Genomic DNA, 54348 nt, shown 5'->3' on the forward strand with positions numbered 1-54348 from the left:
CTGGCCTGGGGTCACACCAAAGGTGGTGCTTGGAAGCTGGGGGCAGCATCCCCCCTTCCCCCTCAGCAACACCTGAGCTGGCAAACAGGAGCGGATGTTTAGGGTGATGACACGGAACCGATGAGAGATCCTGAATCAGCCCATCCAGGAAACAGAACTCGCTTCTTTAAAGATCAATCGCTGGGGCCAGCTCAGGCTCAGCCTCAGCCTGCGGCACCAGCACCTCATGTGGGCGCTGGTTCCTGCTCCAGCTGCTCCTCTTCCGACCCAGCTCTCTGCGTACACCCTGAGAAAGCCTGGGCCCCTGCACCACATGGGAGACCCAGAAGCAGCTCCTGGCTCCTGGCTTTGGCCGGGCCCAGCTCCGGCCGTTGCGGCCATTTGGGGAGTGAACCAGTGATGGAAGACCTTTCTCTCTCTGTCTCTCTCTCTAACTCTGCCTCTCAAATAAATAAATAAAATCTTGGAAAAAAAGGAATCATTAAGAGTATTCATTAGGGGAGGGTGCTGTGGCGTAGTGGGTTAAGCCACCTGTGACACTGGCATCCCACATGGGCACCGGTTCAGATCCTGGCTGCTCCACGTCTGACCCAGCTCCCTGCTAACGCACCTGGGAAAGCAGTGGAAGGTGCCCCAAGTGCGTGGGCCCCTGCACCTGCGTGGGAGACCCGGAGGAAGCTCCTGGCTTCAGCCTGGCCCAGCCTAAGCCGTTGCTTTCCTGAGCCCAGCCGTGGACAGCCACCCGCGAGCTGCCAGGACGGGCGAGTAGGGGACACAGGCGTGTGGAGGGCGCACGGGAAACCACGAGGGCTCTGGCCCCGGCTGTCTCAGGGTCAGCGAGGGACTTCCAACACTTCAGGGCCCGGCTGTGCTCTCTGCAACACACACCCCGAGCAGCCCAGAGATCTTCATCAGCTTGCGTTTGAGAAGTGCACTGCGAGGTAGAGGCAGCCTGCTCAACGCTCTCCTACATGTGCACACACACGCAAAGTGCATGTCCATGTGCATGTATGTGCACAAAGTGCATGTCCCATGTGCATGTGCGTGCACACACAAAGTGCATGTCCCATGTGCATGTATGTGTACAAAGTGCATGTCCCACGTGCATGTATGTGCACAAAGTGCATGTCCCACGTGCATGTATGTGCACACACAAAGTGCATATTTCCTGTGCCCGCATGTGCACAAAGTACACATGCCATGTGCATATGCTTGCACACATGCAAACTGCATATGCGTGTACGTACGTGAGCACGCACATGCGAAGTGGGCATGCATGTGCACTCTGACATCCTCAGACCTGGGCCAGGGCACCCGCTGGCCGTACCCAGCCCGAAGCCGAGCATAAGCAAACAGGCGAGGTTCCCAGGAGCTTCCAGGTCGCACGCGAGGAAGGTGAGCACCCAGGGGGGGGGAGGGAGGGGTGCGTGTGGCCCTCAGGAAGCCCGTGGCAGCCACACTGGCTGACACCCGGGGACAGCACACGGCAGCCTGGAACACCAGACCGCGGCCAAGCACAGCCCAGCAGCCTTTGCCGCCCCCGCCCCGGCCTGAGGGCCCCTCTGCTCGCCACCCTCCGTCCCCACCTGACCACGTGAGCCTCTGCGCTTCAGGTGGACGCCACTGTCCTCAGGCAGCGCGCCGAGGCCGAGCGTCTGTGGGGACGGCGAGCAGATACTGCTGTCAGCCCTTGCCAGCGCTCTATCTGCCGTAGAAGCAGCAGAGCAGCCGCCCCACCACCTGGACCTGAGAGGAGACGGGCTGCGTGGGCCACTTTCACTGGGCGCTGCTGCTGGCCTGTGTGGACTGAGCTGAATGAAGCTGAAGGAAACACACCACGGCTTGTTGCTGGAGGGCTCCCTCGGAGGCCACGAGCGCCTGCAGCCGGCCGCTGGGCCTGGGAGCCCCGACCCCGTCCTGTCCTGTCGACTGCATCCTTACAAAGTGCGATCCCGCCCACGGGGACCCCCCCAGCCCAGCCCTTGCAGAATTCTTCTGAATCTTGGGGGAAAACAGGTGCCACTCTCCTGCCCCCTCCAAAGCTCCCTGAGGGCACCAAGAGTCCTGGGGCTCCAACAGCCCCGGGTGAACAGGCAGGCAGAGGCGGGCGGGGGCAGGTGGGCGTGGCGTGGCGTGGCAGAGGTGGGGGCAGGTGGGGCGTGGCAGAGGTGGGGCGTGGCGGGGTGTGGCAGAGGCGGGGGCAGTTGGGGCGTGGCAGAGGCGGGGGTAGGGGGGCGTGGCAGAGGTGGGGCGTGGCGGGGCAGAGGCGGGGGCAGGTGGGGGCAGGTGGGCGTGACAGAGGCGGGGGTAGGTGGGGGCAGGCAGGGCAGGTGGGCGTGGCAGAGGGGGGCAGGCGGGGCAGGTGGGCGTGGCAGAGGCGGGGGCAGGTGGGGGCAGGCGGGGCAGGTGGGCGTGGCAGAGGCGGGGGCAGGCAGGGCAGGTGGGCGTGGCAGAGGCGGGGGCAGGCGGGGCAGGTGGGCGTGGCAGAGGCGGGGGCAGGCGGAGCAGGCGGGGCGTGGCAGAGGCGGGGGCAGGTGGGTGTGGCGGGGTGTGGCAGAGGCGGGGGTAGGTGGAGCCATCTGGAAGTGAACCAGCTCGTGGAAGACTCTCCCTCTCCCGGCCTTTCAAATACAATGAAAATAAATAGTAAGAAATTACTCGAGCTTCAGTTTTTGAATCAGATTTCAGAAGTTTACATCCAGTCAGTCGGCTGCACTCACCTTCCCATTGGAATCAGCCCCTAAAGTCCAGTGGGGGACACTGTCCCCCCATCTCCTTCCTGGGCCCTCCTGGGGGCCAGCTCAGCCTGGGCCACCCTGGGCTCCTACCCTGTAGCTCAGCCTGGGCCACCCTGGGCTCCCCCCCCCACCTCAGCCTGGGCCACCCTGGGCTCTCCCCCCCCAACCTCAGCCTGGGCCACCCTGGGCTCTCCCCCCCCAGCTCAGCCTGGGCCACCCTGGGCTCTCCCCCCCAGCTCAGCCTGGGCCCACCCTGGGCTCCCACCCTGTAGCTCAGCCTGGGCTCACCCTTGGCTCCCCCCCCCCAGCCTGGGCCACCCTGGGCTCCCACCCTGTAGTTCAGCCTGGGCCACCCTGGGCTCTCCCCCCCAGCTCAGCCTGGGCCACCCTGGGCTCTCCCCCGCCAGCTCAGCCTGGGCCCACTCTGGGCTCCCCACCCCCAGCTCAGCCTGGGCCACCCTGGGCTCCTACCCTGTAGCTCAGCCTGGGCCCACCCTGGGCTCACCCTTGGCTCCCCCCCCCCAGCCTGGGCCACCCTGGGCTCCCACCCTGTAGTTCAGCCTGGGCCACCCTGGGCTCTCCCCCCCAGCTCAGCCTGGGCCACCCTGGGCTCTCCCCCGCCAGCTCAGCCTGGGCCCACTCTGGGCTCCCCACCCCCAGCTCAGCCTGGGCCACCCTGGGCTCTCCCCCCCAGCTCAGCCTGGGCCACCCTGGGCTCCCCCCCCACCTCAGCCTGGGCCACCCTGGGCTCTCCCCCCCCAACCTCAGCCTGGGCCACCCTGGGCTCTCCCCCCCAGCTCAGCCTGGGCCCACCCTGGGCTCCCACCCTGTAGCTCAGCCTGGGCCACCCTGTAACTCAGCCTGGGCCCACCCTGGGCTCTCCCCCCCACCTCAGCCTGGGCCACCCTGGGCTCCCACCCTGGAGCTCAGCCTGGGCCCACCCTGGGCTCTCCCCACGCCCAGCTCAGCCTGGGCCACCCTGGGCTCCCACCCTGGAGCTCAGCCTGGGCCCACCCTGGGCTCCCCCCCCCCCCCAGCTCAGCCTGGGCCACCCTGGGCTCCCACCCTGTAGCTCAGCCTGGGCCACCCTGGGCTCCCCCACCCCCCGCAACCCCAGGCTGTCCCTTCGCTCTGCCACGCCGCACGGGCGCAGAGGGAACGGGGACATGCGGCCCAGCATCGAGCTGACAGCAAGGTGGCTCCTTGGGATTCGCCGCAGGAACCGCTCCCAGATCAGGTGCCGGGAAACCTGCTGTCAACCATGAGCAAGCAACAGTCCACGGCGGAGTACTCAGTCACACCTGCACAGCACCCGGCACACACCCTGCACCCTGACCCTCAGCGTGGCTGGAGTCCCCGGCACACACATGACGTGTGCAGGCGCCACGGCAGCACACGGTGGCTGGCGAGGGCCTTGTCTCCGGCCACAGGGGCTGCAAGGACAGCAGAGGCCCTGACTGGAGAGGGGACTCAGTCATCAGAGATCCGCGTTTCAGAGGCTTCCATGAGTCTTAGAAACCGCGGATGACTGAAAACAAAACCACTCGGCGTGATTACGATCTACACCGTCACCCGGCAGCTCAGGAAAACAGGCCGAAACTGCTCTGAGTTCACAGACATCTCACCATCAAATCCGGGAACCCCACTCGTCACCAGAGCCAGCTTCCAGTCAAGCTGTGGGAAGTGAGGTGCTCTCCCGGGCCTCCAAGGACTCCCCCGGGGCCCGCCCTCAGACCTCCCGGCCTCTCCGGATTCTGGACTCGAACCAGCACTCTTATGGGATGCCAACACTTCAGGCGGAGGCTTAACCTAGTGCCGGCCCTAACAGATACATCTTAAAACAAAACAGTATGTGGGACCGGAACCAGGCACTCCCACATGGGGTGTGGGACACTCAACTGCTGTGCCCAACAGCTGGCCCTGGGGTTACTTGATGGAAACACTGGGCTGACTCGGCCACTTAAGAGACCTCGGAGATGGGTTCCAAGCCAGGGACAGCACAGGCAGGAACCACAGGACCGGGCTCTCTGGTGCTGACAGGTGCGCCTGAGAACGGCGGGTGGCACAGTGGTAAGCACTAATGAGACAGCAACGAGACAGAATCGCAGGAAACTGGAGTCTGAGTGGGGGATTCATGCCCTGTCACAGCACCTGTCACCTGTACACAGGGACCTGAGCAGGTGAGGCTGCCCGGGCATGGGACCCTGTGGGCACCCTGAGGTGAGGCTGCCCGGGCGTGGGACCCTGTGGGCACCCTGAGGTGAGGCTGCCTGGGCATGGGACCCTGTGGGCACCCTGAGGTGAGGCTGCCCGGGCGTGGGATTGTAGGCACCCTGAGGTGAGGCTGCCCAGGCGTGGGACCCTGTGGGCACCTGCGCAGGTGAGGCTGCCCGGGCGTGGGACCCTGTGGGCACCCTGAGGTGAGACTGCCCGGGCGTGGGACCCTGTGGGCACCCTGAGGTGAGGCTGCCCGGGCGTGGGACCCTGTGGGCACCCTGAGGTGAGGCTGCCCGGGCGTGGGACCCTGTGGGCACCCTGAGGTGAGGCTGCCCGGGCGTGGGACCCTGTGGGCACCCTGAGGTGAGGCTGCCCGGGCGTGAGACCCTGTGGGCACCCTGAGGTGAGGCTGCCTGGGCGTGGGACCCTGTGGGCATGTCCACTGGCCCCGCTCTCCCAGCAGCTTCCTCCTGACTTCGGGGATGTGCTGAGCTGGCTGCGTCTGCGGGTTAGGGTCTGCGACCTTGCTCTGCCCAGTCTGAAGGGCCGGGCGCTCGCTCGCTCGCTCTCAGATTCTGTCCCAACCGGTCTTACGGATGCCCTACCCACCGCAGTAAACTTTGCTACTTTTCTTAAAACTGCTCTCTGTCTCATGCTGAATTCTTTCTTTTTTTTTTTTTTTTAATGTATTTTTTTTTTTTGACAGGCAGAGTGGATAGTGAGAGAGACAGAGAGAAAGGTCTTCCTTTGCCGTTGGTTCACCCTCCAATGGCCACCGCGGCCGGCGCGCTGCAGCCGGCGCACCGCGCTGATCCGATGGCAGGAGCCAGGAGCCAGGTGCTTTTCCTGGTCTCCCATGGGGTGCAGGGCCCAAGCACCTGGGCCATCCTCCACTGCACTCCCTGGCCACAGCAGAGGGCTGGCCTGGAAGAGGGGCAACCTGGACAGAATCCAGCGCCCCAACCGGGACTAGAACCCGGTGTGCCGGCGCCGCTAGGCGGAGGATTAGCCTAGTGAGCCGCGGCGCCGGCCCCTGAATTCTTTCTTGGGTGAAAACAAGAACCCCACGCTACCAACCTCTGCTAGAACCTCTCTCTCTAACTCTGCCTTGCAATGGCCAAGACTGGGCCAGGCCGGAGCCAGGAGCTTCATCCAGGTCTGCCATGTGGGTGCAGGGCCCAAGCACTTGGGCCATCTTCTGCTGCTTTCCCAGACACATTAGCAGGGAGCTGGATCAGAGTGGAGCAGCCAGGACATGAATCAGCACCCATATGGGATGCCGGCTGTGCAGGTGGCGGCTTTACCGGCTGCACCGCAACACTGGCCCCAGATCCCGTTTCCTGCTACCATGCTCCCTGGGAGGCAGCAGACGACGGCTCACGTACTTGGGCCCGGAGTGAGTTCCAGGGCCTGGGTCGTGGCCTGGCCCAGGTCTGGCTGTGCACAGGCATTGCGGGTGACCCAGCAGATGAAGGGTCTTTTTCTTCATCTCTCCGCCTTTCAAAGAACATGAGAATGATTTTAAAAACATTTTAAGTTAGTTCATTATACCCCTTTCCCAGCAGCCTCTTAGACTCCAAGCTTGTCTCAAATCTCTGAGCAGAGACTGGGACTCAGCTGCTGGCTGGTGAGACGCCCCGTGACCCCGCCCTGCGACATCACGGGCACAGCGCTGCACACAAGAGCCAGAAGCCAGCGGGGGCCTCGCGGCCTACGCCTGGAGGTATCTAGGCTTCCAGCCCAGGGTGCCTCTGCCACCCCCTCCAACCGCCGGCAGGAAGCCAGACCGTAGGCTCATGCAGAGGCCAGGACGGGGAGCTCAGGACGAGCCAAGACGCGCACAGCCAGGCCTCCCGGGCTGAGACGCGCAGAACCAGGCCTCCCGGGCTGAGACGCGCAGAACCAGGCCTCCCGGGCTGAGACGTGCACAGAACCAGGCCTCCCGGGCTGAGACGCGCAGAACCAGGCCTCCCGGGCTGAGACGCGCACAGCCAGGCCTCCCGGGGCCGAGACCCGCCCCCAGCCGGCACTCACAGTGAGACTCTCAGCTTCCCCGGCAGCAGGCGGAGACCGAGAGCCACTGTTGGGCCCCGTGTCCCGGGGAGAGCCCAGCGCTGGGCAGAGCCTAACGGTCTCCCTGCAGAGGCCAGTGCCGTGGACAGAGGCTGCACTCGGCCCAGCATCGGGCACAGACCCACCTCCCCGAGACCCCAGGACTGCACAGGGCCTGGTGACTTTGAGCCCCAGGTGTGGTCCCCCGGGGACCTGCCTCTGCCGCCCTCCAACAGCCGTGTGGATGCTGGCATCACAGGGCACTGAGCAGATCCTAGCGGTCCCTGGGCCCAGGTGTGGCCACCCGGGGACCTGCCTCTGCCGCCCTCCGACAGCCGTGTGGATGCTGGCATCACAGGGCACTGAGCAGATCCTAGCGGTCCCTGGGCCCAGGTGTGGCCACCCGGGCACCTGCCTCTGCCGCCCTGACAGCCGTGTGGATGCTGGCATCATAGGGCACTGAGCAGATCCTAGCGGTCCCTGGGCCCAGGTGTGGCCACCCGGGCACCTGCCTCTGCCGCCCTGACAGCCGTGTGGATGCTGGCATCACAGGGCACTGAGCAGATCCTGGCGGTCCCTGGGCCCAGGTGTGGCCACCCGGGGACCTGCCTCTGCCGCCCTCCGACAGCCGTGTGGATGCTGGCATCACAGGGCACTGAGCAGATCCTAGCGGTCCCTGGGCCCAGGTGTGGCCACCCGGGGACCTGCCTCTGCCGCCCTGACAGCCGTGTGGATGCTGGCATCACAGGGCACTGAGCAGATCCTAGCGGTCCCTGGGCCCAGGTGTGGCCACCCGGGGACCTGCCTCTGCCGCCCTGACAGCCGTGTGGATGCTGGCATCACAGGGCACTGAGCAGATCCTAGCGGTCCCTGGGCCCAGGTGTGGCCACCCGGGCACCTGCCTCTGCCGCCCTGACAGCCGTGTGGATGCTGGCATCACAGGGCACTGAGCAGATCCTAGCGGTCCCTGGGCCCAGGTGTGGCCACCCGGGCACCTGCCTCTGCCGCCCTGACAGCCGTGTGGATGCTGGCATCACAGGGCACTGAGCAGATCCTAGCGGTCCCTGGGCCCAGGTGTGGCCACCCGGGGACCTGCCTCTGCCGCCCTGACAGCCGTGTGGATGCTGGCATCACAGGGCACTGAGCAGATCCTAGCGGTCCCTGGGCCCAGGTGTGGCCACCCGGGGACCTGCCTCTGCCGCCCTGACAGCCGTGTGGATGCTGGCATCACAGGGCACTGAGCAGATCCTAGCGGTCCCTGGGCCCAGGTGTGGCCACCCGGGCACCTGCCTCTGCCGCCCTGACAGCCGTGTGGATGCTGGCATCACAGGGCACTGAGCAGATCCTAGCGGTCCCTGGGCCCAGGTGTGGCCACCCGGGCACCTGCCTCTGCCGCCCTGACAGCCGTGTGGATGCTGGCATCACAGGGCACTGAGCAGATCCTGGCGGTCCCTGGGCCCACGTGTGGCCACCCGGGCACCTGCCTCTGCCGCCCTGACAGCCGTGTGGATGCTGGCATCACAGGGCACTGAGCAGATCCTGGCGGTCCCTGGGCCCAGGTGTGGCCACCCGGGCACCTGCCTCTGCCGCCCTGACAGCCGTGTGGATGCTGGCATCACAGGGCACTGAGCAGATCCTAGCGGTCCCTGGGCCCAGGTGTGGCCACCCGGGGACCTGCCTCTGCCGCCCTGACAGCCGTGTGGATGCTGGCATCACAGGGCACTGAGCAGATCCTAGCGGTCCCTGGGCCCAGGTGTGGCCACCCGGGGACCTGCCTCTGCCGCCCTGACAGCCGTGTGGATGCTGGCATCACAGGGCACTGAGCAGATCCTAGCGGTCCCTGGGCCCAGGTGTGGCCACCCGGGCACCTGCCTCTGCCGCCCTGACAGCCGTGTGGATGCTGGCATCACAGGGCACTGAGCAGATCCTAGCGGTCCCTGGGCCCAGGTGTGGCCACCCGGGCACCTGCCTCTGCCGCCCTGACAGCCGTGTGGATGCTGGCATCACAGGGCACTGAGCAGATCCTGGCGGTCCCTGGGCCCACGTGTGGCCACCCGGGCACCTGCCTCTGCCGCCCTGACAGCCGTGTGGATGCTGGCATCATAGGGCACTGAGCAGATCCTGGCGGTCCCTGGGCCCAGGTGTGGCCACCCGGGCACCTGCCTCTGCCGCCCTGACAGCCGTGTGGATGCTGGCATCACAGGGCACTGAGCAGATCCTAGCGGTCCCTGGGCCCAGGTGTGGCCACCCGGGGACCTGCCTCTGCCGCCCTGACAGCCGTGTGGATGCTGGCATCACAGGGCACTGAGCAGATCCTAGCGGTCCCTGGGCCCAGGTGTGGCCACCCGGGCACCTGCCTCTGCCGCCCTGACAGCCGTGTGGATGCTGGCATCACAGGGCACTGAGCAGATCCTAGCGGTCCCTGGGCCCAGGTGTGGCCACCCGGGGACCTGCCTCTGCCGCCCTGACAGCCGTGTGGATGCTGGCATCACAGGGCACTGAGCAGATCCTAGCGGTCCCTGGGCCCAGGTGTGGCCACCCGGGCACCTGCCTCTGCCGCCCTGACAGCCGTGTGGATGCTGGCATCACAGGGCACTGAGCAGATCCTAGCGGTCCCTGGGCCCAGGTGTGGCCACCCGGGCACCTGCCTCTGCCGCCCTGACAGCCGTGTGGATGCTGGCATCACAGGGCACTGAGCAGATCCTGGCGGTCCCTGGGCCCAGGTGTGGCCACCCGGGCACCTGCCTCTGGCCAGGCCCAGCCGAGCATCTTCCATGCCAGCCGGCATCAGCAGTGGCTGCCGGGAGCTACATAGGGCAGGGAGCCCCGCCCCCACTGCATTGCTCCCAGGCTGCCCTGGTGCGGGGTGTGGACGCGGGATGCGGGCTCTGAGCTGGCACGGGCCCAGGAAGAGGTCATGGGCACAGGACTGCCCGCCTGAGGCACTTCCCAACGCACACTGAGCAGCTGCACACTTGGGACAACTTTGAGTTTGGGGAGCAAGACCTGGGCAGAGGGCCCGAGGCAATCCGCCACTGAGGGTGCCGTCCAGTGCCGAGACAGCAGAGGCGTCGGCGGGCTCAGAGGAAACACAGGCTGCTCAGGGTTTCACGGACAGGGCCAGCCCACCAGAACTCGCGCTGTGGTGCGCAGGGCACGCGGCTTGCCAGCCAGCACTGGGAGTCGGCCAGACTGAAACCCGGTAACACAGCGGAACCGAGTCAGGGAGCAAAGACAGGCTGCTGGAAAGCTGTCGGAGGGAGACGAGAACGGGAGCTCGGAGGCAGCAAGCGCCGGGGAGCCCAGAGCGAGGATTCAGGGGAGCCTGAGAACGCAGAGACGACAAACCCCGGACCCAGAGACGGCCGTCGGGGGCAGGAAGGTCAGTGGTCACCAACCGGGGCCCCCGAGACGCAGTGCAGCCACGCGCTCGGAGGCTGGAGGCGAGCAGCAGGAGGGAGAAGCAAGCGGCGCGTAAAGGGGCCCCCCCGGCCTCCCAGGCGGGGGAGCGGCAGAGGCGTCGACGGCACACAGGGAGACCCCGGCCACAGCGCTTCTCCCCGCGACGCAGCGAGAGCGGGAATCGCAGACAAGCAGGGCCGGGAGGACCCGTCTGCGCCCGGCCCTCTCACGAGGCACGCGAAAGGCTTCTCAAAGAGACGCTTCGAGAGAGTGCCAGGAGGCACGCGCTGCGCACACGGAGTGCGAGTGCTTTACATCTCGACTCAAGACTGGGGACGCGCAATACTGAAAGGTGAACTTTAACACGGAAGACACGGGCGGAGTGGAGCGGTGGAGAGTGTGCTATTAGGGTTTCTCATCTCCAGTTTTGTTGTCTCTGTCTCTAGAATCAATGCTAAGTCGTTATCATTTCAAGATAGCTTGCTTTAGCCCACAAACAGGCTTCCAAAAAAAATGACACAAAGAACTCATTCTTTGAAAAGATAAATGGAAGAATCCTTAGCTAATTAACCAAGAAAACAGGAGGCGAGAGCCACACACACCGACTCAGAGATGGGATGGGACTGCGGCACACGCCACACCACGAAGGGCTGCTGGCTCTCGAGCACCCTGGGGACGAGTCTGACCGCTCCTGCAACTACTGGACTGCATAGTTCTCTACTTGAAACAAGACAGGATCGGCGACGCTTCCCCACCAAGGCATTAAATCACAGAGCAACTTCATCTACCCTGCTGCCCGAGGTAAACATGTGAAGAATACTGGATATGCCATACATATGCATCATTTCTTAATCAAAACAACACTCAGAGTAGCACAAGCAGATCTGTCCAGTCCATCTGGGCGGCTGCCGTACCTGAGGCTGGGTCGGGGACAAGCAGGGCACACAGCTCACACTTCGGGCCTGGGCGTCCGGCGAGGGGCCTCTGGCTGGGTCTTCCACAGGGGCCTCTTCAAAGGCACCGACCCCAGCAAGAGGACTCTGTCCTCAGGACCCCTCAGCTCCCAGGCCCCAGCTCCCAACACCGTCTGAATCTGGGGTGCACCTCCAGACCTCAGCGGGTTTTCTATTATCTTGTTTGAGCATCTCAGCCCGACCAGCCACTCACTTTCCTTAAACGTCGGCCTCCTTGCTGACCGCAGACTCATGCAAGAATGAGGGTAACCCAGGGACACAGCCCCCAGAATTTCCTCTGCAGTCTGTGGGAACTGCTGCCTGCACTGCTGGGGGAGGGCTAAAGCGGGGGCTAGTGTGTGCGGCCAGTGAACCGTCCCCAGCCTCCCTCCCACATCCGATCAGGTGGTCCAGGGCCCACAGGGCCGCTCTGCCCTCCTCACACCAGATCCCGGGGGCAGCCCTTCAAACGCCAAGTGCCCACTGCACGACCCCTAGCACCTTGTGCTGCTCCTGCACCCACAGACCAGCAGCTGGGGGCCTCCGCAGGCACAGGGTGGCAACAGCTAACCCCAGAGCTGTGTAGCCCAAAATGTCACCCCACGGCCCCTGGCCAGTCCTCAAAGCCTGTCTACAGCCCCGTCCTACTGAGCGCAGCGGGGGCCGGAGGCTGCTCCAAGAGCTCGGCTTCGAGAAAGTGCCTGTTCCCAGACACGCAACAACTACGAGGGACACGCGGAAGACGGGGCAGCCAGCAGCGGCGAGGGGTGTGCCTCACCTCCACACGAAGACGACACGCCAGCCCTGCGTGCTCCCGTGATGGGACAAGGAGCGGCAAAGCCGACACCCACTCCCGGAGGAGCACCGTGGAGTCCCGCGTGGCCTGGGCCGGCTCGGCTCCGGCACAGGCAGGAGGTAAGAGGTGGTGGGGTGCGGCCCGCATCGGCACAGCCAGCCGCTGGTTCTCACGGCACACGAATGAACACGAGGTACAGAACAGAAACAAGGAAACGCTTTTTATTCATCTGCAGTTATCAGTAAAATCAAAGACCTGGCGTTTTCCAAACTCCACTGTGATACAGGTCACCAGAAAATGCGCTTTGGGGGTGACTGCTTCAGTGTCTGGTTTCTAACAAAAGGAGAACAGTAATGACATGGAACGCCGTCACCTTGCCCGTCGGCCAGACCATCAGAGTGCGGTGCAGTAACTCTTCCACGCTGACTCCAGGTCGTTCACGATTCAACAGGATGCTTGCAGCTGCTGTGCCCCCCGCCCAGGGAGCAGCAGCAGGGCGCACAGGACAATGACGAATTCCACACACTGCTCTCCCCAGTTCCCCCAAATTAAAGGCCATCTCCTGCTATGCTATCCAACCAATCCACTAACATCTAGCACCCATCAAACAAAAATAAATCACGCCGCTGACCCAGATCATAGCGGTCAGGACAGAACAGAGCGCTCTCAGAAAGCGACCGTGGACGAGAGGACGCACCCAGCGCTGTCCGTGCACATGCGACAGGTGACGCAGCCAGGAGCGTCCGGCTGCCGCGCTCCGTGCTCCTTCCTCTCGACGGCTACAGCTTGGCTTCACTGCCACTGCACAACCAGACCGTGACTCTGGACAGCCTTCACAGCTCGGCGTCACCGCCACTGCACAACCAGACCCTGACGCTGGACAGCCTTCACAGCTCGGCGTCACCGCCACGGCACAACCAGACCCTGACGCTGGACAGCCTTCACAGCTCGGCGTCACCGCCACGGCACAACCAGACGCTGAGGCTGGACAGCCTTCGCCCTCACATTTTTATTCCCCCTACATTTTAGGACCCAACAAACGTCCCTGCAACGTTGAGGCTAACATAAGAGAACAACAGGCATCCTGCAGCCACAAAGTCTGCTCACTGAGACCAAAGAATTACACCTAATTTGCTCCTTTTATTAAAAAAGGTAACTCTTAATAAAAATCCATAATTTAATTGAAATTAAAAAATATGAAAGTGTGACACGGTTACACCTTTCCTTATCTATCTGAGGACACCTGCGTCACTCCACCTGCTTTGCCGTCGTGTGGCCTGCATCACAGACGTCAGTGTCTGATCACAGGCGCACGGGCTGCTGGGAAGTCCGTCACACCTACACTTCTAAAGGCTGGGATGAACTTTTACAGTGAAATCAAGACGGTCAAACTGAACATGGTCTTAGGCCATTACTACTATTCCATTCCAATTTGGATTTAATGTAATCAACTGACAGATCTGAAATAAAAGCACCACTTACTGGTTTCAGATGCATTTTGGTATTGAATGTCAAGGCATCTTACAGATAACAGATTCTAACCCATCACTAACGCTGCTGACATGGACCACAGGCGGGACAGCGACTACGAATGCTATTGTTGACAGTTCTCTCTCTTTTTTTTTTTTTTTTTTTTGACAGGCAGAGTGGACAGTGAGAGAGAGAGACAGAGAGAAAGGTCTTCCTTTGCCGTTGGTTCACCCTCCAATGGCCGCCGCGGTTGGCGCGCTGCGGCCGGCGCACCGCGCTGATCCGATGGCAGGAGCCAGGAGCCAGGTGCTTTTCCTGGTCTCCCATAGGGTGCAGGGCCCAAGCACCTGGGCCATCCTCCACTGCACTCCCTGGCCACAGCAGAGAGCTGGCCTGGAAGAGGGGCAACCGGGACAGAATCCGGCGCCCCCACCGGGACTAGAACCCGGTGTGCCGGCGCCGCTAGGCGGAGGATTAGCCTAGTGAGCCGCGGCGCCGGCCAGTTCTCTCTCTTTAAAACAAGCACAACTAAACAGCACACACAAGAGTACTTTAATATAACCTTAATGGTCTAACAAACCTCCCAAATGGAAGGAAATACAGAATGAAGTCGACACAGCAAGTTTACCTTACATCGATATGCTTCCGTGTTAGAGATTCACTCAGTCATTCTGCCAACCACGTGCAGAGCCCCTACTATCAAAACACACTCGGCGGGCGGCTGGTAGGAGCCGCCTCCTGGGGCCGGCTACGCCTGCTCTCACACTCAGGGCTGTGTACACCTGCGGCTCACGGCCCCCCCCCCCCCCCCAAGGTGGTCACAACACTGCGGGGCTGCCCTTCCTGCTCGATTTCCAGAGCCAAATCAGGAGTATGAAACCCTCCACACACGCGCTCACGTAGAAGTATTTTGTTTAGTAAACTGGAAAGTTAACTTCAAAAATATCTGCAGTCTCTGAACGAAGGCACACGGGGCAGACCCTGCAGGGGGCGTCCAGGCCTCAGGTCAGGGGCTTCCTTCCTCGAGGCTACGCCACGTCCTCCAGGTAGTCCGCAACGTCACTCAGCTGGGACACAGTCAGGTCCTGCGTGAGGTCCTCGAGCTTCGTTGTTGAGAGAAAGAAGAGAGTGAAGGTCAGAACTCAAGCGCACGGCTATGATTTAAACATTTCACGCGCTGTTCACTGCTTCCACCTCAGAGAACAGGTGGAAAGACTCAGGTGCTGAGACCCGACCCACAAATCGGGCTACCCTCTGAGCTCCATGCTCTACATTCGTTACATCCTGGGTCCCTGTGGTTCAATCCAAGACTCTGGGAGTAGTGGGAGACTTCATGAACCTCTCCTGGCCGAAGCCCCAGCTGGGACCCTAGCCACAGAAGTCACTCTCTGACTGGTCTCCTCTGAAACTGTGATTTGCCCAGGTAGGAACTACTTCCTCTGCTTTCACGCAGGGCCCTAAGAGCCGAGCTCACGACAGTAACGCCAGACCTGAGCAAGCCAAAGCCTCAGGGGGCCAGCTTCTCCGCAGCCACGGTGACAGAGGGGCAGACAGGACGCCTCTGGGGCTCAGACTCCTGGCACGCCTCGGGTACAGGTGCTACACAAATGAGTGATCTCCGCTTCTGTCTCAACTATGCACGAGGAGAACTAGAAAGTTAACCCTTCTTAGGACATACACACGTTGATTTCTGTAAGCTTCTCAAAGAACAGGTGTGAGAGCCTAACAGGCTAAGGAAGACCTCCACAGCAAGGACAGAAGCGTGGGTCAACACAGAACACCCCCAGCGGGCCCCACTGGTGACCACGGGCACCCATCCGTCTCGATGAGCCACCACCACCACCTCGGGCTGCACCAGGCGACACAGCTGCACAACTCGAGCAGGCAGCACCTCCAGCCACCCTCTGTAGCTGCGAGGCAGCCTCTCGGAAGTCCACCAGCGCCTCAGCTCCCCAGTCACAAGAAACAATACAGCTCCAACTCAGGAGCCATGAGGGGCCGGGGCTGTGGCGGGGCGGGCGTGCCGCTGCCTGAAATGCAGGCATCCCAGATGAGCGCCAGCTCACGTCCCGGCTGCTCCACTTCTGATCCAGCTCCCTGCTGCTGCACCTGGGCCTGCTCCCGTGCTTGGGCCCTGCACCCACATGGGACAGAGCTCCAGGCTCCTGGCTTTGGCCTGGCTCAGCCCCAGCATTTGCTGCCATCTGCGGAGTGAACCAGCAGACGGAAGGTCTCTTGTCTCCCCCTAATTCTACCTTTCAAATTAAGTACATAAAAACTCCTTAAGTATTAAACAATTTCTCTTTAAGAAAAACTGTATGAAGGCTGGTGCCGTGGCTCACTAGGCTAATCCTCCGCCTTGCGGCGCCGGCACACCGGGTTCTAGTCCCGGTTGAGGCACCGGATTCTGTCCCAGTTGCCCCCCTTCCAGGCCAGCTCTCTGCTGTGGCCCGAGAGTGCAGTGGAGGATGGCCCAAGTGCTTGGGCCCTGCACCCCATGGGAGACCAGGAGAAGCACCTGGCTCCTGCCATCAGATCAGCGCAGTGCGCCAGCCGCGGCGACCATTTGGAGGGTGAACCAACGGCAAAGGAAGACCTTTCTCTCTGTTTCTCTCTCACTGTCCACTCTGCCTGTCAAAATAAATAAATAAATAAATAAATAAATAAATAAATAAATAAAAGAAGAACCAGCGGACACATTGTGTCCTAGGCTTAAAAAAAAAAAACTGTATGAGATGTATTCTCTCACGTATCTATTCACCTTTCCCCTTCTACCTCCTCATTTTGTTGCTCTTTAGAACAGAAAAATGTTAGCTAGGAGTAAAATCTTTTTAAACAGTAAGTATTCCTTCCCTCTTGGTTTTTAGCATAAAAAGACCTGTTAAAAAGACTATTAGCAATCTTAATTAAAATCTGTATACATGCAATCCAAATCCAGTTTATGAAAAAAAAACCTGAAAATACCAGAAAAGGCTGCAAGTTGTAGAACAAATTCTCACGTTACAACTACACTTTCTCCTCTGATCACTATTTTTTTAAGAGACTTTTATTTCAAAGGCAGAAAGAGAGAGAGAGATCTTCCCTATCTGCCAGCTCACTGCCCAAATGGATGCGACCACTGGGGCTGGGCCAGGCCAGAGCCAGGACGCAGGAGCTTCACCTGGGGTCTCCCGCATGGGTGCCCAAGCACCTGGGCCACTGTCCACTGCTTTCCCAGGCCACAGCAGGGAGCTGGTCAGAAGTGGAGCAGCTGGGACTTGAACCAGTGTCCATGTCAGATGTCGGCGCTTCAGAAAACGGCTTAACCCACTGCGCCACAACACCGGCCTCTCTGATCACTATTAAAGAATGAAACCAGTAGGGTATTCCATTGTATTTGCAAAACCATCACGTAGTCTATTACTGCCAATTTGTAGCTGTAGGTAAATGTGGATATAGGAAAAACCAGATAAAGATTTAGGGCAAAAAAAAAAAAAAAAAAACCCAGAAACAAAAAACAAAAACACCAGAATAACCAAAAACTTCCAGAGAAAATGTTTAACTTAAGTGGTCACCGAAAAAGGAAACTGGATGAACACTAACTAGAAGTAAACGCTATCTGATAAAGACGTTTTATTATCTGATAAGGTGCTTCCCTAGTTTTAGAATTAGGATGCAAAGCAGTCATCTTGGAAACTATAAAACACACTGTTCACGTCACAAACTGAAACTGCCTCAAAGAGGAACTCGGAACCTTGAAGAGACGACCAGGAGCTCCGGGAGAGCAAGCTTGACACAGACCCGCAGCAGAGACCCTTCCCAGAGAGCCCGGGGCTCTGCTGCCCTCCCCTGCCCACCTGCACTGCGGGCCCTGCCCTCCCCTGCCCACCTGCACTGCGGGCCCTGCCCTCACCTGCCCACCTCCACTGCGGGCTCTGCCCTGCCCTGCCCTCACCTGCTCACCTGCACTGAGGGCCCTGCCCTCACCTGCCCACCTGCACTGCGGGCCCTGCCCTCCCCTGCCCACCTGCACTGCGGGCTCTGCCCTCACCTGCCCACCTGCCCACCTGCACTGAGGGCTCTGCCCTGCCCTGCCCACCTGCACTGCGGGCCCTGCCCTCACCTGCTCACCTGCACTGCGGGCCCTGCCCTCACCTGCCCACCTGCACTGCGGGCTCTGCCCTCACCTGCTCACCTGCCCACCTGCACTGAGGGCTCTGCCCTGCCCTGCCCACCTGCACTGCGGGCTCTGCCCTCACCTGCCCACCTGTACTGCGGGCCCTGCCCTGCCCTGCGGGCTCTGCTGCTCCGAGCCTACTCACCTGTGGGGCTGGACAGTCACGAATGCCGGGTCTCCTGTGTCATATTCTTACCTCTATCCTGGCTAACACTTGAACTTCACATTAACGTTATCAAGACAATGATTCAGGGGCCGGAGCTGTGGCGCAGTGGGCTAGCTGCTACTTAGAAGCCCATTCCCCACTTTGGAGGGTCTCAGCCACCCCGCTTCCCGTCTGGCTTCCTCCTAATGCATCCTGGGAGGCAGCAAATGCTGACTGAAGTGCCTGACACCACACAGGGAGACTCAGATGGAGCTTCAGGCTACTGGCTGCGCCTGGCCCAGCCCTGGATGTCGGAAGCATTTGGCGGGTGAACCAGCAGACAGAAGACACCTTTCTCTCTCTCTCTCTCTCCCCACCTCAAAATAAATAAAATAAGCATTAAAAAAATCAGTGCATCCAGCACTGTGGCATAGTAGGTTATGACCCTACCTGCAACGCCGGCATCCCATATGGGTGCCAGTTCGACTCCTGGCTGCTCCTCTTCCAATCCAGCTGTCTGCTATGGCTTGGGAAAGCAGTGGAAGAAGGCCCAAGCGCTTGGGCCCCTGCACCCACTGGAAGACCCAAAAGAAGCTCCTGGCTTTGGATCAGCCCAGCCCTGGCCAGTGTGGCCATTTGGGGAGTGAACCAGCGGATGGAAGATCTGTCTCTTCCTCTCTCTGCCTATAACTCTACCTCTCAAAAAAATAAAAGGCAGACCCCAGCGACGCAGGCCACAGGGATGCACTGCAGACTGCTCCTCTCGGGGAGACCCTCCCCAGGGGACCCACGCTGACCCTGGGCCTCAGCCACTCTCCAGACAGCAGCCACCTTCTGGCCAGAGCCACCCACACCCTGAGGCAATGACCAGAGCTCTGCCGACAGCTCGGGCAGACGGAGACACGGAGCCGGGACTGCCACAGCTCGTCATCCAAGAAACGTCAGATCTGGACCTCAGGTAAGAACTCCTGATTCTATGCCAGAACACGCTCTGCTGTCCTGCTGGCTGCGGTCCTAGCTCAGCCCTGACCTGCCTGTCTCGACGGCACAAGTGGCCCTGAAGTGACCACACTGTCCTCTGCTCTCAGCTTCAGCCCACACTGACCCCATGCACATCAGTGGGTGACTCCGTCTCCGGTCCTGCTCCGTCGTGGCCTCCCTTAAACCACATCTGTCACTCCGACGCTCCTGGGCACCGCGGTGGGTGACGACCACAGCCAGTCGCACAGAAGGCACGTTCCCTGCACACCTGCACCAGCAGCTGCCATGAATGGGCCACAGCTGCCAACTGTTTTTCTACTCATCAGTGTGGATTGTTCAAGCTTTGCAGGAAGTAAATCAACAAGCAGGCAGCAACAGCAGCAGGGCACGCTAAGGCGTGACACCTACTTTATCGCTGGTGTTGATGTCCTCGATTTCCACAGAGAGGTCTTCTTCGATCTCTTCACCGATACTCAACTCGCTTCTTTCTGAGCGATGGCTGGTACTAAGGAAGAGAAAAACAAAAATAAAAACTCCGAAAATAAACATCTGAGGAGAACGATCACCATTCTTCAAGCTCTCAGATACTGATTTTCACCGCTTAAATCTAACATGAACTATCAGTGATTTCACATCAATATCCTCTCACATGACTCTTAAAACATGCAGCAAGCGGAACAGAAACAGACAGAAAACTAAGGTTCATTCTGGTGACTCTGGACAGGATGGCAAGAAACAGATTTTAACATTTCACCAATTAGGGGCCAGTGCTGTGGAGCAGTGGGTTAAAGCCCCAGCCTGCAGTGCCAGCACCCCATATGGGCACCAGTCCTGGCTGCTCCACTTCCTATCTAGCTCTCTGCTATGGCCTGGAAAGCAGTAGAAGATGGCCCAAGTCCTTGGGCCCTGCACCCACGTGGGGGACCCAGAAGAAGCTCCTGGCTCCTGGCTTCGGAACAGCTCAGCTATGGCCATTGCAGTCATTTGGGGAGTGAACCAGCAGATGGAAGACCTCTCGCTCACTCTCTGGCTCTACCACTCTATGTAACTCTTTCAAATAAATAAAATCTTTAAAGAAAAATTTCACCAATTATATCACAGTTCCTCTAAAAAAAAGTAAACTGTCCTGCTGAAAAATATAAATTTCCAATCAGAATAAAACTATCAATTAAACAAGTTTCAGGCACTGAATTTAAAGTTTTAATTATATTCACAACATTACTTCTCCATTATTAGCCAACTCACAGATTATAAATCAAGTGACACACATCCTAAGGAACCCCATCTGCAATGATAGCTGACAATCCCCATCTCAGAGAGGGAAGAACGAGGAGAAAGCACTCACAACCCAGCACCGGGCTGTGGCTGCGGGACCCCAGTCTGCAGGGACCGGTCCTACCATGTCTCCAGAATGCAATACGCACATCCGTATTCTAATAGGAAGCAAACACACGCTCCCAGATACAGTATTTTATTCATGTCAAATCAAGATGAACAAAAGACTCAACTGCACTAAAATAAGCCCTGGTATGATTCTGCCGTACTTGCCTGTATTTGCAGTTTACCTATCTATATATTTACACATGTGCCGACTGTTTTCTTACCTATTAAAGTCGTCGACATAGTCGTCATCCTCTCCAGCGCCTGATAAAGGTGAGAAGAGAAGTCACACTTGTGCAGCCACACTCCAGGGTTTACCGACAGCCACACACACACTCCCGCGTGGGCGTTGGTTAAGATGCTCCCGTCCCACATCTGATGCCAGGCCCTGGCTCCTCACTCCAGCCTCCCGCTAAGGCAGACCCTGGGGGTCAGTGGGGATGGCTCAAGTGGCTGTGCCCCCATCACTCATGCGAGCCCGACAGCTCCCAGTTCCCAGCTTCCGCCCTGGCCCAGCCCCAGCCATCACAGGAACTGAGGGAGTGGACAAGCAGATGTGAGCTGTCTCTGCCTCTCAAATAAGGGTATTCACAAAGGTGCACACACACATACACACACCTACACACACACACACACGACAGAGACACACTTCCTTCCAATTCTCATCGCAGAACGACACCACATCATTTACAAAGAAGCACTGCGGCCAGTGTCGAAGCACAGCGGGTTAACACAGAGGGTTAAGCCACTGTCTACAATGCCAGCATCCCATACGAACACCAGTTTGAGTCCTAGCCGCTCCATCTTTTATTCAGCTCCCTACTACTGTTCCTGGCAAAGCAGCGAAGAAGGCCAAGCGCTTGGGTCCCTGCATCCCTGTGGGAGACGAGGATCCAGCTCTGGTTAGCCCAGTCCCAGTCACTGCAGTCACGTGGGAAGGTCTCTCTCTCTCCCTCTCTCCATAACTCTGTCAAATAAGTAAAAATCAAAACAACAAAAAAAACCCTTAAAAAAGTGCTAAAACCCTAAAATAATTTGCTATATTCTCTGGAGGCAAATGACAAACACAATTCTAAGTGTCTGCACCATTTTTTTTTTTTTTTTTTTTTTTTTTTTTTTTTTTTTTAAGATTTATTCATTTGAAAGTCAGAGTTACACAGAGAGGAGAGGCAGAGAGAGAGGAGAGGCAGAGAGACACAGAGGTCTTCCATCCACTGGTTCACTCCCCAACTGGCCAGAATCGCCAGAGCTGTGCTGATCCGAAGCCAGGAGCCAGGAGCTTCTCCCAGTTCTCCCACGTGGGTGCAGGGGCCCCAACACTTGGCCCATCTTTTGCTGCTTTCCCAGTCACATTAGCAGGGCGCTGGATTAGAAGTGGAGCAGCCGGGACCTGACTGGCACCCGCATGGGATGCCGGCACTGCAGGTGGCAGTTTACTGGCTACAACACATCCCGCCCTACCCCAGGTTCTCAAGAGCAGCTACTCACATAACGTGATCGCCACTCGTGGTTCTCAGGGGTCCAGCATCACCAAGCCCCTGCAGCCGCCTGCTTTCAGCTACTGAGCCTTTCCAACATGGTGCACTAAGCATTGACCACCAGGAACAGAGAGGCTTGAAGTACAGCACAGAACACCTGCCTGACAGTGGCAGATGCAAACCCACAGCCCCGCATGAAGGGCGCTGTGGCCGAGGGGAAGTCGGGGGCCCTTTCCTGCTCATGTCCCCAGCTCTAAACCCTGGCGAGATCCACACCAAGCATGGGCTCCCAGGAGGATCCCTGTCTGGAGCGCTTACTCAGACAGGGTCTGCGGCTGGGTTCTGACCAGCAGTGACCGCAGGGGGCAACACCAGTTTCTCAGTGTCCTGGAAGGCCCTGACAGACTCGCTGTCCCTCTCCCCCATCCTCGGAGGGCCAGATGCTGACGACCTGGAGGCATGAGAGGCTGTCTACCAGTGCAGATCAGCGCATAGGGAAGACACACAGGAACTCCAGGAGGGCAGACGCAGACGAGGAGACCCTAGCTCGACATCAAGCTGCCCAGAGCATGGGACTGAACTGCTCCACACAGCGTCCTGCTGAGCAGACCCAGGTCCCGGACGGGAGCCAACAAGGTGACTCCTTCATTTAGTCATCAAATACGAGAGTGACCACCAGGGTCCCTGCAGGTACAGCAATGGCCTCTGGGAGCAACAGCCCAACACACAGAAAGAGGCAACAAGGGAGGAGGGACTGGACGCTCCTAGAACAGCTGGACGAACCCTCGCAGGCTGCAGTGCACCGAAACCTCAAGAAGCCGCGAGTGGCACGCAGTGTGGGCGGAGCGTGCTCCAGGGGCACACAGTGTGGGCAGAGCGTGCTCCAGGGGCACATGCACAGAGCCTGGGAGCAGGGAGGCTGTGGTGAGGAAGCCAGTCCAACCACAGAACAAGGGGCACGACGTCACAGGGGCTGGCAGGGGCCGGAATATTCAAGGCCTGGCAGGCTACGGTCAAGACTTCAGCCAAGGGCAACCCATCTTTTGGGGAGGGAGGATGTTGGGGTCAGAGAGGAGTTGAGAAGAGGGAGCAGCATCAGAAGTCCTTCTCCCACGGACACTCAACCATGTCCCGAGGAAACACGGAGGGAGAGGCGAGAAGGGAGCAAGGCCCCAGAGGGCTGCTGTGGGCAACCAGGCAGGACAAGGCTGGGACGGGGTGGAGGAGAGAACCGCTGTTACCGCCACGCTCAGACGTGCAGCGGGGATCAGGATCCCTGGAGACAAGAGGGAGTGGGGACGACTCCTGGTCTGCTCTCCACCCTGGAATGGTCACCTCGCAGGCGCAGGGGCTGCAAGTGCTTGACACGAATCGGGCACTGTCAGGCAGGGCACAGAGAGAAGACAGCAGGAGTGCTCTGACGAAACCAACCACGCGGTGGCCAGCTGGTGAGGCCAAGAAACAGCCACGGCAGCTCCTTCGGCTGCACGTAAGTGCAATCAGATGGCAGAGGAGGAGACCGAGCCCAGATGGTGGGACGGCTGTGGCAAGTTTGGATCTGGAGTAAGCTCAAGGGACACCCGTGGAGGTGGCAGATAACCCCTCGGCGGGGCAGAGAAGACAAGCGACTGCTCTGAGAGCCGGCAGGAGAGGCGCACTGAGAGCGGAGCACACAGCCTCGGCACCAGGCTTGTGCAGAACAAGGAGCGGGCCACCAGCCGGGAGCACAGTAACAAAGCGCCCAGCACTTACGAGGCCCCAGCGTGCCAGGCAGCGAGCTGCGATTTACGTATGTGGACGTAATGCAAACACTGAGGTGGGGTTGTGAGCTCCCCTAACTGAGCGGAGAACAGCAGCTCGGTTCACCTCCCGGCCCCACCCGTCCATGTCCACGAGAGCCACCGCACGAGTGTTCACTTGGATCTCAACTCCAGACCCCAGCTCTTCGCACTAGCGGGGAGCTTCTCCAGAGGGAGGGGCAGTTTCTAGACGGCTGACGTAAAGGCCAAGAGCGCAGAGCAGACGCAGCCTTCTTCCTGTGGAGGCTGAGGGCTCGCAGAGCAGAGCCCTGACGTCCCTGCACGTCCCCCGGGGCAGCAACAGGTCAGGGCTGGGGTAGGCTCTGTCACGCCTGCCGGGGGCTGCACAGAACAGAAAGCAGGAGGACGGTCTGCACACGCAGCCCAGGGTTCAGCAGTGTCACACGGGGACTCGTACTTCACACGGATGATTCCCCACGGCGGGCTCAGCGACTTCTGCCTCCCGGAACAGAAGTGCACACAGCACCTCAGGGCTTTTCTAAGACTCAGTTCCCTGGGTCTGGGCTGGGCCTGGACTGGCAATCCCCTGCTCCCAATACCTAGAGAACAGCTCTGCTATGCAGACTTCTTCCAATCGGAACCAAAATCTCCCTGCTTCTTCCTGAGGTTGGTCTCCTCAACACCAGGCTCAGCACAGAAGTTACTCTCCCAGAAGGCTTTCCCGGAAGCGCGGGGTAGCTGAAGGCAACCCAGGACCCCTCTCCAAACCAGTAAGACTCCAAATACCTGTAGGTCCCTGCGTGACGCCTGTCTTCCCTTCTAGAATTTAAACTACACGAGACAGGTCTGTCTCAGCTGCTGCTACAGCCCCTCTGCAGCAGCCTACAGCCCCGGTCCCCAGCACCACGTGGCTCAGTGCAGGCTGGGTCACTCACTCTGTCCCAACAACAATCACATGCAAGCAGCCAGCAGTGAAACTGGAAGTCTGGTTACCTAATCCCAGGGACCCCATTTTATCGTTGACTAGCTTCAGATCCTTCAGCACCGCGCTTCCTCTCTTGCCTGTAAACAAACAAAAAATGACCAGGATTAAAGTGACTTTCAGAACGCAGCCTCCCCCACACACCCGTCCTCCCTTCAGCAGGAGGCTCCTTCATCAGAGCAGGAAACCCAGAGTCAGGGAAAAACCGCAGACGGGTTAAGGACGCTCACAGGACGCACGCCCTCCCTTCTGATCACACACCACGCAGACGTCGCGCTCACCAGCAGCTCGGAAGTCTGCCCTGTGCCTGGGGTTATTTTTATCAGTGCTGTTTTTCCTGGGGACTTCTGGACTTTGCTTCCACTCATCCAGCACTTCATCTACCAAGCTGACCTCTTGTCACTTTCACCTCTTAGTCCTCAGTTCTCAACACCCTGTCCACGTCACGTGCAGTCAGAGTGACATCATCGTGCCAGCCTGGCCTCTTTCCTGAAGGCGGCAACAGCCACAGACAAGAGCATGGCGAAGGCGCCATGAGCCACATTCTGGCACACTCTGGCTACCAGACGCTGACGAGAAGCCGGAGACCACTTCTCGTGTGCTGCAAGCCCCACGGTGACAAAAGCTTAGGAAGGACTGCACAATCAGGCAAAACACTGCAAATACTAGTCAATCTATTTCAGGAAAGTCCTGCAAGAGACGCACATGTATGCTCTAAACACTGCCAATCACATCCTGTCTGGTGTGACACAGCACACAAGGTCGGTCTGCAGATCTACATTCTTTAAAGATTTATTTATTTATTTGAAAGAAGAGTTAGAGAGAGAGAGAAAGCCAGAGAGGTCTTCCATCCATTGGTTCACTGCCCAGATGGCTGCAATGGCCAGAGCTGCGCCAATGTGAAGCCAGAGCCAGGAGCTTCCTCCAAGTCTCCCACGCAGGTGCAGGGGCCCAAGGACTTGGCCATCTTCCACTGCTTTCCCAGGCCACAGCAGGACTGGAAGTGGAGCAGCCAGGACTCAAACTGGTGCCCATATGGGATGCTGGCACTGCAGGCGGTAGCTTTACCCACAATGCCACAGCACCAGCCCCTACATGTTTGTTTTCAACTCAGCACTGTCACCACACTTAGGAGGGAGGGGAAGGGACGTGGTGAAGGAGTCTGGCTGTTCCATGTCTACCTCCTCATCTCTACTTCTGTAAACCTAAGAGACATGTGAGATCCCAGTCCCTGAGGGCAGACGACTGCTTCATTCAACCTTCCTATAAAGATTACTGCGGCATCACAGAACAAATTTCTATAAATAACTGAACCAGGGGGCAGCACTGTGGCATAGTAGGATAAGCCTCCATCCCCTATGGACGCTGGTTCAAGTCCTGGCTGCTCCACTTCCAATCCAGCTCTCTGCTGTGGCCTGGGAAAGCAGTAGAAGATGGCCCAAGTCCTCAGGCCCCTGCACCCACAAGGGAGACCTGGAAGAAGCTCCAGGCTTCTGGCTTTGGACTGGCCCAGCTCCAACCATGTAGCCCTTTGGGGAGTGAACCAGCAGACGGGAGACCTGTCTCTCTCCCTGTCTCTTTCCGTAACTCTCAAATAAATCAAATCTTTACAAAATGAATCAAGAAATAACTGAACTTAAATTCAGCTCAATTAATTCTAAATGTGCGAGAAATGACTTAAAAATTATTATATCTATTCCTTGACTTGAACTCATCTCAGGGTGAAAATCAGAAGCCAGAAGTGCACTGAACAGGCCTATGCTGCTAACACCCTCACTTAACAGCGCAGCACACGGCAGAGCCGCGGCCTTCCCTCTGCTCACAGGCTGACTGGGAGTCCCCGCCTGAAGTCTCCTGATGGGACAAGGAAAGGCAAAACGATACAGAGAATGCAACCGCTTCTGAAAAAACAAAAACACACGAGATTTTAACAGGAAACATCGAAATGATAAAGTTATGGGCTATATTACGATTTTCCTAGGAAAAGAATCCACAGTCATCGTATCCTACTTCACTGTAGAGAAACGCACCTGACACAGATACTCACTCTCAGAGTCTTTCAAGGAGGGGGCTCCCTCCAGTGAGCTGAGTCCACTCCGCACGGGGGGCGCGTCTGAGAGGGGGGCCAGGCTGCCCACTGGCCTCCTAGCTTCACTTCTCCTGACAAAAGGCACGCGACAGTTACATGGCAGTCTCAGCGCCTGCCACCGAGGGAAGGCACAGCCCTCAGCCCAGAGCCCTGCAGCTGACACCGCTCGCAGACCCACAGAGCCAGCCAGAAGGAAGCAGCTCGGCTCTCGGCGGCTCCTTCCCTCTCCCCAGCCACACGGACTGCTCCAGCCCGCCCTCCCGGAGACATCTCAGGAGCCCTGTCCCACCCTCAGGAAGGCAGCCGTGAACAGAGGAGCCCACTGGCAAGCCTCCAACAGCCAAGCTGGGGACGTGCCCTTCAGCGGACAGCGCCAACCATGAGGGCTACCGATACTGCACAGCAACCCAGCCCCCACAGCCCCTTCCACACCTCCTCTAACCCCTCACATCTCCAGTCCTCCTCCTCTGGCCTCACGCAGCTGTGAACTCAAGGAGCGGGTGCACACGTCTCGCCCTGCTGACAGGGGCCACTCCGCTCGTCGTGAGGACAGTGAAGCCACTGCCTCAGACCCTGCAGCCCGCCCGGGGAGCCTGACTGACGCACTGGCTACTCTGGTCCCAACTCTGCTTCCTGCTAACGAGCAAAGACCCTGCGAAGCAGCAGGTGACGGCTCAGTGCTTGGAGACCCAGACACAGTTGCAGACTCCCAGCTTCAGCCTGCCCAGCCCTGGCTTTTCAAGATATTTTGGGAGTGAACCAGTAGACAGAAGATCTCTCTCCATCTATCTCTTTCTGCCTTCCCAATTAAAAAAACAAATTACGACAAGACATTAAGGGCCAGCATTGTAGTGTAGTGGGTTAAGCCACAGCCTGCAGAGCTAACATTCCATTTGGGCACCAATTTGAGTCCTGGCTGCTCGACTTCCAATCCAGCTCCCTGCTAACGCACTGGGAAGGCAGCAGAAGACGGCCCCAGTGCTTGGGCCTGCACCCTTGTGGGAGCCCTGGACGAAGCTCCTGGCCCCAAGCTTCAGCCTGGCCCGGCTCCGGCTGTTGTGGCTGTTTGGGGAGTGAACCCGCAGACTGAAGATCTCTGTCTCCCCTCTTTCTCTTTAACTCTTTCAAATGAATAAAACTTAAAAATTAACAAAAAAAACCAGGAGCGGCACGGCACCTCAGTGCGCACGGTGCTCTTCGCACGCTACCAGCCGTTCAGTCCCACATCCCGCCCTGCAGCCACCACCTCTGCACCCCTCACAAAACTCATCAGAAAACCAACGCGCTCTCTACAATTCCTGACCCACTCCAGTCCTTCCAGGCATCCCTGTCCTCATTCGAACAAAGCAGCCTGAACTCCATGGCTGAATCTGCTGAGGGGTTTCCAGCACATGTTCACAGGGCCTCTTCCAGCCTCTCCTCCCTCTCTCTCTCTCACCTCCCTGGCCCCATCCAGCCTCCCTCCCTCCCCCCTCCCTGGCCCTGTCCAGCCTCCCTCCCTCCCTCCCTCTCTCTCACCTCCCTGGCCCTGTCCAGCCTCCCTCCCTCTCTCCCCCTCTCTCACACCTCCCTGGCCCTGTCCAGCCTCCCTCCCTCCCTCCCTCCCTCTCTCTCTGGCCTTGTCCAGCCTCCCTCCCTCCCTCCCTCCCTCTCTCTCTCACCTCCCTGGCCCTGTCCAGCCTCCCTCCCTCCCTCCCTCCCTCCCTCTCTCGCTGGCCTTGTCCAGCCTCCCTCCCTCCCTCCCTCCCTCTCTCTCACCTCCCTGGCCTCGTCCAGCCTCCCTCCCTCCCTCCCTCTCTCTCTCACCTCCCTGGCCCTGCCCAGCCTCCCTCCCTCCCTCCCTCCCTCTCTCTCACACCTCCCTGGCCCCGTCCAGCCTCCCTCTCTCTCTCTCCCCCTCCCTCACACCTCCCCGGCCTCCAGGTGCTGCGAGGTCCATTTCTTGGGGACCTCCTCCATCTTTGGAAACCCCCCCACACCACTTCGCCTGGTCCCCAGGCCTGTCCTGCCCTCCCCCTCCCTCACCCAGCACACGGGTGTGCCTCTCACTGAGGGGCTGACTCTCCACGCAGGGGAGCTTCCTGAGGGCAGGAATCCCCACTGCTGCTGCCAAGTCCTGTCCTTAACGACTGACCAACCCCAGGCCAAACCTGGGGTTGCTTTACAACATAATAAACTTTAAAAAAAAATCAGATTTATGGGTTTGGCAATTATAGAACCACTGGTGGGTCATTATTTTTTAACCATAAAATTAAAACACTCGGAAACTGCATCTGAAATCTCCGGGCTGATAGTCCAGAAATGCTGCTCACCAGCCGTACGTTTTCTCGGGCCCAGGAATAGGGTCGTCAAAGAAAGAGTCCCCTTCCAGGTCGTCTGCATCCGCACAGGGGCCGGCTCCGTCTGCGCCCTCCGCGGTTCTGGGGCTCAGGAGCGCCCCGACTGTGGCTTCCTGGGGCAGCAGGTGAGGACTGCCCCTGCTCCTCAGCTCCGACGAGGCGGCACTCGTGTCGCTCTGACTGGCCTCGCCGCTGGCCTTCTGGAGGGACGGACAGAGAGGTCTGCTGAGGGGACCCTGAAGAAGTCCCGTGTGTGTGTGTGTGTGTGTGTGTGTATGCGTGCACAGCCTGCAACAGCATAAACCGTCACAAACTCAGGGCAATCCTGTCATTTTTTTTTTTTACTTCATCCCCAAGCTTCCAAACATGGCCAACTTCCAAAGAAGAGAAAAACGTATTCCATTCCCTTCCCCTTGCTATGTGCACCTCTTGTATAAACAACCTCTCAATTCCTCCTACTAACACGTCATGGTTTCCTAACTTACCTTAAATTAACACATTTTCAACTTGAAATTGGAGAGGGCATTATTACAGGAGAAAAGGAAGAGTCTTTCACACAAATGACCCAGGCGCCGAGGTGACCGTCAGAGAGCAGCAGTTGTCCAGCTGGCGTCACACCCAGTCAAAGACAGCCCCCGACAGCCCTGTCTGTGGCTCCCAGCGTGGCGCCCTGGCCCTCCGCTCACGCACACCCGGGCACACACATTCCCCTCGTGCCGTGGCTGAAGTGAAAAGCTCTCAAGCACTCCTGCAGGCCCAGGCGGACGCCCCGTCAGCCCCGACCATCCCTGCCGGCCCAGGCGGACGCCCCGTCAGCCCCGACCATCCCTGCCGGCCCAGGCGGACGCCCCGTCAGCCCCGACCATCCCTGCCGGCCCAGGCGGACGCCCCGTCAGCCCCGACCATCCCTGCCGGCCCAGGCGGACGCCCCGTCAGCCCCGACCTTCACCTTCTCTTCTTGACCAGAGTTCTTGTGACCTTCAGACATGTTGTATGAATTGTAACAAACACAACATAATGCTAGTAGTAATAAAAGCAGCTACCACTGTCGGACAGCATTCAAATGTGTCTCTATCGACACCTCATTTAACCCTCAAAACAACCCTCTGGCATGGGCTAGGCTGTTTTCACTGTGGATATAAAAAGGAAACAGAGACCCGTCACTTGTCACGGTGCCCAGCTACACCGGGGTCAGTATCAGCCACAGCTTGGTTCCAGGGTCCGTTGTCACGTTGCACTAATAGGCTGATCTACACGAAGTGGCTACTGGCCAAGCTTCAGCCTTCCACGCTAAAGAGAGCGCTGCTGTGTGAAACACCTGTAGATCTAGCTCCTGAAACAAGAAACCTGGTGTAGTCCCCACTGAACTATAAACTGCAGAACCTCACACAGGTCAGTTCCTTAGGCCTCAGTTTCCTGAAGAGTGGACGACATTAGTATATTTCAAACCAAAAGGATTAAGAAAGAAGGGCTGGATGGGGGGGGGGGGGACTGGATGGGGGGGCTGGATGGGGGGGGACTGGATGGGGGGGCTGGATGGGTGGGAGGGAGAAGGGGTGGACGGGGCGAAGGGCTGGGGGGAGGGCTGGTCGGCAGGGGAGACCAGAGGCAGTGACCACGGGAGCAGGGGTGGCAGGGGCGCTCTCCAGGCCCTGCTCCACTTCTCGTGTGTGCACAAAGTGCACTACCTGAGACGTGTTCACATTTCCTTTCTCCTTCTGTGGGAAGGTTTATTCACTTGAAAGTCAGAGCTCCAGAGAGAGAGGGAGAGAGCTCTTCCACCTGCTGGTTCACTCCCCAGATGGCTGCAACGGCCAGGGCGGAGCCAAGCTGAAGCCAGGGGCCAGCAGCCTCCCAGGTGGGTGGCAGGGGCCCGAACACCGGAGCCACCTTCCACTGCTTTCCAGGCATGGAAGTGGAGGAGCCGGGACAGGAACTGGCACTCACAGCGATGCAGCATCACAGGCTACACACACAGCGTGGGCCCCAATCTTCACGCTGGCTCAAAGCCTTCGTTAACTGGGGAGACTCGAGACGCTTACTACAGCTTTAGGTCTGCTGAGTGCTGTACAGCCCATGTGCTACTAATGTAAGAAAATTACTCATTATAAGCGGTTATCCAGGAAAACAAACACCAAATCATCATCCTTTCAGACAGTATCCGGTATTTTCAAAGAAGCAGAAACTTAACAATCTTCTAACCCCGCAGATGTGGCCACGGGGAGGCAGTGTGGAGTCCGCTGGTTGGCACTGCACAGGAAGGGGAAGGCACCCAGGGAGAGCACACGTGAACACACAAGCAGGCTGAGGGCTCCACCTACAAGCCGGACTGTTGGCAACCAGCAGGAGCCAGGCAGACACCCCCACGTCCAACTTCTGAGCCTCGACAACAGTGACAGAGGACTTCTGTCGGTTTAAGCCTCTCAGCCTCTCCCTGTTACGGTAGCCGTGGAGACAGTCACTTCTTGTAGCTACAGCCTCTCCCTGTTAGGGTAGCCATGGGGACAGTCATTTCTCGTAACTACAGCCTCTCCCTGTTACGGTAGCCGTGGAGGCAGTCAGTCACTTCTTGTAGCTACAGCCTCTCCCTGTTAGGGTAGCCATGGGGACAGTCATTTCTCATAACTACACTCTCCCTGTTACGGTAGCCGTGGAGACAGTCACTTCTTGTAGCTACAGCCTCTCCCTGTTAGGGTAGCCATGGGGACAGTCATTTCAACTACAGCCTCTCCCTGTTAGGGTAGCCATGGAGACAGTCACTTCTTGTAGCTACAGCCTCTCCCTGTTACGGCAGCCATGGAGACAGTCATTTCTCGTAGCTACAGCCTCTCCCTGCTATGGTAGCCATGGGGACAGTCATTTCTCATAACTACTGCCTCTCCCTGCTATGGTAGCCGTGGGGACAGTCACTTCTCGTAGCTACAGCCTCTCCCTGTTACGGCAGCCATGGAGACAGTCATTTCTCATAACTACTGCCTCTCCCTGCTATGGTAGCCGTGGGGACAGTCACTTCTCGTAGCTACAGCGTAGGCTTTGTCTCTTTCGCAGCCACTACAACAGTCATCAATCCCTAAGTAGAGCTCAAGACTAACAAGCTTTATGGGAACTGAAGCTGTAAGACAGTTTTAATGCTTATTTTCTAATACCATACATGGGACCAAGAACTCAGCCACCTTCAGATGAACAGAAAGCAGCATTAGAAGTTTCACAGTAGAAAGCATTACTAACTAACTTTCTAGTAGCCAAAAATGGAACTGTCACTAGAATGTCTCCTAAATACTTTTGCACTTTATTTGAAAAGCAAAGAGAGAGAAGAAAGAGAGAAAAGAAAGAAAGAAAGGCAGAGAGAGAACAAGCGAGTGCATGCAGAGGGAGAAGACAGGAGAGAAATCGTCCATCTGCTGGTTCTTTTCCCAAATGCCCACAACAGCGAGGCTGGGCCAGGCCGAGACCAGGAGCCTGGAGCTCCATCCTGAGCCATCACCGCTGCCCTCCAGAGCGCGCATGAGCAGGAAGCTGGATCAGATCAACCAGCACTGCACTCGGATAGGATACAGAGATGGGCATCCAAGTGCTGCGCCTCATACCCGCCCCTAGAATTTCTGAAGAACCTGGAAAAAGAAGTTTGTTTTTCCTAAGCTATCTGCACTGTTCACAGCAGAGGAAACATCCAAGCCAGAGAAAGGCGCCAGCTCTGACGTGTTCAGAATGTCCCCGGTACTTCCTGCTCTTTCCCACCCACGCCTCTCCAGCCAGCCCTTCTCCAGCCCCAGCCTGCCAAGGGCAGTTTCTCGCCTACCACTTTATGAAGTATTAAGAAAAGGGATTTTTGCTAATTATGACATACACATTTAAGAAGTTTAACTTGCTCACCTATTGTGCCACGGCACTGGCCCCGAAAGAAAAGACTTTCAGGGCTGGCGTTGTAGCATAATAGGTTAAGCCACCACCGCAACGCTGCCATCCTACATGGGAGACGGTTCTAGTCCTGGCTGCTCCACTTCTGATCCAGCTCCCTTCTACAGCCTGGGAAAGCAGCAGAAGATGGCCCCTCTGCTTGGGGCCCTGGACCCATGTAGCAGACTTGGAAGACATTTCTGGCTCCTGGCTTTAGCATGGCCCAGTCCCAGCCATTGTGGCCATTTGAGGAGTGAACTATCAGATGGAAGATGGATCTCTTCCTCTCCCTTTGTAACTTTGCTTTTCAAATTAAAAAAAAAAACTTTAAATATTAATTCAACATGGTGATTAAAAAGCATCTGACTCTATATCAAACACAAAAGACATGTAATATTTAAGGTTTTTACCACTTACTTGGGAAAACTGAGTGAGGTAGAAGATACCACCAAAAGGTGGCTGTAATTTTTAGACAATTAGGACAATGTTACAACAAAATGGTACACAACGAAATAAATGACCACAGATGATATCTGAGAAAAGTGTTAATATATATACACTTCCAAATTCTTAATGTATATTAAAGAAATGCCTTGGGGGCTGGCACTGTGGCACAGTGGGTAAAGCTACCACCTGCAGTGCCGGCACCCTATATGAGAGCCAGTTCAAGTCCTGGCTTCTCCCTTCCAATCCAGCTCTCTGCTGTGGCCTGGGAAAGCAGTGGAAGGTGGCCCAAGTCCCTGGGCCCCTGCACCCACATGGGAGACCTGGAGGAAGCTCCTGGCTTCAGATCCATGCAGCTCCTCCAGCTGCTGCAGCCAATTGAGGAGTGAACTAGTAGATAGAAGACCTCTCTCTCTCTCCCCCTCTGCCTCTCCGCTCTCTGTGTAACTCCAACTTTCAAATAAATAAATACATCTTAAAAAAAAAAAAAAAGCCACTGCCTGCAACACTGGCATTTCATATGGGCTCCAGTTCAAGTCCCAGCTGCTCCACTTCGATCCAGCTCCCTGCTACTGAGCCTGGAATAGCAGCAGAAGATGGCCCTTGTGTTTGAGCCACTGCCACCCATGTGGGAGAGCCCTAGAAGCTCCTGGCTCCTGGCTCCTGGCTGCGGCCTGGCCCCGCCCCGCTCTGGCAGGTGCAGCCACGGGAGGAATGACGCAGCAGATGAAGATCTTTACAAACACTGAGAAGCACTCAGCCCTCCTGGCTCGGGCTCCAGAGCTCAGTGGTGAGCAGCACACTGGCCTCCTGCCTCTGGTGAAGCCCCCTGCACCCCTGGCCCTCCCTGGCCACTGGTCCACGTCTGCATGACAGGCGGGGTCCCACCTCCTGAGAGCCCGGCTCCGGCGTCCTGCTCTGACAACACACACGAGCACACACAGCTTGACACGCTCAGGTGTTACGGATGTTAAGGTGCTGGGAAGCTGCTGCATGCACACGGTGAAGCAGACAGAGGGCTTTGCTAAGGCTACAAACCGGCAATTCCGGACGCAACACAGCCTCCCCGAGGCCACCCAGAAACCACCAGGGGTACAGGGCAAAGGCTTCAAATGAGCGAGGAAGTCCAGGGCTCAGGAACAACAGAGCGGAAGGGACTGGACGCACAGAACGCCCTCCAGGACACGGGCCCATCCAGACTCTCAACCCCCCAAGTCCCAGGAGCGGGAGGCCCCGTCCAAGCTACAGTGCAGACTGAGGTGGGCCCACCCCAGCCACGTCACACGACGCAGAGCGGGAGCTGTCTCTTAGGGCACTTTGGCTCTATGCATGAACTTCCTTCAAATGTTTAACTGCTTTAGGGTCCATGACACCAATAACATTTAAATAAATAAACATTTAGTATTATGAAATATGCTTTTTAAGTTTCAAAAAACTCAAAGAGATTAAAGCATCTATAGAAAACAAACTTTTATATTCTTGATTTGCTTTCTGAAGCTGGTCTCCGTGGGCGAGGGCCACATGAGACGTGTGCTGCCCGGCACGAGTACACGGCTTTCACGTGCCAACGCCCCGGGCGGCGTCTTACGTCTTCTCATTCATAAGGAACAGCACAGACGGTAACAGGAATTTACCTCTGAAGTTACTAGCACTGAAGCTGGCTAATACAACCAGTACATCTCTTAAAGTCTTAAATTTTTAAAGTTTTCAATTTAGTGAAAAAAAATCTAGAGACAAGCCAAGGTTCAACACAGCACTAACTGAATCTCACAAAAATTAAATGTTTTATTCTAAACAGATGCAAAAATCCTACCGATAATGTTTCTAAGACTTCTAATACTTAAGTTTTAAAAGCATCTAATCTATTAAAATTTAGTAGATTTAGTCAACTTTTTGATCTTTAGGGGAGGAAGAAAAAGCAGCCGGGGCCTGACCACTGTGCTGTGTGCTGCGAGGGGCGGCAGGGTGAAGGCCAGCGGGGTGCCGCGGCCTGGGCTGTGGCAGAATACAGACGCCGGAAGGAAACCAAGTTTAACCTCTGAGGAACAATCCCAACTTCTCCAAAAAACAGTTTGATATTTTTCTCGGATAAAAAGCTTGCTAGTATGTGCATTATCATCCATTTAAAAGGAAAATAGATATTGCCAACAAAACAGGAATTTTCTAATTAAAACTGAGAGCACAGTTTTAAAATCTGACACTATGATTTCCCCTGGATAAAAACTGACACATCATGTCTGTCTCATGGGACCGTCAATCCTCGGCACGGGTCAGAGGTGACACTGCACGGAGAGGTACAGCTGGGCCTGCGGGGGCCCAGGACCCGCGGGTCACAGGTGTCTCAGCACAGGCTGCTTTCCCTGGCTCCTCCATTGTTACCTGGTCACCAGCCTTCTGCCCGCTTGTCTTCTTCTTACCTTGTCCTTTATACCTTGGTATCTGAGCACGAGAATAAAAGGACATTTTACCAAAGCGTACAAGTCTTTAAAAATAAACTAACTCATTAACAAACTAGTAAAGATTCCTATCAGAAAATTTCTTAAAAATGGAAGATCTAATTTACATGCTCCCCTTCAAGCCTGCATTTCTGCGTCCTTTATTAACTACTCCTAAAGTGGCTCCACTCACGGTTGACTAGTTTCCACAGGCACTGGCGGCTAGCCTACGCCTGCTCAGCGTCTCGGGTGAGACTCCCGCACACCACGTTAGCTTGCTGCGCTCTAGGCTGCCTCACGGAGGCGCTCCTGAGGAGACCGTGCTGTGGCCGCGTCTGCCCAGCGTCAGGGCCCCAGCGCCTCTGGGAGCTGCGGCCGAGGAGCCACCAGGGAGAAGAGGCAGAGCGAGGGCAGGGAAAGTGCTGGACTCCCGAGTGCACACCCTGAGGACTACGGGGAACCGCGCCTCACAGAGGACCTTGCGGGTCTCTGGGATTGCCACTGCCACTTGGGGAAATGGAGACTGCAGAAAATGACACAGGCGGCAGAGGTGTGGTGCCCCCTGGAGGACAAATGTTCTCTAGCACCAGAAATTATCACGGCTTCTCCAAGAATCTGGTGCATTTCCAAACTCACTTAAAACACTTAACATTCATAGGTCTTAAAAAATAAAAATCCTGGGGCAGGTGTTTATCCCCGCAGTTCGATGCCCTGCCCCACCCTGGAGTAGCCGGGTTCGATGCCCAGCTCCTGACTTTAACTTCCTCTCACACACCCCCCGGCTCCCAGCGCTGGCCCAGTCTCAGCCATTGAGGGCATCTAGGGGGATGAACTAGAGCTCACCTGCTCTCTCCCTAACAAAAACGAAAAAAAAATCTTTCATCAGACAGACTTTGATACTGTATCTTGAGACGCATCCTAAGTTAGTATCGCTAACCTGCTTTAAAAACACTGATCTGCTTAGATCAGAACTCCCTGACCGCTCAGAGACAGGAACTGACGGTATCGGAGCACATTCACAGCTTCATGGAAAATAAACACCACCACCCCCGCCCCGCGGAGGGGGACCAAGTCCTGTCAAGGGCCACAGGGATAGCTACAGCACACTCACAGGGATAGCTACAGCACCACTCGCAGGGATAGCTACAGCACCACTCACAGGGATAGCTACAGCACACTCACAGGGATAGCTACAGCACACTCACAGGGATAGCTACAGCACCACTCGCAGGGATAGCTACAGCACCACTCACAGGGATAGCTACAGCACACTCGCGGGGATAGCTACAGCACACTCACAGGGATAGCTACAGCACACTCACAGGGATAGCTACAGCACACTCACAGGGATAGCTACAGCACCACTCACAGGGATAGCTACAGCACACTCACGGGGATAGCTACAGCACACTCGCAGGGATAGCTACAGCACCACTCACAGGGATAGCTACAGCACCACTCACAGGGATAGCTACAGCACACTCACGGGGATAGCTACAGCACACTCGCAGGGATAGCTACAGCACCACTCACAGGGATAGCTACAGCACCACTCACAGGGATAGCTACAGCACACTCACAGGGATAGCTACAGCACCACTCACAGGGATAGCTACAGCACACTCACGGGGATAGCTACAGCACACTCACAGGGATAGCTACAGCACACTCACAGGGATAGCTACAGCACACTCACAGGGATAGCTACAGCACCACTCGCAGGGATAGCTACAGCACCACTCACAGGGATAGCTACAGCACACTCACAGGGATAGCTACAGCACACTCGCAGGGATAGCTACAGCACCACTCACAGGGATAGCTACAGCACCACTCACAGGGATAGCTACAGCACACTCACAGGGATAGCTACAGCACACTCGCAGGGATAGCTACAGCACCACTCACAGGCCATCCCACAGTATCCGCTTCAGAACCAGCCTGCCATCCACTTGTTGCATCCTGAACCCTGCTGCAGCTGTCCTGGCAGGGCCACACCCAGTGACCTCGGGGCCTCACACGGCACAGGCCTCACTGCCCACCCTCCCCACAGGGCTCGGGCCTCACTGCCCACCCTCCCCACAGGGCTCGGGGCCTCACTGCCCACCCTCCTCACAGGGCTCGGGGCCTCACACTGCCCACCCTCCCCATAGGGCTCGGGCCTCACTGCCCACCCTCCTCACAGGGCTCGGGCCTCACACCACCCACCCTCCTCACAGGGCTCGGGCCTCACTGCCCACCCTCCTCACAGGGCTCGGGCCTCACACCACCCACCCTCCTCACAGGGCTCGGGGCCTCACTGCCCACCCTCCTCACAGGGCTCGGGCCTCACTGCCCACCCTCCCCACAGGGCTCTGGCCTCACTGCCCACCCTTCCCACAGGGCTCGGGCCTCACTGCCCACCCTCCTCACAGGGCTCTGGCCTCACTGCCCACCCTTCCCACAGGGCTCGGGGCCTCACTGCCCACCCTGGACAGGCTCTTTCACCTGCAACTGAAGGAATCTCTAAATTTACTCAGGACCTCGTTCTGTCACCAGGCTACTGTGAGCATCAGAGAAAAAAATCCTCAAAACACAGGCCTTCTCTGCTGGCCCAGGCTGCCTAGAAAGCTCGGCGGGAACACTGCAGCTACGTGGTGGGCCCTCTCCTTGGTTAGAAACACGGCAGGGAGCTTCTCTGGGTTTCTAAGAAAATGAAAAGGAGCCAGAGCATCGAGGAACATACAATCAGCAACAGCGATCACGCAGCCAGTCTCTGGTCCTGGAGGCTGAGAACACACTCAGGTAGCCAGGGAGTCACGGCTCACCCGGCGCCTTTTAGTCAAGGCGCACCCGGAACCTGCACAGAGCCTGCCCCACGCAACGCGCTCCACAGAGCAGAAACCACAAACCCGACCCGCGACGACTGCTGGAATCCGAGCCCGAGTGCGTGCTGGGAGGCGACCAGGTGCCGAGGGCAGAGCCCGCACCCTCCACCGCCGTGAGGACACACGGAAGGCACAGGTCTGACCCCGGCACTGGGCCTTCCGGGCCGGCCCACGGTGCTGGGTCTGTGGTGTTCTCAGGGCACTAAGACACGACCCACACGCGCCCCGGGCCATGCCAGCTGGTGCTGCCCTCACCCTGACAACTCTGCCGCCCATCTCCTGATTCGCTCCGGAATCATGCACATCCAGGCCCTCAAACTCCAGAGTCCAACTCGGCTTCTCCTCCCGTACGCCACAATCTCAGAATGGGGTCTCCTCTTTACGATTCATAAACACAACAGATAAACAAACCTAACAGAACGCATTTTCTTACAGATCCCAAAGTAGTTCACTCACGTAAGAAACCATCATAGTTTACTATTCCAAACCTGATCATCCAACTGGAAGTCTACGATAATCAACACAAAGACTTTATATTCTAGAACCTGCTGTTATTTTCCTAAGCTAAGAATAAAATTAATCTTCCTTACTAATGAAAGAAAAATTCAAGATATCACAAGTCCAAATATTCTAGTATTGTTAACTGTATTTCTTCCCATAAGCATGAAATTCAAAATACTACCAACAAAGCCAAAGAATAAGCTTTTAAAAATACATAAAGAGAAAAAAATACCTCAAGAAACCAAACAGCTCTGTGTTAGAAAAAAACAATCAAGAGAAAACGGATTTTGTTAGGAAGAAAACAAGCAGAGCCCAGAGGAGTCGCTGCAGAGGCCGGGAGACTCACCTTACTGGGGGTGGTCTGGGAACTTGTTTTTGCTTCTGGCGACTTTGGTGGGGAACGTACATCGGACAGATCGGGCACGCCCTGCAAGAGTCACAATTTAAAATCAACACACATCTGAAAACAAAACATGAATACACCAATGGCACTGCAGTGGAACTTTGGCATTTAAAAACACTAAACGATGTTAACATTTTTATTTTTTCTCATTAATGTAGTAAACACCCCCATTAAATTTTCCCAAACAATTAAAATACACCCAGATTCTAATTACCTACAAAATATTTCACTCAATTACCTTGAACAAGCTACTAGGTCTACACGGAAAACGACGCCAGTCTTCTCTCTCTCTCTCTCTCTAAGATTTATTTGAAAGAAGGGTTACAGAGAGAGAGGAAAAGACGAGAGGGGTCTTTTAACCACCGATTCCCTCTCCAACTGGCTGCTTGGGCCAAGGCGTGGCTAGGCCACAGCAGGGACCTGGAATCCGCCTGGTCTCCCACGTGGGTGCAGGGCCCCGCGCTGAGGCCACTTCTGCCGCTCTCCCAGGTGCATCAGCAGGGAGCCCGGCTGGAAGCAGAGCAGCTGGGACTTGCGCCACTCGGGACGCCAGTGTGACACTCGTAGCTACCTGCTGTGTCACGACCAGGGCCCAGGGCTCCGAATCTCTCCTGCCCAACACCAAGAGCAATGTCCATCACACAAGCACAAACTAGAAACCTGTCAGGCAACTTACGGGTGAACAAAACGGAGTACCTGCACTGAAGAGACAGCCGAGCCCAGACTGACGCCCAGGTGTCTGCCCACCACGGACCCCCTCCCCTCAGCTTGAGTCTGAGCTCTGCAGACAAAACCATCCCTACTCGGAAGCATCTGCGACCACGTCTCCTGCGACCCTTCCACACTCTGGAAGTGGTAAACATCCACTCTCTTATGAAAACATATCTTTACCTTGAACAGCTCTGAGCCTTTGGGGACAAGTAAGTTTTTTCTTTGAAATGCAGACACAATTAGAAGAAACAGACAGACAGATCTTCCATCTTCCCCAACTACCCACAACAGCCAGGGCTGGGCCACACCAAAGCCAGGTCCTGGGAACCCAGTCCAGGTCATCACGTGGAGGGCAAGGACCCAGTGCTCGTGACACCACCTCCTGCCTCCCAGGATGTGCGTCAGCAAGAAGCCAGAGCAGTAGAGAGGGACTCCAGGGAGGGACACAGGGTCCACACAGCACCTCCAGGGAGGGACACAGGGTCCACACAGCTCCTCCACGGAGGGACACAGGGTCCACACAGCTCCTCCAGGGAGGGACACGGGCGTCCACACAGCACCTCCAGGGAGGGACACGGGCGTCCCCCACAGCACCTCCAGGGAGGGACACGGGCGTCCACACAGCACCTCCAGGAGGGACACAGGGTCCACACAGCACCTCCAGGAGGGACACAGGGTCCACACAGCACCTCCAGGGAGGGACACGGGCATCCACACAGCACCTCCAGGGAGGGACACAGGGTCCACACAGCACCTCCAGGGAGGGACACAGGGTCCACACAGCACCTCCAGGGAGGGACACAGGGTCCACACAGCTCCTCCAGGGAGGGACACAGGGTCCACACAGCACCTCCAGGGAGGGACACAGGGTCCACACAGCACCTCCAGGGAGGGACACGGGCATCCACACAGCTCCTCCAGGGAGGGACACGGGCGTTCACACAGCTCCTCCAGGGAGGGACACAGGCATCCACACAGCTCCTCCAGGAGGGACACAGGGTCCACACAGCTCCTCCAGGGAGGGACACAGGGTCCACACAGCTCCTCCAGGGAGGGACACGGGCGTCCACACAGCTCCTCCAGGGAGGGACACAGGGTCCACAAGCACCTCCAGGAGGGACACAGGGTCCACACAGCACCTCCAGGGAGGGACACGGGCATCCACACAGCTCCTCCAGGGAGGGACACAGGGTCCACACAGCTCCTCCAGGAGGGACACGGGGTCCACACAGCACCTCCAGGAGGGACACAGGGTCCACACAGCTCCTCCAGGAGGGACACAGGGTCCACACAGCACCTCCAGGGAGGGACACAGGGTCCACACAGCACCTCCAGGGAGGGACACAGGGTCCACACAGCACCTCCAGGGAGGGACACAGGGTCCACACAGCACCTCCAGGAGGGACACAGGGTCCACACAGCACCTCCAGGGAGGGACACAGGGTCCACACAGCACCTCCAGGGAGGGACACAGGTGACCACACAGCACCTCCAGGAGGGACACAGGGTCCACACAGCACCTCCAGGAGGGACACAGGGTCCACACAGCTCCTCCAGGGAGGGACACAGGGTCCACACAGCTCCTCCAGGAGGGACACAGGGTCCACACAGCACCTCCAGGGAGGGACACAGGGTCCACACAGCACCTCCAGGAGGGACACAGGGTCCACACAGCACCTCCAGGGAGGGACACAGGGTCCACACAGCACCTCCAAGAGGGACACAGGCGACCACACAGCACCTCCAGGAGGGACACGGGGTCCACACAGCACCTCCAGGGAGGGACACAGGGTCCACACAGCACCTCCAGGGAGGGACACAGGTGACCACACAGCACCTCCAGGAGGGACACAGGGTCCACAGAGCACCTCCAGGAGGGACACAGGGTCCACACAGCACCTCCAGGGAGGGACACAGGGTCCACAAGGCACCTCCAGGGAGGGACACAGGGTCCACACAGCACCTACAGGAGGGACACGAGGTCCACACAGCACCTCCAGGGAGGGACACAGGGTCCACACAGCAACTCCAGGAGGGACACGGGGTCCACACAGCACCTCCAGGAGGGACACAGGTGACCACACAGCATCTCCAGGAGGGACACGGGGTCCACACAGCACCTCCAGGAGGGACACAGGGTCCACACAGCACCTCCAGGAGGGACACAGGCATCCACACAGCTCCTCCAGGAGGGACACAGGGTCCACACAGCTCCTCCAGGGAGGGACACAGGGTCCACACAGCACCTCCAGGGAGGGACACAGGTGACCACACAGCACCTCCAGGAGGGACACAGGGTCCACACAGCACCTCCAGGAGGGACACAGGGTCCACACAGCTCTTCCAGGGAGGGACACAGGGTCCACACAGCTCCTCCAGGAGGGACACAGGGTCCACACAGCACCTCCAGGGAGGGACACAGGGTCCACACAGCACCTCCAGGGAGGGACACAGGGTCCACACAGCACCTCCAGGGAGGGACACAGGGTCCACAAGGCACCTCCAGGGAGGGACACAGGGTCCACACAGCTCCTCCAGGAGGGACACGGGGTCCACACAGCACCTCCAGGGAGGGACACGGGGTCCACACAGCACCTCCAGGAGGGACACGGGGTCCACACAGCACCTCCAGGAGGGACACAGGTGACCATACAGCATCTCCAGGAGGGACACGGGGTCCACACAGCTCCTCCAGGGAGGGACACGGGGTCCACACAGCACCTCCAGGGAGGGACACAGGGTCCACACAGCACCTCCAGGGAGGGACACAGGCATCCACACAGCACCTCCAGGGAGGGACACAGGGTCCACACAGCACCTCCAGGGAGGGACACGGGCGTCCACACAGCTCCTCCAGGGAGGGACACGGGCGTCCCCCACAGCACCTCCAGGGAGGGACACGGGCATCCACACAGCTCCTCCAGGAGGGACACAGGGTCCACACAGCACCTCCAGGGAGAGACACAGGGTCCACACAGCACCTCCAGGGAGGGACACGGGCGTCCACACAGCACCTCCAGGGAGGGACACGGGCGTCCACACAGCACCTCCAGGGAGGGACACAGGGTCCACACAGCTCCTCCAGGAGGGACACAGGGTCCACACAGCACCTCCAGGGAGGGACACGGGCGTCCACACAGCACCTCCAGGGAGGGACACGGGCATCCCCCACAGCACCTCCACGGAGGGACACAGGCGTCCCCCACAGCTCCTCCAGGGAGGGACACAGGGTCCACACAGCTCCTCCAGGAGGGACACAGGGTCCACACAGCACCTCCAGGGAGGGACACGGGCGTCCCCCACAGCTCCTCCAGGGAGTGACACGGGCGTCCCCCACAGCTCCTCCAGGGAGGGACACAGGGTCCACACAGCTCCTCCAGGAGGGACACAGGGTCCACACAACACCTCCAGGGAGGGACACAGGGTCCACACAGCACCTCCAGGAGGGACACAGGGTCCACACAGCTCCTCCAGGAGGGACACAGGGTCCACACAGCTCCTCCAGGGAGGGACACGGGCGTCCCCCACAGCTCCTCCAGGGAGGGACACGGGCGTCCCCCACAGCTCCTCCAGGGAGGGACACGGGCGTCCCCCACAGCTCCTCCAGGAGGGACACAGGGTCCACACAGCTCCTCCAGGAGGGACACAGGTGACCACACAGCACCTCCAGGGAGGGACACGGGCGTCCACACAGCACCTCCAGGAGGGACACAGGGTCCACACAGCACCTCCAGGGAGGGACACAGGGTCCACACAGCACCTCCAGGAGGGACACAGGGTCCACACAGCACCTCCAGGAGGGACACAGGATCCACACAGCTCCTCCAGGAGGGACACAGGGTCCACACAACACCTCCAGGGAGGGACACAGGGTCCACACAGCACCTCCAGGAGGGACACAGGGTCCACACAGCTCCTACAGGAGGGACACAGGGTCCACACAGCTCCTCCAGGGAGGGACACAGGCGTCCCCCACAGCTCCTCCAGGGAGGGACACGGGCGTCCCCCACAGCTCCTCCAGGAGGAACACAGGGTCCACACAGCTCCTCCAGGAGGGACACAGGTGACCACACAGCACCTCCAGGGAGGGACACGGGCGTCCACACAGCACCTCCAGGAGGGACACAGGGTCCACACAGCACCTCCAGGGAGGGACACAGGGTCCACACAGCACCTCCAGGAGGGACACAGGGTCCACACAGCACCTCCAGGAGGGACACAGGGTCCACACAGCTCCACCAGGAGGGACACAGGGTCCGCACAGCTCCTCCAGGAGGGACACAGGGTCCGCACAGCTCCTCCAGGAGGGACACAGGGTCCACACAGCTCCTCCAGGGAGGGACACAGGGTCCGCACAGCACCTCCAGGAGGGACACAGGGTCCACACAGCTCCTCCAGGGAGGGACACAGGCGTCCACACAGCACCTCCAGGAGGGACACAGGGTCCACACAGCACCTCCAGGGAGGGACACAGGGTCCACACAGCACCTCCAGGAGGGACACAGGGTCCGCACAGCACCTCCAGGAGGGACACAGGGTCCACACAGCTCCTCCAGGAGGGACACAGGGTCCACACAACACCTCCAGGGAGGGACACAGGGTCCACACAGCACCTCCAGGAGGGACACAGGGTCCACACAGCTCCTCCAGGAGGGACACAGGGTCCACACAGCTCCTCCAGGGAGGGACACAGGGTCCACACAGCTGCTCCAGGAGGGACACAGGGTCCACACAGCACCTCCAGGAGGGACACAGGGTCCACACAGCTCCTCCAGGAGGGACACAGGGTCCGCACAGCTCCTCCAGGAGGGACACAGGGTCCGCACAGCACCTCCAGGAGGGACACAGGGTCCACACAGCTCCTCCAGGGAGGGACACAGGCATCCACACAGCACCTCCAGGGAGGGACACAGGGTCCACACAGCACCTCCAGGAGGGACACAGGGTCCACACAGCTCCTCCAGGAGGGACACAGGGTCCACACAACACCTCCAGGGAGGGACACAGGGTCCACACAGCACCTCCACCTCTGTGGCCGCTCTTGTGTTTTACATCCTGTGTCACAGGCCAACAGCTGGTCAGTGAGAAGCTGCTCTGTCCCCTCTCGCTCCCAAATCCAACCCCTTCAAGATCCAAGGACACACAGCGGTGTCTGACCCTTATTACACACGTGTGCGACCTGGGCGTACTCCGTATTTTCCAGGAACACTCTATGGAAACGTCGTTCGCAGCACGGGCATGACCGCGAGGTGAGACTGAGAAGCCGTGACCAGGGTATGAGACGAAAGCTGGCACAGCGTGCACTTACTTCGCCATTGGCGGGCCCCTTCTCCTTCTGCTGGCAGCGTCGAATCACTTCCAGTAACAAGGGCCCGCCCACAGTACCTTCAGCTTCAATGATTCCTAAGTCCCGGGCTAAATTCTCTCGACCTTCTAGACCTTGGAACTAACAAAGACAGGGAGGTAAATGCACAAAAACATAGCAAGGGTACCTTTAGAGATTAACTATTTTCAGAGTTTAAAGACACCTTTTTTAAATAAATTATATTCATTTTTTCTCTGACAGAGACTCCATAACGTCACAACAGAACTGACTACGGTAACGCCAAGGGGTTACCAGGAAGCGTCGAGCTCCAGGAAGCAGGCACACCCGGCCTCCTTCAGCTCAGATGCTTCCTAAGTAGAAACGATAATCAGCCCAAATGCAAGAAACTAAGAGGTCAGATAGTAACTTTCGGTTAGTGTTAACTCAACTGTAGCAAAGATGACGTCACAGAATAGATGTAAAAAATCGTGAATCTCACCGTGCTAGTTTCAGGTTGAAAAACGGCCAAGGTAAAGTCAAGGTTGAAAAACTGTAGGAATTCTGCAACAAGACTAGCCACTAAACGGCCTGTAAAAACCAGAAAATGCTGGTGACCAAGCTTTAAGAACTCTGAACTCCATATTAGCAATTAATGGGAGAAAGGGTTTCTAGTTTTTTGTTATCAATTTCTTCTTTGAATAATCTGATTAATGAAAAACCCAAATTTCCCAATTTTTTTCAATAGGATCAGCAATCTGAAACTGCTAGACAACATGACATTTCGTAAATGCACTTCAGTGTTGTGCTTTGGGCAGTGAATGGGCCTCAGCCAGCACCTTCCCAGGACCAGAAATACTAGTAACAACTTAACCACCGCACAACCAGGACCCCGGCGAGGAGCCGTGTCAGTCCCAGGCGCTCTCCCACGGGGGTCAGGACTAGGACTCAGGACGGGGGACCTAAGTGAACGCTTACCATCTTTCGTGTTTAAGAACTTCCTCAGGCTCTCATTGACTAAAGGAGTTTTGTTCTGTTAAAAAAGCGAAATCGTTTGTCATGTATTTTAAGAACAACTACAAAATGTACATTAAAGCTTAATTTTTGGCAAAAATGTAGTAAATGGCCATAAAATCATGACAATACATACACAAATCATGGCTCTATGAAATCCATTCCACAGCTCACAGGGTATGCTTTGTACTACTTAATAGCTAGTCAAAGTTAATGAAATTATACATGAAGATATGTGTTTCTTTTACATTTTCAGATATTTTACAAATCGCTACAAAACTGCTTTTAAAGCTAAATATTCCGGGGCTGGGGCCGTGGCACAGCAGCAGGGTTGCCACCTGCAGTGCCAGCATCCCATTTAGGCTCGGGTTCGAGTAACACTTGCTCTACTTCCAACCCAGCTCTCTGCTATGACCTGGAAAGCAACAGAAGACCACAGTCTGATGGAGGAGGACGGGACCACAGTCTGACGGAGGAGGAGGAGGACAGACCACACTCTGACGGAAGAGGACGGGACCACAGTCTGATGGAGGAAGAGGACGGGACCACAGTCTGATGGAGGAGGAGGACGGAACCACACTCTGACGGAAAAGGAGGACGGGACCATGCTGATGGAGGAGGAGGACGGGACCACAGTCTCAGGGAGGAGGAGGACGGGACCATAGTCTGAGGGAGGAGGAGGAGACGGGACCACAGTCTGAGGGAGGAGGAGGACAGGCCCACAGTCTGACAGAGAAGGAGGACGGGACCACAGTCTCAGGGAGGAGGGGGACGGGCCCACAGTCTTAGGGTGGAGGAGGACGGGCCCATAGTCTGAGGGAGGAGGAGTGTGGGGAGCAACTCGGACTAGACTAAGTTACTGTAATTAAGACTTATTCTATGCATCTGCTCTCCCACAATATGGCGCTGAGAAGGGAGAAACAGCTTCTGCTCAGCTGCCTCCAGTTCAACCAATAAACAGCAGGACCTGCTCCTGATTGGAGGAGAGCAGCGTACTCGGCGTGTGGGTAGCAGAGTTGGGATTGGTGGAAGAGGACTATAAAGGAGGAGAGAGACAACATGCACCAGGAACATCTATCTGAAGGAACACCTGTGCAGCCCCCGAGAGAGCCGGCCGGCGGTGTGCCGCTCCCCCGCGGAAGTGGGGAAAGTGGCTAGGGGGAACCGCCCTTCCACGGAGGTGGAAGGGACAGTAGCCAACCCGGGAAGAACCAGCAGCAAACCCGGGGAGGGCCGAGCAGACGAAAGAACAGCGCAGGGTCCTGTGTCGTTCCTCCACGAAGAGGGGGAGCGACATAATGGTGCTGTGACTCGGATATGAAGCCTAGGCAGGGTCTAGTGTCGTTCCTCCATGAAGAGGGGGAGCGACATAATGGTGCCGTGACTCGGATAGGAAACTTAGGAGGGAAGAAGTGGAAAATACCGGAGAGAGAGACTAGCAAAGAGCCTAGGGAAAAGCCGGACGGAAAAGGTGCCGGAAGAAGCTATCGAAAGCCTAGGTATAGACTCGGATACGGACTGTGGGAAAGAAGTTAGGATTTAAAGTGAAAGCAAGAAGAAACTTAGACTCAGATACGGACTGCAGGTTGAAAGTGAAAGTGAAACCTATAAGAAACTTAGACTTGGATACGGACTGTGGGGAGAAGCCAGGAGAAATGAGAGGGGAATATTGTTGGAAGAAAACTTAGGGAAACATACTGGGTAGAGAAAAATGTTAGGGAGGATGAAGCCGCGAGTGCAGGCCGAGGCGGAGACGTAAGCCAGCTTGGAATTCTTCAAGTCAGCCCGGGGAGCAAAAGGCGAAAATCTGGAACCAGAGGCAGAGACGTGGGCCACCAGGTTGGAATTCGCCAGGTTAGTCCGGGGAACTTGGATTGAATGCTAGTGGCGGAGACGTAAGCTGTGCTGTGTGACTCGCGGAAGCTGCCGCGTGCAGAGAGAGCACGGGGCGTGAATAGATAGGGAACGCGGGGCTGGCGTGAGGCCGTGGTGCGGGCGCGAAGGGCGTGGAGACCGCAGAGTGTGCGCGCGAAGCCGAGCCGCGCAGAGCCGGGAGCCCGCTGCAGGGCGGGCGCGGGGAAGCCGCGCAGATGAGAGAAGCGCGGGCTGAAGCGGCTCAGAGCCGGGAAGCCGCCGAGAAGCAGCCTCAGGGCGGGCGCCGGGAAGCCACAGGGATAAGAGAAACAGAAATTTAGAAGTAAAATGAGAGAAATAGGAATGCTGGTAGATAGAAGTAAAATAGGAGAGATAGGAATGCCCGGAGATAGAGAAATAGAGAAAAATAAGGCCTCCCCTCAACATGGCAATGAGAGAGCTTGGATTTGGTCTGCCTGATTAGGGAGGTGGTGAGCACCTGTGGGCGGCTAGCAGCTTATGCGCCGCAGGTCACCGAAGACAGGCACAAATTAACATCAATAAGTCTCCCCACAATACCGCAATGAGAAGGCTTGGATTCGGTCTGCCTGATTAGGCGATAAGCACCAGCAGGCAGCTCGACCAGAGTATGAGCTGCAGATCACCGAAGATAGGCACGAATCAACACCAGTAAGTCTCCCCACAATACAGCAATGAGAAGGCTTGGATTCGGTTTGCCTGATTGGTAGGGCTTGTAAGCACCTGCAGGCAGTTCTAGCAGAGCAGAGCATGCGCTGCAGGGCACCGAACACAGGCACGCATCAGCGCCTAAAAACCTCCTCACAACATGGCGAAGAGAGGACCCGGATTCGGTCTGCCTGATTGGTAGGGCTTGTAAGCACCTGTGGGCAACTCTAGCAAGCAGAGCAGAGTGTGTGCCGCGGGACACCGAAGACAGGCACGTATCAACGCCAAAAATAAAAAGAAAGGGGGATCTGTGGGGAGCAACTCGGACTAGACTAAGTTACTGGAATTAGGACTTATTCTATGCATCTGCTCTCCCACAATATGGTGCTGGAAGAGAAGAAAACAGCTTCTACACAGCTGCCTCCAGTTCAACCAATAAACAGCAGGACCTGCTCCTGATTGGAGGAGAGCAGCGTACTCGGCGTGTGGGCAGCCGAGTTGGGATTGGTGGAAGAGGACTATAAAGGAGGAGAGAGACGACATGCACCAGGAACATCTATCTGAAGGAACACCTGTGCAGCCCCCGAGAGAGCCGGCCGGCGGTGTGCCGCTCCCCCGCGGAAGTGGGGAAAGCGGCCAGGGGGAACCGCCCTTCCATGGAGGTGGAAGGGATGGTAGCCAACCCGGGAAGAACCAGCAGCAAACCCGGGGAGGGCCGAGCAGACGAAAGAACAGCGCAGGGTCCTGTGTCGTTCCTCCACGAAGAGGGGGAGCGACAAGGAGGACGGGACCACAGTCTGAAGGAGGAGGAGGACGGGCCCATAGTCTGACGGAGGAGGAGGACGGGCCCACAGTCTGAGGGAGGAGGAGGACGGGCCCACAGTCTGAGGGAGGAGGAGGACGGGCCCACAGTCTGAGGGAGGAGAAGGATGGGCCCACAGTCTGAAGGAGGACGGGCACACAGTCTGAGGGAGGAGGAGGACGGGACCACAGTCTGAGGGAGGAGGGGGACGGGCCCACAGTCTGAGGGAGGAGGAGGAGGACGGGCCCACAGTCTGACGGAGAAGGAGGATGGGACCACAGTCTCAGGGAGGAGGGGGACGGGCCCACAGTCTGAGGGAGGAGGAGGACGGGCCCACAGTCTGAGGGAGGAGGAGGACGGGCCCACAGTCTGAGGGAGGAGGAGGATGGGCCCACAGTCTGAGGGAGGAGGAGGATGGGCCCACAGTCTGAGGGAGGACGGGCACACAGTCTGAGGGAGGAGGAGGACGGGCACACAGTCTGAGGGAGGAGGAGGACGGGACCACAGTCTGAGGGAGGACGGGCCCACAGTCTGAGGGAAGAGGAGTTTGGGCCCACAGTCTGAGGGAGGAGGAGGACGGGCCCACAGTCTGAGGGAGACCGCGTCCACTCTGCGGGCCACACGTGCGCAGCTTCTCCTGCATTCAGTTTTTCTCTTGTATGAGACGCCGAGCGGGCGAGAGGACGGCGGCCAGCGCGGCTCCCCCACCCCCACCGCGCTGGTCTGGGCCGCCCAGGCAGGCGCCTCCGAGGACTCCAGCCACACCTGCTGCCTGCGGGCGGGCGGGCGCCGGCAGGACACCTGCGGCAGAGGCTGGGCCGGGACTCGAACCGGGGGCGCTGAGAGGGCCACGGCGTTGCGGAGGCCCTCCCCGCCCCCAGGACGCATCACCCCCCTGTCCTGGTCTGTCACCCGGCCCCTCTCTAGGGCTACTCCGCAAAGCGGACCCCGATCGCCGCGCCGGCCCCCCCCCCCGCCCCCGCCCCGCCCCCGGCCCCGCCCCGCGCTCGGCTCTCACCTCCACCTTCTCCTGCTCCTCCAGCGCCAGGAACACGGCCGCGCGCAGCTCGGCCTTGGGAAGAGGAGCCCGAGTCAGCGCCCGCGTCCGCGACCCCCGCCCCGGGCCCAGCCCGCGTCCGCGACCCCGCCCCGGGCCCAGCCCGCGTCCGCGACCCCCGCCCCGAGGTCCAGCCCCGCATCCGCGACCCCCGCCCCCGAGTTCCAGCCCGCGTCCGCGACCCCCGCCCCCGAGGTCCAGCCCGCGTCCGCGACCCCCGCCCCCGAGGTCCAGCCCCGCGTCCGCGACCCCCGCCCCCGAGGTCCAGCCCCGCGTCCGCGACCCCCGCCCCCGAGGTCCAGCCTGCGTCCGCGACCCCCGCCCCGGGCCCAGCCCCGCTCTCGCCGCCCCCGCCCCCGAGGTCCAGCCCCGCGTCCGCGACCCCCGCCCCGAGGTCCAGCCCCGCGTCCGCGACCCCCGCCCCGGGCCCAGCCCGCGTCCGCGACCCCCGCCCCCGAGGTCCAGCCCGCGTCCGCGACCCCCGCCCCGAGGTCCAGCCCCGCGCTCGCCGCCCCCGCCCCCGCCCCCGAGGTCCAGCCCCGCGTCCGCGACCCCCGCCCCGAGGTCCAGCCCGCGTCCGCGACCCCCGCCCCCGAGGTCCAGCCCGCGTCCGCGACCCCGCCCCCGAGGTCCAGCCCGCGTCCGCGACCCCGCCCCCGAGGTCCAGCCTGCGTCCGCGACCCCCGCCCCGGGCCCAGCCCCGCGTCCGCGACCCCCGCCCCCGAGGTCCAGCCCCGCGTCCGCGACCCCCGCCCCGAGGTCCAGCCCCGCGCTCGCCGCCCCCGCCCCCGCCCCCGAGGTCCAGCCCCGCGTCCGCGACCCCCGCCCCCGCCCCCGGCCCGGCCCCCGCACGCCGAGCGCGTCCCGCTGTGACGCCCGCGGCCCCCAGGCCCCGCGCCCGCCTCGCCCCGCGGCCCCCAGGCCCCGCGCCCGCCTCGCCCCGCGCCGGGCCAGGCCCCGGCCTCCCGGCCCCACCTTGATGCGGTTCAGGACCCCGCTGTTCTCCAGCGTCTGCACCAGCAGATCCCGCAGCTCCGTGTCCTCCTCGGCCGCCACCGCGGCCGCCGTCGCCGCCATCTTGCTTCTCCAAGACAACCGCCGAAGCCGCGCCGACGGCCAACGGCAGCCGCGGAGGCACACGGCGCACGCGCGGCGCCGCCGACGCCCCGCCCTTTGCGTCGGGGGCGGGGCCGCGGCCGGCGCTGGGGGCGGGGCCTGGAGCGGGGCGGGGCCTCAGGCGCCCGCGGGCCGTGAGGGCGCGCGCACTGGGGCGGGGCTAGGCTGGCCGCCTGCGGTGCTGTCCCAAGTTACGCTTGTGGCGAGGTGCACTGAAATCGGGACCTCCCCAGTCGAGAACGCCCGGCGGCCGGCGGGTGTGAGGGGTGGGCGAAGATTCTAGAAGCCGGGAGGACCCCTCCCCACCCCTGGGATCCCCGCTGATGCTCCCCGCCGCTCCGGGGTCTTGGCTGGCTACTCGACAAGGCCCCAGGCTGCGCCCCTCGCCCCTGCCCGAGGCGGCGCCCACCTGCTGCGCGCTGGCCGCCTCGCCTGCGCCAGGCACCTGCGCTCGCTGGGGGCGGCCGGGGGGCGCGGGGCTCCACGTCGGGAGCTGTGGGACTTCCGGTCGCCTGCGTTGTTAGCTGTGGGCTGTCCACGGTCTGTGCCGCTCCCCGCTGAGACAGGACGCAGCGCACCCAGGCCTCCGCTCACCTCTCCCTTTCCGCTCCCTGCTGGCTGTTGGGCCGGGGGCGCAAGGAGGGAGCTCGGTGTGTCCTGCGGTCACGGTCACGCGCGGCTCCAACAGAGCCTGGCTGAGAGGGCGCCCTGTCGGCCCTCCCCGGTCTCCCTCCCTCTTCCCTCCCTGCCTGCTGTCCGCCCCGCTCTCAGATCCTTTCCTTGGGCTTTGCTCTGGGGCATCCGGGACTGGGACTGCCCGGCACCAGGCCGGCGGGGGCCCGCGGCCCTGGGGGCGCCGGGAGTCCCTGGCACGGCCTCCAAGCTGTGCTGAGTGGTGGTGGGCCGTGCGGCATCCCAGCTGTGCTGAGTGGCGGTGGGCGGTGCGGCCTCCCAGCTGTGCTGAGTGGCGGTGGGCGGTGGGTGGAGAAGGAGGCGCTGACTTTGGCCGCAGCTCTGGCTCCTGCAGACACGCAGACAACGGTGATATTCAAGACTGGAGTCTCTGTTCTGTAAACCGGTACCAGAGGAAAACATGCAGGGGCTCAAGTCGGCCGAGTCCACCCTAGGCCACCTTCCTGAGCCAGAAACGCCCAGGACGTCACCCTGGTGGCCTGGAGTCAGCGCTGACGCCGTGGGAATCGGCAGATCCGTCAAAGCGAAGCCGGAACTCAGAGCCAAGGCGTCCCCTGGAGCCCCACCGCGTCCAGCGGACCTGAATCTGAATCTTAACACTTGAAGCCCCCAGACCAGGGCTGGGCAGCGTCCGGCCTGCGGGCCAGAGGAGACCACGGGACCTGGCCAGGCCAAAGCCGCTGCAGGCAAGACAGAAGTGCGGTACAGCTGCTCTTTAAGCCCATCGTTTTGTACGGTCCACGAGTGATGTTATAAATACCCAAGTGGCCCTTGGCAAAAAGCAACTGGTCCCCACCCCATTCTAGACGTTTCCAACCTTCCGCCTTCTCAGCTGTGGGATAGTAGGCTACCTCACAGAGGTCGTGGATTGGTTGGAAATTAGCCGTGTTCTTGAGGTTGGGGAGGGACCCATAAGAAGGCAGCGGGGGCTTGGGGACCATCAGGGAAGATGGGTGGACAGACCTGGGGAGAGGGGAGACCCATGGAGTGGGTGGGGTTAAACAGAGGGGAGACGGCGCTGTGGGCCTGAGGGGAACAGCAGTCCGGAGAGGCGGTCAGACGTGGCGGTGATGCGCTGATTTGGGGAATGACGGGTCCGTGGGATGTCTGAGATCGGACAGCCGGAGGACGGTCTGAATCCACTTAACTCCTTAAACCTGGGGAGGGAGGGCTCTTCCTGCCGAGGGCCCTCTGCATGTAACATCATCCGTGGGGCCATGCAACACCCTCAACTTAAAGAACAGCTGGGTGTAGCCTGGACAGTTACCTTGGCAGGGCCAGTCCAGGGATGTCCCAGCCTTGTACGGCCCATGCTTTGCTTCTCCCCAGCCCCGCCTCGGGCGGAACACGCGCTGTGTCTGGGCCTCAGGAGACAGACACGAAGCCTCGTCCTGCAGCCCAGCCCAGCCCCAGATTCGGAGGAGCTGGAAGCCCCAGGATGTGCTGCCATCCCGCAGGTGGGGGCGGGGGAGCTGGAAGACTCAGAACGAGGTTCCCGGGGAGGAAGGGGGAGCCGCTGGGCCTCATCGCGGGTGACCACATGTCTGGGCACCCCATGGCCCCCTAACCTTGACCATCCCATATGCGTCACTGGATTGTGATGGGACTGGGGCAATGCGCTTCCGGC

At 58.8% G+C, this 54348-nt stretch overlaps 1 protein-coding gene across 2 annotated transcripts; it reads right to left on the minus strand.

Moving 5' to 3' along the window:
• Positions 1-14163: 14163 nt before the first annotated feature.
• CEP43 (centrosomal protein 43) lies at positions 14164-52064 on the minus strand. 2 transcript variants are annotated; one of them, XM_070074587.1, is made up of 13 exons: positions 51888-52064; positions 50874-50927; positions 46477-46531; positions 46001-46089; positions 45505-45642; positions 39429-39509; positions 35659-35718; positions 28912-29138; positions 26558-26670; positions 24522-24590; positions 20515-20554; positions 19319-19415; positions 14164-14731 (listed from the first exon to the last, which is right to left on the minus strand). In XM_070074587.1, the coding sequence occupies exons 1-13, from the start codon at positions 51987-51989 to the stop codon at positions 14657-14659; spliced, it is 1200 nt and encodes a 399-aa protein (XP_069930688.1). In that variant the 5' UTR covers positions 51990-52064; the 3' UTR covers positions 14164-14656. The 2 variants fall into 2 exon arrangements, with proteins under 2 accessions (XP_069930688.1, XP_069930689.1); XM_070074588.1 differs by lacking the exon at positions 35659-35718.
• Positions 52065-54348: the final 2284 nt, after the last annotated feature.

The sequence above is a fragment of the Oryctolagus cuniculus genome, chromosome 5 (assembly GCF_964237555.1).
Source record: "Oryctolagus cuniculus chromosome 5, mOryCun1.1, whole genome shotgun sequence".
In the NCBI taxonomy this organism is placed as follows: domain Eukaryota; kingdom Metazoa; phylum Chordata; class Mammalia; order Lagomorpha; family Leporidae; genus Oryctolagus; species Oryctolagus cuniculus.

What these genes read in the sequence shown, in the direction of transcription:
- CEP43 (XM_070074587.1), bottom strand. Translation starts at nt 51,989, where the DNA reads ATGGCGGCGACGGCGGCCGCGGTGGCGGCCGAGGAGGACACGGAGCTG. An exon ending in CTCCTTGAAAGACTCTGAGA is followed by an intron (nt 24,591 to 26,557) that starts GTGAGTATCTGT and finishes GTTTGTTTACAG; the next exon opens with GCAAGAGAGGAAGCGCGGTG. An exon ending in TATGTCGACGACTTTAATAG is followed by an intron (nt 19,416 to 20,514) that starts GTAAGAAAACAG and finishes TCTCTTCCTTAG; the next exon opens with TACCAGCCATCGCTCAGAAA.